We start from the raw sequence: 71,323 nt of genomic DNA, 5'->3' as shown, positions 1-71,323 counted from the left end.
AATAGTTACAGGGGAGAGGAGGGAGATTAATGAGCCAATTGTCAACTGGGGATTATTAGGTGACCATGATGGTTTGAAGGTCAAATTGGGAATTTAGCCAGGACACCGGGGTTAACACCCCTACTCTTACGATAAGTGCCATGGGATCTTAATGACCTCAGAGAGTCAGGACACCCGTTTAACGTCCCATCCAAAAAACGGCACCCTACACAGGGCAATGTCCCCAATCACTGCCCTGGGGCATTGAGATAAAAAAAAATAGACCAGAGGAAAGAGTGCCTCCTACTGGCCCTCCAACACCACTTCCAGCAGCATCTGGTCTCCCATCTAGGGACTGACCAGGACCAACCCTGCTTAGCTTCAAAAGCAAGCCAGCAGTGGTATGCAGGGTGGTAAGCTGCTGGCGAAATAAGGTATTTTTGTTTTTATTTGTAATAAATATGAGACAATTAAAAAATATATATGTTTTTGCTTTGTCATTATGAGGTATTGTGTGTTGACTGATGATGAAAAAATGAATAAGGCTGATGAAAAGTCAAGAAAAAAATAATTTCTTTAGCTACATTTTTTTTTTGTAGAATAAAGCTTTGTAATTAACAAGATATCCTCAGGATGGGGATATCAAATTCTTGTTTTTGGAAAAATGTCAAGGGGTCTGAATACTTTGACTGAATGCAATGCATATTTTTTCAAATACTTATCTTAAAAAGCTACTTCATTTGTGTTTTTTGTGCAGTCAAATTCTCTTACAATACATGTTTATTATTCATTAGTGAGAAAAAAATGTATACACTGACATCTCGTGAACTGTTGAGGAACTGCAGTGTGGCCGATAGACTGAAATGTCGACTGAATAAGATTGAACCGGATGCTGTTTCATTTGTGTTGAAATTTGAATCATTAACGGTTTTTGATCATTTTAATCAATACAAATAATGGTTTCACTATTAGTGTGCTGTGTGTGTGCGTTCTGGACAGGTCTCCGCGCCTCTCGAACGCTCTGGAATAACGAGAACGTTCATTTGCATACGCCTGGCAGCCTGCGTCATTGCACAGGAATGCTGCGCTCTCTTGAGCAATGTAGTCGGAGAGTTCGAGAAATGGCTAGAAATCATGAGTGCTATTTTTTAGGCAATGGGGATGGTATATATTCTGGTACCTTCAGTACCAGTACATTCAGATTCAAACATCGACTCAACGAGAATACTAAAGGGAAAAGAAAGCAAGAAAAGAGAAGAGATACGTTCAACAGACCTCTACATTCATAAACTGTAAGTAAAGGGGGAATTCATTCAGGACCCTATTTTTATAATGGCTGTGACAGTTATAAACTTGATAGAAAAACAATGATGCTATGTTGGTTGTGTGGACATAGCTGATTTAGCTATAACATTATGCCAGAATATTTGGTTAACAAATAAAGAAATAATATTATAATGATATAATATTATAATAACATTCATTGGACAGACTATGCCTACATTTATTTTGTAGCATATTATTATTTTATTATAATTAGTTATTTGTTCATTTTAAGAAAATCTGCTCTAATTCTGTGAAGATAACACAATATTATTCAGGAGTGTTCATAGAAAAAATGGAGGCCTGTTGTGAAAATAGTTTCTCTGTAATAGATTAGCAGAAATGATTGTGTCTAACACTAATATATATATATATATGTATATAACACTAATATATAACACAAACATTGACAACAGTGTTGTTTTCAGACCTGGGTTCAAATGCTTATTATTGTTTTTCAAGGACTTTAAAATACCAGTACATTTTGAAATATAAGTAGTTGAATATTGGAATGTGTTTGGAAATACATTTGGAAAGTATTACCATGTATTTGAAAATACTCAAATACACAGACAAGTGTATTTTAAAATTTAAAATATTAAAATATTCCATGCATTTGAACCCAGGATTGTTTGTTCCTAGGTGTATTTGAAATGTATTTGGAGATAAGTATTTGAAAATAGTTAAAATAGTATTTCAATAAAATGATTTGAAAATACTTTAAATAGAAGTGGCCACATTATTTGAAAATACTCAAATACACAGAAAATAAGAATTAGAAATACTTAAATACGCATGTATTTGAACCCAGGTCTGGTTGTTATTCAAGTATATTTATGCTAACATCTCTGTTGGTGGAGATTGTCATTACTTGCACCTAGGTTTTCATAGAATAATATCATTTTCTAAAATATTATTTCATTTATTTGTAGGCAACTAACTCCAAACCATCAAGATGTCATCAGCTAAAGGCCCGTCTATCGGCATTGACCTGGGCACCACCTACTCCTGTGTGGGGGTGTTCCAGCATGGCAAAGTGGAGATCATCGCCAACGACCAGGGCAACAGGACCACACCCAGCTATGTGGCCTTCACAGACACTGAGAGACTTATCGGAGACGCAGCAAAGAACCAGGTGGCCATGAACCCCAACAACACCGTTTTCGACGCCAAACGCCTGATTGGCCGAAAGTTCAACGATCAGGTCGTGCAAGCCGACATGAAGCACTGGCCCTTCAAGGTGGTCAGCGACGGAGGAAAGCCTAAAGTTCAGGTCGATTACAAAGGTGAGAACAAATCCTTCAACCCAGAGGAGATCTCCTCCATGGTCCTGGTGAAGATGAGGGAGATCGCTGAGGCTTACCTGGGCCAGAAGGTGTCCAATGCAGTCATCACAGTCCCTGCCTACTTCAACGATTCACAGAGACAGGCCACTAAGGACGCTGGAGTGATCGCTGGGCTGAATGTGCTGAGGATCATCAACGAGCCCACGGCGGCAGCCATCGCCTACGGCATGGACAAAGGCATGTCCAGGGAACGCAACGTCCTGATTTTTGACCTGGGTGGGGGCACCTTTGACGTGTCCATCCTGACCATCGAGGATGGGATCTTTGAGGTGAAGGCCACAGCTGGAGACACTCACCTGGGCGGGGAGGATTTTGACAACCGCCTGGTCAGTCACTTTGTGGAGGAGTTCAAGAGGAAACACAAGAAGGACATCAGCCAGAACAAGCGGGCTCTGAGGAGGCTGAGGACAGCCTGCGAGAGGGCCAAGAGAACACTGTCCTCCAGCTCCCAGGCCAGCATTGAGATTGACTCTCTTTTTGAGGGCATCGACTTCTACACCTCCATCACCAGGGCTCGTTTTGAGGAGATGTGTTCCGACCTCTTCAGGGGAACCCTGGAGCCTGTGGAGAAAGCCCTCAGGGATGCCAAGATGGACAAGGCCCAAATTCACGACGTCGTCCTAGTCGGAGGCTCCACCCGGATCCCCAAGGTCCAGAAGCTCCTGCAGGACTTTTTCAACGGCCGAGAGCTAAACAAGAGCATCAACCCAGACGAGGCGGTGGCCTACGGCGCTGCCATCCAGGCGGCCATCTTGTCTGGCGACAAGTCTGAGAACGTCCAGGACCTGCTGCTGCTGGATGTGGCTCCCCTGTCCCTGGGCATCGAAACCGCCGGAGGGGTCATGACCGCCCTGATCAAACGCAACACCACCATCCCATCCAAACAGACCCAGACCTTCACCACTTACTCCGACAACCAGCCCGGGGTCATGATCCAGGTCTACGAGGGAGAGAGAGCCATGACAAAGGACAACAACCTCCTGGGGAAGTTTGAGCTTTCTGGGATCCCCCCTGCCCCACGAGGAGTCCCTCAGATCGAGGTGACCTTTGACATCGACGCCAACGGCATTCTGAACGTATCAGCGGTGGACAAGAGCACGGGCAAAGAGAACAAGATCACCATCACCAACGACAAGGGCCGGCTCAGCAAAGAGGATATTGAGAGGATGGTGCAGGACGCTGACAAATACAAAGCTGAGGATGACGCACAGAGGGAGAAGATAGCTGCCAAGAACTCCCTGGAGTCGTACGCCTTCAATATGAAGAGCAGCGTGGAGGACGACAACATGAAAGGCAAGATCAGCCAGGAGGACAAAAAGAAAGTGGTGGACAGGTGTGACCAGACCATTTCCTGGTTGGAGAACAACCAGCTGGGCGACAAAGAGGAGTATGAGCATCAGCTAAAGGAGCTGGAGAAAGTATGCCAGCCTATCATTACCAAGCTGTACCAGCAGGGAGGGATGCCCACAGGTTGTTGTGGAGATCAGGCACGGGCCAGCTCTGGTGACAGCTCCCAAGGCCCAACCATTGAAGAGATTGACTAAAGTCACGGATTTTTATAAAGGACTTTTCAAAATGCATTAGTATCACTGCATACAATTTACTATTCAGGAAATACTTTGTACTTGTAAAAACACACTGTACATCTGTTGATTCATACCATATTGCATTGCTGGACATTGCAAATAAAATGTATTTAAATATGTTTCTAGGTCTGTTGGCTGTTTTCTTGAATTCCTTCTCATCATAACACATTGATTATTTACATTTTTTACACAATACCATGAAATATTGTAAACAAAACTTTGACAGATGGCTAAACCACCAGAGAGAACAAGTGAAGACACCCTAATGGCCACAATGTTTAGCTTATCAACTCTTTATTCTGCGATAACATCTGATACAATCACTATGGTCCTTCTTGGAAAAAGAGGCACAAATACATTTCTGGCACATATATAAAAAACAATTACAGGTCACATTTTTCCTTACTTTGTACTTATTGGTTTCAAGCTCAAAGAACAAAATACTGTATATTTGACTGATTTTGTGTAACGGTGTTCGTCTGTTGTAGAAAGAGAGTCGGACCGAAATCCACCGTAGTGGTTACTCATAACTTTAATGAACAAAGTGACACATGAAATAACTTATAAATACAAAACAACAAACGGAACGAAACCCAATTACAGCCTATCTGGTGAACACTACACAGAGACAGGAACAATCACCCACGAAATACAAAGTGAAACTCAGGCTACCTAAATACGGTTCCCCATCAGAGACAACAAGAATCACCTGACTCTGATTGAGAACCGCCTCAGGCAGCCAAGCCTAACTAGACACACCCCTAATCATTCGCAATCCCAAATCCTATAAAACCCCAATACGAAACACAACACATCAACCCATGTCACACCCTGGCCTGACTAAAATATATAACGAAAACACAAAACACTATGACCAAGGCATGACAGAACCTCCCCCCCCTAAGGTGCGGACTCCCGGACGCACCTCAAAACCATAGGGAGGGTCCGGGTGGGCGTCTGTCCATGGTGGCGGCTCCGGCTCGGGACGTGGACCCCACTTCATTAATGTCCTAGTTCCTCCCCTTCGCGTCCTGGGATAATCCACCCTCGCCGCCGACCATGGCCTAATAGTCCTCACCCAGAACCCCACTGAACTGAGGGGCAGCTCGTGACTGAGGGGCAGCTCGGGACTGAGGGGCAGCTCGGGACAGAAGCAGCTCGGGACAGAAGCAGCTCGGGACAGAAGCAGCTCGGGACAGAAGCAGCTCGGGACTGAGGGGCAGCTCGGGACTGAGGGGCAGCTCGGGACTGAGGGGCAGCTCGGGACTGAGGGGCAGCCCGGGACTGAGGGGCAGCCCGGAACTGAGAGAAAGCCCAGTACTGAGAGAAAGCCCAGTACTGAGAGGAAGCCCAGTACTGAGATGAAGCCCAGTACTGAGATGAAGCTCAGGCAGGTAGTAGGCTCCGGTAGATCCTGGCTGGCTGGCGGATCTGGAAGATTCTGGTTGACTAGCAGATCTGGAAGATTCAGGTTGACTAGCAGATCTGGAAGAGACTGGTTGACTGGCAGATCTGGAAGAGACTGGTTGACTGGCAGATCTGGAAGATTCTGGTTGACTGGCAGATCTGGAAGAGACTGGTTGACTGGCAGATCTGGAAGAATCTGGTTGACTGGCAGATCTAGAAGATCATGGCTGACTGGCGGATCTAGCTGCTCTATGCAGACTGACAGCTCTGGCTGCTTCATACAGACTGACAGCTCCCTGCAGACTGACAGCTCCCTGCAGACTGACAGCTCCTTGCAGACTGACAGCTCTTTGCAGACTGACAGCTCTGGCTGCTTCATGCAGACTGACAGCTCTGGCTGCTTCATGCAGACTGACAGCTCCTTGCAGACTGACAGCTCCTTGCAGACTGGCAGCTCTTTGCAGACTGACAGCTCTGGCTGCTTCATGCAGACTGACAGCTCTGACTGCTCCATGCAGACTGGCAGCTCCTTGCAGACTGGCAGCTCCTTGCAGACTGACAGCTCCCTGCAGACTGACAGCTCTTTGCAGACTGACAGCTCTGGCTGCTTCATGCAGACTGACAGCTCCCTGCAGACTGGCAGCTCAGGCTGCTCCATGCAGGCTGACAGCTCTGATTGCTCCATGCAGGCTGGCAGCACCTTGCAGACTGGCAGCTCCTTGCAGACTAGCAGCTCCTTGCAGACTGGCAGCTCCTTGCAGACTGGCAGCACCTTGCAGACTGGCAGCAGGCTGCTCCTTGCAGAGGCAGGAGACTGGCAGGCTCAGGCTGCGCTGAACAGGCGGGAGGCTCCGGCAGCGCTGTAGAGGAGGAAGGCTCTGATAGCGCTGAACAGGCGGGAGACTCCGACAGCGCAGGAGGGAAGGAAGGCTCTGATAGCGCTGAACAGACAGGAGACTCCGACAGCGCAGGAGAGGCGAGGCTCACTGTAGGCCTGATGCGTGGTGCTGGCACTGGTGATACTGGAGCGAGGACACGCACAGGAAGCCTGGTGCGGGGAGCTGCTACCGGAGACCGGACTGTGCAGGCGCACTGGAGCTCTTGAGCACCGAGCCTGCCCAAGCTTACCTGGCTCGATGCCCACTCTAGCCCGGCCAATATGAAGGGCTGGTATGAACCGCACCGGGCTATGCACCTGTACTGGAAACACCGTGCTCTCCATAGCATAACACGGTGTCTGCCCGGTCTCTCTAGCCCACCGGTAAGCACAGGGAGTTTGCGCAGGTCTCCTACCTGGCATAGCCATACTCCCTTTAAGCCCCCCCCCAATAATTTTTTGGGGCTGCTTTTCGGGCTTCCTTGCCAACCGTGTTCCCTCGTATCGTCGGCTCCTATCTCCGGCTGCCTCTGCTCTCCTAAGTGTCTCCACCTGTTCCCATGGGAGGCGATCTCTTCGGGCCAGTATCTCCTCCCAAGTGTAACAACCTTTACCATCCAACACGTCTTCCCATGTCCATTCTCCGAATAATTCATCCTCCTTTTGCTGCTCCAGCTGTCGCTGCCTGTTATTACCAGCGCCTCTCCGCTTTATCCGCCGTGTCTTTCTTTTTGACTCCATTCGCCTATAGCCCTCTTCGCATTGCTCCAGCGAATCCCAGGCGTGCTCCGGCACTCTCTCTGGCTCGACCGCCCACCTGTCTATTTCTTCCCACGTCGTATACTCCAATCCTCTGCTGTCCATAACGTCCTCCCTTCGCTGCTGCCTGTTAACACGCTGCTCGGTCCGAGTGTGGTGGGTGATTCTGTAACGGCGTTCGTCTGTTGTAGAAAGAGAGTCGGACCGAAATGCAGCGTAGTGGTTACTCATGACTTTAATGAACAAAGTGACACATGAAATAACTTATAAATACAAAACAACAAACGGAACGAAACCTAATTACAGCCTATCTTTTTTTTATTTTTTATAAAAATAATTTATTATCTTCAATACCATTCATTCTTTACAACTCACGACATACATACACAAATAATGGTATTTTAAATAAACTAATTAAACTAAAACATAAACCACAAACAAAACCTCAGGGGAGCATCTTCCCTCCCCGTTACCCTACAAAATACCTCTCCCTATCTCCCCGTCCCTAATCTATCCTCTTACAAATCTAAATGACACCCAGCCCTAAACCCCCCTTCCACCTCTCCCGAGCAGCATGCTGCCCCCACTTCCTCTCCTCCCTCTTCATCCTCCCCCTCAAATCTCCTTCCACTCTCCTCACTATCCCTTCCACCCCCCAATCTTTCCCTGTCTTCACCATGTTCTGCCTTGCTTCCCACAGCCCCCGTTTAAAGAGACTCATGAGAAGCCAGAGCAGAAACCTGTCCCTATCCGTCCCTCTCGCTCTCCCTACACCCCTCTCTAACCTGGCCCACGTCAATACAAAATCCCCCTTTACCAAACCTAACAACACCCGTGCCCTAGCCCATACTACTCCGGCAAAGGCACAGTCCCAAAAGACATGGCGCACAGTCTCCTCCCTGCCACAAGAGGATCTTAGACAGGTGGGGGATTGCACCAAATTATACCGGTACAAGATGGAACGTACCGGCAAACACTTATGAAGGCTCAACCAATTCAGGTCCTTGAGCCTGTTATCCAGACCCCGCGCCTGCACTCCCTCCCAGACCACTTCCGAGATGCCCACTACAGGCGCCGGACTCCCTGCCTTTCTGACCTCCTCGTACAGGTGCCTGTGATCTAAACCTACTCGGGCAACTTCAACCTCAGGGTGCGCACGCAGCCACTTGGCCGCATGACCAAAGTGCCACGGCAGCTGTTCCGCCCGAGGACCCGTGTTAGACCACACCATTATGCTTCTCGCCTGATACGAGAAAAACACCCGCAGGAGGTAACCGGACGGGTGTATCACTGGCTGAGCAAGCTCCGTTAACAAGAAGGAAACAAAAATTGAGTCCAGCTTGAGGGGGAAATGTGGTACCCCCTACCTCCCTCCCCGATGGGACAGATCATGCGTGCCCTGGCGACCCACTCGCACCTGCCACTCCACATAAACTGAAACACAAGCCTCACTAGAGGCCTCCTCAGACAAGCCGGCAATGGGTAGATGTATGCCAAATACAAAAGAGACGGCAACACATCCACCTTTAGGACCAGGACTTTGCCCATAAAAGACAAATACCTAGCTTTCCACATTGCTAGCTTCCTCTGTACCACTGCGATACGCATGTTCCAGTTTAGCGTCGCTGAGCCGGAGGTCTCAAAATGGACCCCGAGAATCCTCAGGGCCCCCTCACAGAGAGATAACCCCCCAGGCACATCCGTTCTACCGCGCCATCTTCCGAAAAACTTGACACTGAAGACTTTGCATGGTTCAGAACTGCTCCCGACGCTCGGGTGAAATCCCCAAAGATGGCAAGGGACCTTGTCAGGCACGAGTCCTTGCACAACAGCAAGGAAGTGTCGTCGGCGTACTGCGTCATCTTAACACGCAGCCCACCACTTCCAGGGATCAGCAAACCTTCCACCCCTGTGTCTGCCCTAATGGCAGCCCCCAGAGGCTCCATGTACAGAACGAAGAGGAGAGCCGAGAGTGGGCACCCTGCCTGACCCCAGACGAGAGGTCAAAAACATCACCCAAGTGACTATTTACACTAACTCGGCACCCCGCTCCGACATATAATGTACGAATCCATCCTATAAACTTCTCCCCAAATCCTAATCGACCTAACACTCTGAATAAAAAGGATCTATTCACGCGATCGAAGGCTTTCGCCTGATCTAGCGCTGCTACCATTAAAGGCAGACCTCTATCTTCAACCCAAGCGATGGAGTCCCTGATTAACTGTAGGTTCCATCTAATAGAGCGGCCCTCTACCCCGCACGTCTGATCCTCATGAACGACGTAGGGAAGGGCTGTGCGCAACCGGTCTGCTAAAACCTTTGCAAGTAGCTTGTAATCTACACACAGCATGGTCAACGGCCGCCAGTTGCCAAGGTCTGTTACTTCCCCCTTCTTATATAAAAGTGACAGCACACCAACAGCCATTGATCCCCCGGGACCCCGTCTCAAGGATGGCCTTCAAGACTTCGAGGACCACTGGTCCAAGTATACCCCAAAACTTGAGATAAAACTCAGCCGGCAGCCCATCTATCCCAGGCACCTTCCCTTTTCCCATCCTCCTAAGAGCGCTCTCAACCTCTTCTAGTGAGATCTGGGCCTCCATCACTTCTCTAATGTCCTCTGGCAACCGCCTGGACAAGTGTTCTAAAACACATTTCCCTGCTCTACATCTATTTCCCTTTCCTTAAATAAACCTTGGAAATGATCAGTTGTCACCCTGACCATATCCTCTGGTTCTCTAACTATACTACCATTTTCTTCCCTAACACCATGCATTACCTTCCTACTCTGTCTTGCCCTAACCAACTTAAAGAACATAGCAGAACAAGTCTCATTATGTTCTAGAAAGCCACTATGCGCTCGCTCAAGGAAAGCTCGAGCCTTCCGCTCCTGCAACTCCCTGAGCTGCGCCTTTAGGGTTGCGGATCTCTCCCAGTCAAACGACCCGCCGAGGTTGCCTGCCTCGTATTCGAGTTCAATTAACCTCTGGATACGATCCACCTCCCTCCTCTCCTCCCTTTTTTTTCCTCTTGCAATACCCTATTATAAAAGCCCTAATCCTCACCTTAACTAATTCCCACCACTCTAACACCCCCTCACATGGACCGGAGGCCCTCAAGCCTCCAAAAGAAACCATAAAACCCGTCAACAAAAGCCTGCTCCTCCAGCACATCCCGATCTAGCTTCCAGTACCCTCTACCAAAGAGGCAGACTGGCGACCCCACCTGCAGGAGCACCCCGTCGTGATCCGAAAAGAAAACAGGCAACAGCCGCCCAGACAACTTACCCAAAGACCTGGGTACAAAAATATAGTCGAGCCTCCGCTCAACCCCCTGGAGTTACGCCATGTAGGACCGTCCATTTTCGGAGTAGTGTGCAGACCACCATCTACCAGACCATGGCAAGCCATTAGCCTGGCAATGGCGCCCGCACTGCTATCCCCCTCTTCCTAAATCTGTATTAAAATCCCCCTATCACTAATTTCCTATTTGTGACACACAGGGCGTCAGACAGTCCACCATCTCCCTTCTGTCTGCCACCACCTGTGGCCCATACACCACCACTAATCTAAATTTACAATCCCTTATCGTGACATCCACCCCTATAACCCTCCCCTGCATTACCACAAAGGAATCCTCCACTTTTACCTCCCTGTGCCCACACAAAATCCCTACCCCGATGAGTGCACCCCCCAACACCCCAAACCGACTCCCCCTTGTCCCACTCCCTCTTAAACCTAATAACATCCCCTCCATCCCTCAGGTGAACCTCCTGTAAAAAACAAAAATCAAACCCCACACCCTCCAAATAACTAAAAACCGCCCTCCTCTTAACAAAATCCCTTAAACCCCTTACATTTAAACTAACAAAAGTAAAATTAGACTCCATGAAAAATAAATACATGTAATACACTCAAATTCTAAACCCAGACAGAAAAAAACATAAAACAGGAGACTCACCCGATGCTCCCCTGCTCCATATCTACCGGTGAGAACACCATCCGTAATCCCGACATCCCCCCCTCTTCCTCCATCACACCCTCCCAGGATGCAGGAATAGTGTTTGGCTCCGGAGTGCCCTGCACCCTGGGTCTACCACCACAATCCTCCCCTTCCCCAGTGTTGCAGCTGGTTTGGAAAAAAATTGGGGAGGCTGAGTCCCCAAACAAAAAACTCCCCACCTCCTCTTGTACCCAGTCCTGAGTCTTGTTATGTGTGTCCCCACCCAACAGAAGTTGAGGGCCTGGGGAAACCAGCAGCAACCCAGAGGTTTCTCCCGCCCCCATCACTCTCTTGGCCATCCCTTCCCCCTCACTGTCGGCCAATCGCCCCCTCCTCTTCATACTCTTCTTTGGTGATGGCGGCAGTGAAGAGATACCACCCTCCCCCCCCGCCAGCTCCTCCACCATACCCCTCATCTCTTCCACCATGGCACTTTCCCCCCAGTCCACTTTCTCTTCCACCGTCTCCTTCTCCACCACTCCTCCCTCGCTTTCTTCTCTCTCATGCTCCTCCACTCGGTTGCCTTCTTCCGCCGCTTTTTCTGGTTCTCCTACTCCCGTACCTTCCGTTTCCTTCTCTCTTCCATCCGCCGCTTCTGGCTCCTCCTCCTTCCTTGTGGCCTTCCCCTCTGGACCTGAACTCTGGTCATGAGGCGTGCTTCCTTCCCCTCCTCTTCTTCCCCCATCCCCCGCTCCTGCTCCCCCAGCCGCAGACGCATATGACCTCTGACGGGCCGGGCACCCCTCCACAGGTGTGCTGACGAGCCACACCCATGGCACGTCTTAGGCTTGTCACAATCCCTCGCCTCGTGATCCTCAGATGCACAAAATCTGCATTTTCTTGCACTGCATGAGGCGAATATGTGACCATAGGCCATACAGCGTCTGCAAAATGGGGGCTGACGTGCATAATACAACGTCCCCCTGTCAGCCCCTAGGGAGAACATAGCAGGAGGATGGATGTAGCCACCATGTCCCTTTGGGTCCTCTCTGAGGAGGGCCTGGAAGCCTCTCCTCCCATTCCAAAACCCAAGGGAGTCTTTGAGGTGCCTTGCTGAGGAGACGTTATCCATGTATCTCCCCAGAAAAGCCCTCACCTCTTCGTCCTTAACGTAAGGGTTGTAAATGTGTACAGTTACAACCCTAAAGTTATTCTTCGCCAGGCTTGTTATTTCGTAGTGGCACATCGGCCTCTCACCTCCCACTGCTCTTGCCCTTCTCAGGATATCATCGTGTTTTTCCTCTGTATATAGTGCAACGTCGTATGCTCCCTCCAACGAGTTGCCTTGGAAACAAAACACGTCCTTCACCGTCAGCTTTAGAATCCCCATCAATATTATCCTTCCAAAGGATTCCCGTCCTAAAGGCTCAAACTCCTTTTCCTTCCAAGCAAACCGAATCGTGTTGGCCAGCCCAATCCCAGGGACCGACCGTGTTGATGTATTTAGCACCATCTCCGCAAGGAGAATGGCGCTCGTTCTCTTCTCTTCCAAAACAATTGAAAAGAAAAAACCAAGTGACTGAGCCTATCTGGTGAACACTACACAGAGACAGGAACAATCACCCACGAAATACAAAGTGAAACTCAGGCTACCTAAATACGGTTCCCCATCAGAGACAACAAGAATCACCTGACTCTGATTGAGAACCGCCTCAGGCAGCCAAGCCTAACTAGACACACCCCTAATCATTCGCAATCCCAAATCCTATAAAACCCCAATACGAAACACAACACATCAACCCATGTCACACCCTGGCCTGACTAAAATATATAACGAAAACACAAAACACTATGACCAAGGCGTGACATTTTGGAGTATTTAAAGTGGAACTGACAGCATTTGAACTACTTTGCAGATATGAAACAAACGGACAATCATATCAGTAAAACATATACAATTCCCAGTTTATGCTTCAAAACCAACTTTATAAGAAAAAAACAAGAAAAAAAGGTTCTATTTGACTCATAATTCCATGTTGTACAGTAAGGTATTGTTGGCAGAATAGATGCATGATTAATATAATTCACCAATACCTTTCTTGGTAGTCCAAAACATATTTCTATCAGGGTGTAAATTGTGGCTGGCCTAGTACATTGTTTGCTGCCTCCACCCATTCGGGATGCAGTGTTTCAGTTTCAATGACTTCATATTTTGAACAAAAACGGACCTATAGCTAAGTTGTTGTTATTTGGTGATAAATACTTTTTGATTAGGGTCGCAGCATATTATGGACATCTGCAAGTGTAGCAACAAAGGCTGGACAAATGATTGATCTATTTTGTTTTAAAACGTTAAGATGCTATATACAGCATATGAACATAAGTGGACATTATAAAGGGCATATTTATTCTTTCGAATAAAACAATGGCCAGTTGTTTTGTAAAAGAAATAGCCTTTGTCTGGCGAATTCGTTGGGTACATTGACTTCAATAATTCAAAACCTAGGAGCATCGTGGTTCTCACCACATTCCATAGACTTACACAATAATTATGACTACACCTGGAGGACATCCTCCAACCTATCAGAGCTCTTGCAGTATGAACTAACAAGTTTTCCATCCAAAGGATCTGATAATTAATTTAGTACTGAAAGCATAAGCTACAGCTAGCTAGCACTGCAGTGAGTAGTTGACTCAAAGAGAGAAAGGCAATAGTTGAAGCAGCATAGAGAGAGAGAGCTAGCTATATTTCATTAGATTTTTTCTTCTTCTTAGTCTACCTTTCACTTAGCTATTGCAGCTAATTTATTCTACCCAAAGAACCTGACTCAAACAGAGAGAAATGCTATTTATGTTAGCTAGCTGGCTAAGGCTATTCAACACTGCAACTCTTCCAAGTCAATGTAAGCTTTTGGTTTTATAAATGTATGGACACCGGGGCCCGCCGGTTTAACTGCTAAACTACTTGCTGTACACTGTAATGCGTGATTGTACACTTGGGATTGGATTGTGGGTTTACTAATGTGTTGGTTCTATTTGGTTTTGTTTTACTATAACCTTGATATGGTGACGATGTAGGTTGTGTAGTGGTTAGTGGTTATGGTGTGACGGTTTGGTAAGGAGAGGTTTTTGTGCCTAGTCACAGATAGCTGTTGTGTTGTGTACTGAAGTCCACAAGTGAAGGGAAAATGAGAGGAGGAAAGCTTGTAGATGCGAGAATTAATTTTACAACAAGTAAAGTGATAATGCTCTATGTGGCTGCTATGAAATTTAACTGTGTGTGTGTGTGTGTGTGTGTGTGTGATCAGGGGTGTATTCATTCTGCCGATTCTGTTGCAAAATGTTTCTTAAACAGAACGAAATGGGGCGGGACCAACTTGAATTTATTTATCCAATAGAAACTTTTGAAATGTTTTGCAACTATTTGGACTAAAGATTACACCCCAGATCAGCTAGATGCAGGCAAGAGTGTGCAAGGTGGGATTGAATGTGTCTCTGCCTGTCACCTTGATCACTCCAATTTGTCTCTCGACCTGTGCACCTACGGTATAAACTTTCATTTCTAGGCTATAGGTTGTAGCAATCTCTTGATTGGTATTGGGAAAATTTGAGTATCATGTAGTAGCCTAAACCTATTGATGTTACATTGAGCTGGGTGAATGGGAATATGAATGACAGTCATCCAATATGCTGTAATCGAAATAAGGCCATGGTAATAAAACAAAATCCTCCATAATTTTGAACGGCACTGCTGTGTATATAGTGTGAAGGGTGTCCTCATCTAGTAGTTGTATTCTGATATGGTAAGGCAACTTAAAGTGCGTGAAATCATAGTATTTTACTGTCAGCCATTGTTGCCATTAATGCTCAATCAGACCACCAGAGGCCATCTTTGAGCACCTCTACACTCATAAGTATCCAGGGCTGAATACTTATGTACATTTTTAATTTATTTTTTATTTATCTGTTATTTTACCAGGTAAGTTGACTGAGATCACATTCTCGATTGCAGCAACGACCTGGGTAATAGTTACAGGGGAGAGGAGGGAGATTAATGAGCCAATTGTCAACTGGGGATTATTAGGTGACCATGATGGTTTGAAGGTCAAATTGGGAATTTAGCCAGGACACCGGGGTTAACACCCCTACTCTTACGATAAGTGCCATGGGATCTTTAATGACCTCAGAGAGTCAGGACACCCGTTTAACGTCCCAACCAAAAGATGGCACCCTACACATGGCAATGTCCCCAATCACTGCCCTGGGGCATTGAGATATATCTTTTTTTTAGACCAGAGGAAAGAGTGCCTCCTACTGGCCCTCCAACACCACCTGGTCTCCCATCTAGGGACTGACCAGGACCAACCCTGCTTAGCTTCAAAAGCAAGCCAGCAGTGGTTGCAGGGCCTGTGCAGTGCTGGAGAGTTACCCTCTGCTGCTCCCACCTATTTAACCGGTAAGCAAACGGGTGGTCCAGGGTGTCCACCAGGTGGAGAACATATGGTCACACTAACCTCTCAAAGCACAAACAGGTAGTGAGGGTACCCACCGGGTAAGAACACACTCAGTTACCCAACCTTTCTTGGGAACAGGAACAATGGTCCAGTTAGCTAGCTGGCTAAGAACTATTCAACACTGCAACTCTTCCAAGTCAATGTAAGCTTTTCTAGGTTTTCTTAAATGTATGGACACTCGGGGTAGTTACTTTAACTGCTAAACTACTCTGTAGCTGTAGCTTCTAGGGAGGTTGTGGGTTTACTAATGTGTTGGTTCTAGCTAGCTTGGAGGTAGTTACTACTGTAGCTGTCAGCTAGCTCTAGGAGGTAGTTACTACTGTAGCTATCAGCTAGCTCTAGGAGGTAGTTTTACTGTGCTGTCACAGATAGCTCTGGAGGTGTTACTAAGTCCACAAGTGAAGTAGCTGAGAGGAGGAAAGATTGTAGCTCTAGGAGGTGTTTACTGTAGCTACAGCTAGCTGGAGGTAGTTACTCTGTGCTGTCTGCTAGCTCTAGAAGGTAGTTAACTGTGTGTGTCAGTGAGCTCTAGGAGGTAGTTACTTCTGCCGCTGTTGCAAAATGTTTCTAGGAGGTAACGACTTGTAGCTGTCGGGACCAACCTGAATTTATTTGTACAATAGAAACTTTGAAATGTCAGCAACTATTTGAGGTAAAGATTACTACTGTAGCTGTCAGCTAGATCTAGGAGTGTAGTTGGGATTGAATGTGTCTCTGCTCTAAACACCTTGAGTCACTGTAGCTGTCAGCCTGCTCCTATGAGGTAGAAACTTTCTACTGTAGCTTCTATGAGGTAGAGGAGTTACTACTGGCTGTCAGCTAGCTCTATGAGGTAGAGGAGTTACTACTGTAGCTGTCAGCTAGCTCTAGGAGATAGTTACTACTGTAGCTGTCAGCTATTAGGAGGTAGTTATTACTGTAGCTGTCAAAAGCTCTATGAGGTATTACTACTGTAGCTATCAGCCTCTAAAGGTATTGATGTTACATTGAGCTGGGTGAATGGGAATATGAATGACAGTCATCCAATATGCTGTCAGCTCGCTCTATAAGGCCATAGTTAAAACAAAATCCTCCATAATTTTGAGATAGTTACTACTGCTGGGTATATAGTGTGAGGGTGTACTCATCTAGTAGTTGTATTCTGATATGGTAATTAACTTAAAGTGACAGTGAAATCATAGGTATTTTACTGTCAGCCATTGTTGCCATTAATGCTCAATCAGACCACCAGAGGCCATCTTTGAGTTACTACTGTAGGGCTGAATACTTATGTAAGCTTTATTTTTTATTTTTCTGTTATTTTACCAGGTAGGTAGTTACACTGTAGCTATCAGCTATAGTTAGCTCTAGGAGGTAGTTACTACTGAGGAGGTAGTTACTATGAGCAAATTGTCAACTGGGGATTATTAGGTAGTTACTACTGATGGTTTGAAGGTCAAGGAGGGGAATTTACTACTGTAGCTGTCAATCAGATCTTAGTCGATAAATGTACATTGGATCTTTAATGACCTAGAATTTAGTGTGGGAATCAGCAGTTTTTCTCAAAAGATGTCACCAATTACCATGTCAGCTAATCATTTTTAGATTGTTAAGCATTGAGATATCTAAACTTAGTAATCAGAGGCCTCCTACTGGCCCCCATTCATTTTGTCTCCCATCAAATACATATTAGGACTCAACATTTGTAAGTCGCAAAAGCAAGCCAGCAAATGACTAAATGTAAATGTAAATGTGGTAAAGCTGCTGGCAAAATAAGGTATTTGTGTTTTTATTTTTAATAAATATGAGACCATTTTTAAAAAATATATGTTTTTGCTTTGTCATTATGAGGTATTGTGTGTTGACTGATGATGAAAAAAATAATTTCATACATTTTTAGAATAAAGCTGTAACGTAACAAATTGTGGAAAAAGTCAAGGGGTCTGAATACTTTCTGAATGCAATGCATATTAGCAAATACTTTAGCTACCATTTGTGTTTTTTTGTGTCAATTCTCTTACAATACATGTTTATTATTCATTAGTGAGAAAGAAATGTATAGACTGACATCTCGTGAACTGTTGAGGAACTGCAGTGTGGCCGATAGACTGAAATGTCGACTGAATAAGGTTGAACCGGATGCTGTTTCATTTGTGTTGAAATTTGAATCATTAACGATTTTTGATCATTTTAATCAATACAAATAATGGTTTTACTATTAGTGTGCTGTGTCTGTGCGTTCTGGACAGGTCTCCGCGCCTCTCGAACGCTCTGGAATAACGAGAACTTGCATTTGCATACGCCTGGCAGCCTGCGTCATTGCACAGGAATGCTGCACTCTCTTGAGCAATGTAGTCGGAGAGTTCGAGAAATGGCTAGAAATCATGAGTGCTATTTTTTAGGCAATGGGGATGGTATATATTCTGGTACCTTCAGTACCAGTACATTCAGATTCAAACATCGACTCAGCGAGAATACTAAAGGGAAAAGAAAGCAAGAAAAGAGAAGAGATACGTTCAACAGACCTCTACATTCATAAACTGTAAGTAAAGGGGAATTCATTCAGGACCCTATTTTTATAATGGCTGTGACAGTTATAAACTTGATAGAAAAACAATGATGCTATGTTGGTTGTGTGGACATAGCTGATTTAGCTATAACATTATGCCAGAATATTTGGTTAACTAATAAAGAAATAATATTATAATGATATAATATTATAATAACATTCATTGGACAGACTATGCCTACATTTATTTTGTAGCATATTATTATTTTATTATAATTAGTTATTTGTTCATTTTAAGAAAATCTGCTCTAATTCTGTGAAGATAACACAATATTATTCAGGAGTGTTCATAGAAAAAATGGAGGCCTGTTGTGAAAATAGTTTCTCTGTAATAGATTAGCAGAAATGATTGTGTCTAACACTAATATATATATATATATGTATATAACACTAATATATAACACAAACATTGACAACAGTGTTGTTTTCAGACCTGGGTTCAAATGCTTATTATTGTTTTTCAAGGACTTTAAAATACCAGTACATTTTGAAATATAAGTAGTTGAATATTGGAATGTGTTTGGAAATACATTTGGAAAGTATTACCATGTATTTGAAAATACTCAAATACATAGACAAGTGTATTTTAAAATTTAAAATATTAAAATATTCCATGCATTTGAACCCAGGATTGTTTGTTCCTAGGTGTATTTGAAATGTATTTGGAGATAAGTATTTGAAAATAGTTAAAATAGTATTTCAATAAAATGATTTGAAAATACTTTAAATAGAAGTGGCCACATTATTTGAAAATACTCAAATACACAGAAAATAAGAATTAGAAATACTTAAATACGCATGTATTTGAACCCAGGTCTGGTTGTTATTCAAGTATATTTATGCTAACATCTCTGTTGGTGGAGATTGTCATTACTTGCACCTAGGTTTTCGTAAAATAATATCAATTTCTAAAATATTATTTCATTCATTTGTAGGCAACTAACTCCAAACCATCAAGATGTCATCAGCTAAAGGCCCGTCTATCGGCATTGACCTGGGCACCACCTACTCCTGTGTGGGGGTGTTCCAGCATGGTAAAGTGGAGATCATCGCCAACGACCAGGGCAACAGGACCACACCCAGCTATGTGGCCTTCACAGACACTGAGAGACTTATCGGAGACGCAGCAAAGAACCAGGTGGCCATGAACCCCAACAACACCGTTTTCGACGCCAAACGCCTGATTGGCCGAAAGTTCAACGATCAGGTCGTGCAAGCCGACATGAAGCACTGGCCCTTCAAGGTGGTCAGCGACGGAGGAAAGCCTAAAGTTCAGGTCGATTACAAAGGTGAGAACAAATCCTTCAACCCAGAGGAGATCTCCTCCATGGTCCTGGTGAAGATGAGGGAGATCGCTGAGGCTTACCTGGGCCAGAAGGTGTCCAATGCAGTCATCACAGTCCCTGCCTACTTCAACGATTCACAGAGACAGGCCACTAAGGACGCTGGAGTGATCGCTGGGCTGAATGTGCTGAGGATCATCAACGAGCCCACGGCGGCAGCCATCGCCTACGGCATGGACAAAGGCATGTCCAGGGAACGCAACGTCCTGATTTTTGACCTGGGTGGGGGCACCTTTGACGTGTCCATCCTGACCATCGAGGATGGGATCTTTGAGGTGAAGGCCACGGCTGGAGACACTCACCTGGGAGGGGAGGACTTTGACAACCACCTGGTCAGTCACTTTGTGGAGGAGTTCAAGAGGAAACACAAGAAGGACATCAGCCAGAACAAGCGGGCTCTGAGGAGGCTGAGGACAGCCTGCGAGAGGGCCAAGAGAACACTGTCCTCCAGCTCCCAGGCCAGCATTGAGATTGACTCTCTTTTTGAGGGCATCGACTTCTACACCTCCATCACCAGGGCTCGTTTTGAGGAGATGTGTTCTGACCTCTTCAGGGGAACCCTGGAGCCTGTGGAGAAAGCCCTCAGGGATGCCAAGATGGACAAGGCCCAAATTCACGACGTCGTCCTAGTCGGAGGCTCCACCCGGATCCCCAAGGTCCAGAAGCTCCTGCAGGACTTTTCAACGGCCGAGAGCTAAACAAGAGCATCAACCCAGACGAGGCGGTGGCCTACGGCGCTGCCATCCAGGCGGCCATCTTGTCTGGCGACAAGTCTGAGAACGTCCAGGACCTGCTGCTGCTGGATGTGGCTCCCCTGTCCCTGGGCATCGAAACCGCCGGAGGGGTCATGACCGCCCTGATCAAACGCAACACCACCATCCCATCCAAACAGACCCAGACCTTCACCACTTACTCCGACAACCAGCCCGGGGTCATGATCCAGGTCTACGAGGGAGAGAGAGCCATGACAAAGGACAACAACCTCCTGGGGAAGTTTGAGCTTTCTGGGATCCCCCCTGCCCCACGAGGAGTCCCTCAGATCGAGGTGACCTTTGACATCGACGCCAACGGCATTCTGAACGTATCAGCGGTGGACAAGAGCACGGGCAAAGAGAACAAGATCACCATCACCAACGACAAGGGCCGGCTCAGCAAAGAGGATATTGAGAGGATGGTGCAGGACGCTGACAAATACAAAGCTGAGGATGACGCACAGAGGGAGAAGATAGCTGCCAAGAACTCCCTGGAGTCGTACGCCTTCAATATGAAGAGCAGCGTGGAGGACGACAACATGAAAGGCAAGATCAGCCAGGAGGACAAAAAGAAAGTGGTGGACAAGTGCGACCAGACCATTTCCTGGTTGGAGAACAACCAGCTGGGCGACAAAGAGGAGTATGAGCATCAGCTAAAGGAGCTGGAGAAAGTATGCCAGCCTATCATTACCAAGCTGTACCAGCAGGGAGGGATGCCCACAGGTTGTTGTGGAGATCAGGCACGGGCCAGCTCTGGTGACAGCTCCCAAGGCCCAACCATTGAAGAGATTGACTAAAGTCAGGGATTTTTATAAAGGACTTTTCAAATGCATTAGTATCACTGCATACAATTTACTATTCAGGAAATACTTTGTACTTGTAAAAACACACTGTACATCTGTTGATTCATACCATATTGCATTGCTGGACATTGCAAATAAAATGTATTTAAATATGTTTCTAGGTCTGTTGGCTGTTTTCTTGAATTCCTTCTCATCATAACACATTGATTATTCACATTTTTTTACACAATACCATGAAATATTGTAAACAAAACTTTGATAGACGGCTAAACCACCAGAGAGAACAAGTGAAGACACCCTAATGGCCACAATGTTTAGCTTATCAACTCTTTATTCTGCGATAACATCTGATACAATCACTATGGTCCTTCTTGGAAAAAGAGGCACAAATACATTTCTGGCACATATTAAAAAAAACAATTACAGGTCACATTTTTCCTTACTTTGTGCTTATTCGTGTCAAGCTCAAAGAACCAAATACTGTATATTTGACTGATTTTGGAGTATTTAAAGTGGAACTGACAGCATTTGAACTACTTTGCAGATATGAAACAAACGGACAATCATATCAGTAAAACATACAATTCCCAGTTTATGCTTCAAAACCAACTTTATAAGAAAAAAAACAAGAAAAAAGGTTCTATTTGACTCATAATTCCATGTTGTACAGTAAGGTATTGTTGGCAGAATAGATGCATGATTAATATAATTCACCAATACCTTTCTTGGTAGTCCAAAACATATTTCTATCAGGGTGTAAATTGTGGCTGGCCTAGTACATTGTTTGCTGCCTCCACCCATTCGGGATGCAGTGTTTCAGTTTCAATGACTTCATATTTTGAACAAAAACGGACGACTGTAAATAAGGCTGGGAATGTCAATACAATGAAACTATAAGGTGTTCACCCATACAATTATTATTTCATTCAATGAAAAACATGTTTTAAGTTCAAATGTCACAACAACCTATAGCTAAGTTGTTGTTATTTGGTGATAAATACTTTTTGATTAAGGTCGCAGCATATTATGGACATCTGCAAGTGTAGCAACAAAGGCTGGACAAATGATTGATCTATTTTGTTTTAAAACGTTAAGATGCTATATACAGCATATGAACATAAGTGGACATTATAAAGGGCATATTTATTCTTTCGAATAAAACAATGGCCAGTTGTTTTGTAAAAGAAATAGCCTTTGTCTGGCGAATTTGTTGGGTACATTGACTTCAATAATTCAAAACCTAGGAGCCTCGTGGTTCTCACCACATTCCATAGACTTACACAATAATTATGACTACACCTGGAGGACATCCTCCAACCTATCAGAGCTCTTGCAGTATGAACTAACAAGTTTTCCATCCAAAGGATCTGATCATTAATTTAGTACTGAAAGCATAAGCTACAGCTAGCTAGCACTGCAGTGAGTAGTTGACTCAAAGAGAGAAAGGCAATAGTTGAAGCAGCATAGAGAGAGAGAGCTAGCTATATTTCATTAGATTTTTTCTTCTTCTTAGTCTACCTTTCACTTAGCTATTGCAGCTAATTTATTCTACCCAAAGAACCTGACTCAAACAGATATCAAATCAAATCAAATCCAATTTTATTTGTCACATACACATGGTTAGCAGATGTTAATGCGAGTGTAGCGAAATGCTTGTGCTTCTAGTTCCGACAATGCAGTGATAACCAACAAGTAATCTAACTAACAATTCCAAAACTACTGTCTTATACACAGTGTAAGGGGATAAAGAATATGTACATAAGGATATATGAATGAGTGATGGTACAGAGCAGCATACAGTAGATGGTATCGAGTACAGTATATACATATGAGATGAGAATGTAGACAAAGTAAACAAAGTAGCATAGTTAAAGTGGCTAGTGATACATGTATTACATAAGGATGCAGTCGATGATGTAGAGTACAGGATATACGTATGCATATGAGATGAATAATGTAGGGTAAGTAACATTATATAAGGTAGCATTGTTTAAAGTGGCTAGTGATATATTTACATCATTTCCCATCAATTCCCATTATTAAAGTGGCTGGAGTTGGGTCAGTGTCAATGACAGTGTGTTGGCAACAGCCACTCAATGTTAGTGGTGGCTGTTTAACAGTCTGATGGCCTTGAGATAGAAGCTGTTTTTCAGTCTCTCGGTCCCAGCTTTGATGCACCTGTACTGACCTCGCCTTCTGGATGATAGCGGGGTGAACAGGCAGTGGTTCGGGTGGTTGATGTCCTTGATGATCTTTATGGCCTTCCTGTAACATCGGGTGGTGTAGGTGTCCTGGAGGGCAGGTAGTTTGCCCCGGTGATGCGTTGTGCAGACCTCACTACCCTCTCTGGAGAGCCTTACGGTTGAGGGCGGAGCAGTTGCCGTACCAGGCGGTGATACAGCCCGCCAGGATGCTCTCGATTGTGCATCTGTAGAAGTTTGTGAGTGCTTTTGGTGACAAGCCGAATTTCTTCAGCCTCCTGAGGTTGAAGAGGCGCTGCTGCGCCTTCTTCACGACGCTGTCAGTGTGAGTGGACCAATTCAGTTTGTCTGTGATGTGTATGCCGAGGAACTTAAAACTTGCTACCCTCTCCACTACTGTTCCATCGATGTGGATAGGGGGTGTTCCCTCTGCTGTTTCCTGAAGTCCACAATCATCTCCTTAGTTTTGTTGACGTTGAGTGTGAGGTTATTTTCCTGACACCACACTCCGAGGGCCCTCACCTCCTCCCTGTAGGCCGTCTCGTCGTTGTTGGTAATCAAGCCTACCACTGTTGTGTCGTCCGCAAACTTGATGATTGAGTTGGAGGCGTGCGTGGCCACGCAGTCGTGGGTGAACAGGGAGTACAGGAGAGGGCTCAGAACGCACCCTTGTGGGGCCCCGTGTTGAGGATCAGCGGGGAGGAGATGTTGTTGCCTACCCTCACCACCTGGGGCGGCCCGTCAGGAAGTCCAGTACCCAGTTGCACAGGGCGGGGTCGAGACCCAGGGTCTCGAGCTTGATGACGAGCTTGGAGGGTACTATGGTGTTGAATGCCGAGCTGTAGTCGATGAACAGCATTCTGACATAGGTATTCCTCTTGTCCAGGTGGGTTAGGGCCGTGTGCAGTGTGGTTGAGATTGCATCGTCTGTGGACCTATTTGGGCGGTAAGCAAATTGGAGTGGGTCTAGGGTGTCAGGTAGGGTGGAGGTGATATGGTCCTTGACTAGTCTCTCAAAGCACTTCATGATGACGGAAGTGAGTGCTACGGGGCGGTAGTCGTTTAGCTCAGTTACCTTAGCTTTCTTGGGAACAGGAACAATGGTGAATTTATGTTAGCTAGCTGGCTAAGGCTATTCAACACTGCAACTCTTCCAAGTCAATGTAAGCTTTTGGTTTTCTTAAATGTATGGACACCGGGGCCGCCGGTTTAACTGCTAAACTACTTGCTGTACACTGTAATGCGTGATTCTACACTTGGGATTGGATTGTGGGTTTACTAATGTGTTGGTTCTATTTGGTTTTGTTTTACTATAACCTTGATATGGTAACGATGTAGGTTGTGTAGCGGTTAGTGGTTATGGTGTGACGGTTTGGTAAGGAGAGGTTTTTGTGCCTAGTCACAGATAGCTGTTGTGTTGTGTACTGAAGTCCACAAGTGAAGGAAAAAGCTGAGAGGAGGAAAGATTGTAGATGCGAGAATGAATTTTACAACAAGTAAAGTGATAATGCTCTATGTGGCTGCTATGAAATTTAACTGTGTGTGTGTGTGATCAGGGGTGTATTCATTCTGCCGATTCTGTTGCAAAATGTTTCTTAAACAGAACGAAATGAGGCGGGACCAACCTGAATTTATTTGTCCAATAGAAACTTTTGAAATGTTTTGCAACTATTTGGACTAAAGATTACACCCCAGATCAGCTAGATGCAGGCAAGAGTGTGCAAGGTGGGATTGAATGTGTCTCTGCCTGTCACCTTGATCACTCCAATTTGTCTCTCGACCTGTGCACCTACGGTATAAACTTTCATTTTTAGGCTATAGGTTGTAGCAATCTCTTGATTGGTATTGGGAAAATTTGAGTATCATGTAGTAGCCTAAACCTATTGATGTTACATTGAGCTGGGTGAATGGGAATATGAATGACAGTCATCCAATATGCTGTAATCGAAATAAGGCCATGGTAACAAAACAAAATCCTCCATAATTTTGAACGGCACTGCTGGGTATATAGTGTGAAGGGTGTCCTCATCTAGTAGTTGTATTCTGATATGGTAAGGCAACTTAAAGTGCGTGAAATCATAGTATTTTACTGTCAGCCATTGTTGCCATTAATGCTCAATCAGACCACCAGAGGCCATCTTTGAGCACCTCTACACTCATAAGTATCCAGGGCTGAATACTTATGTAAATGTTTTATTTATTTTTTATTTTTCTGTTATTTTACCAGGTAAGTTGACTGAGATCACATTCTCGTTTGCAGCAACGACCTGGGTAATAGTTACAGGGGAGAGGAGGGAGATTAATGAGCAAATTGTCAACTGGGGATTATTAGGTGACCATGATGGTTTGAAGGTCAAATTGGGAATTTAGCCAGGACACCGGGGTTAACACCCCTACTCTTACGATAAGTGCCATGGGATCTTTAATGACCTCAGAGAGTCAGGACACCCGTTTAACGTCCCAACCAAAAGATGGCACCATACACATGGCAATGTCCCCAATCACTGCCCTGGGGCATTGAGATATATCTTTTTTTTAGACCAGAGGAAAGAGTGCCTCCTACTGGCCCTCCAACACCACCTGGTCTCCCATCTAGGGACTGACCAGGACCAACCCTGCTTAGCTTCAAAAGCAAGCCAGCAGTGGTATGCAGGGTGGTAAAGCTGCTGGCGAAATAAGGTATTTGTGTTTTTATTTTTAATAAATATGAGAAAGATATGTTTTTGCTTTGTCATTATGAGGTATTGTGTGTTGACTGATGATGAAAAAATAATTTCATACATTTTTAGAATAAAGCTGTAACGTAACAAATTGTGGAAAAAGTCAAGGGGTCTGAATACTTTCTGAATGCAATGCATATTAGCAAATACTTTAGCTACCATTTGTGTTTTTTTGTGTCAATTCTCTTACAATACATGTTTATTATTCATTAGTGAGAAAGAAATGTATAGACTGACATCTCGTGAACTGTTGAGGAACTGCAGTGTGGCCGATAGACTGAAATGTCGACTGAATAAGGTTGAACCGGATGCTGTTTCATTTGTGTTGAAATTTGAATCATTAACGATTTTTGATCATTTTAATCAATACAAATAATGGTTTTACTATTAGTGTGCTGTGTCTGTGCGTTCTGGACAGGTCTCCGCGCCTCTCGAACGCTCTGGAATAACGAGAACTTGCATTTGCATACGCCTGGCAGCCTGCGTCATTGCACAGGAATGCTGCGCTCTCTTGAGCAATGTAGTCGGAGAGTTCGAGAAATGGCTAGAAATCATGAGTGCTATTTTTTAGGCAATGGGGATGGTATATATTCTGGTACCTTCAGTACCAGTACATTCAGATTCAAACATCGACTCAGCGAGAATACTAAAGGGAAAAGAAAGCAAGAAAAGAGAAGAGATACGTTCAACAGACCTCTACATTCATAAACTGTAAGTAAAGGGGAATTCATTCAGGACCCTATTTTTATAATGGCTGTGACAGTTATAAACTTGATAGAAAAACAATGATGCTATGTTGGTTGTGTGGACATAGCTGATTTAGCTATAACATTATGCCAGAATATTTGGTTAACTAATAAAGAAATAATATTATAATGATATAATATTATAATAACATTCATTGGACAGACTATGCCTACATTTATTTTGTAGCATATTATTATTTTATTATAATTAGTTATTTGTTCATTTTAAGAAAATCTGCTCTAATTCTGTGAAGATAACACAATATTATTCAGGAGTGTTCATAGAAAAAATGGAGGCCTGTTGTGAAAATAGTTTCTCTGTAATAGATTAGCAGAAATGATTGTGTCTAACACTAATATATATATATATATATATATGTATATAACACTAATATATAACACAAACATTGACAACAGTGTTGTTTTCAGACCTGGGTTCAAATGCTTATTATTGTTTTTCAAGGACTTTAAAATACCAGTACATTTTGAAATATAAGTAGTTGAATATTGGAATGTGTTTGGAAATACATTTGGAAAGTATTACCATGTATTTGAAAATACTCAAATACACAGACAAGTGTATTTTAAAATTTAAAATATTAAAATATTCCATGCATTTGAACCCAGGATTGTTTGTTCCTAGGTGTATTTGAAATGTATTTGGAGATAAGTATTTGAAAATAGTTAAAATAGTATTTCAATAAAATGATTTGAAAATACTTTAAATAGAAGTGGCCACATTATTTGAAAATACTCAAATACACAGAAAATAAGAATTAGAAATACTTAAATACGCATGTATTTGAACCCAGGTCTGGTTGTTATTCAAGTATATTTATGCTAACATCTCTGTTGGTGGAGATTGTCATTACTTGCACCTAGGTTTTCGTAAAATAATATCAATTTCTAAAATATTATTTCATTCATTTGTAGGCAACTAACTCCAAACCATCAAGATGTCATCAGCTAAAGGCCCGTCTATCGGCATTGACCTGGGCACCACCTACTCCTGTGTGGGGGTGTTCCAGCATGGTAAAGTGGAGATCATCGCCAACGACCAGGGCAACAGGACCACACCCAGCTATGTGGCCTTCACAGACACTGAGAGACTTATCGGAGACGCAGCAAAGAACCAGGTGGCCATGAACCCCAACAACACCGTTTCGACGCCAAACGCCTGATTGGCCGAAAGTTCAACGATCAGGTCGTGCAAGCCGACATGAAGCACTGGCCCTTCAAGGTGGTCAGCGACGGAGGAAAGCCTAAAGTTCAGGTCGATTACAAAGGTGAGAACAAATCCTTCAACCCAGAGGAGATCTCCTCCATGGTCCTGGTGAAGATGAGGGAGATCGCTGAGGCTTACCTGGGCCAGAAGGTGTCCAATGCAGTCATCACAGTCCCTGCCTACTTCAACGATTCACAGAGACAGGCCACTAAGGACGCTGGAGTGATCGCTGGGCTGAATGTGCTGAGGATCATCAACGAGCCCACGGCGGCAGCCATCGCCTACGGCATGGACAAAGGCATGTCCAGGGAACGCAACGTCCTGATTTTTGACCTGGGTGGGGGCACCTTTGACGTGTCCATCCTGACCATCGAGGATGGGATCTTTGAGGTGAAGGCCACGGCTGGAGACACTCACCTGGGAGGGGAGGACTTTGACAACCACCTGGTCAGTCACTTTGTGGAGGAGTTCAAGAGGAAACACAAGAAGGACATCAGCCAGAACAAGCGGGCTCTGAGGAGGCTGAGGACAGCCTGCGAGAGGGCCAAGAGAACACTGTCCTCCAGCTCCCAGGCCAGCATTGAGATTGACTCTCTTTTTGAGGGCATCGACTTCTACACCTCCATCACCAGGGCTCGTTTTGAGGAGATGTGTTCCGACCTCTTCAGGGGAACCCTGGAGCCTGTGGAGAAAGCCCTCAGGGATGCCAAGATGGACAAGGCCCAAATTCACGACGTCGTCCTAGTCGGAGGCTCCACCCGGATCCCCAAGGTCCAGAAGCTCCTGCAGGACTTTTTCAACGGCCGAGAGCTAAACAAGAGCATCAACCCAGACGAGGCGGTGGCCTACGGCGCTGCCATCCAGGCGGCCATCTTGTCTGGCGACAAGTCTGAGAACGTCCAGGACCTGCTGCTGCTGGATGTGGCTCCCCTGTCCCTGGGCATCGAAACCGCCGGAGGGGTCATGACCGCCCTGATCAAACGCAACACCACCATCCCATCCAAACAGACCCAGACCTTCACCACTTACTCCGACAACCAGCCCGGGGTCATGATCCAGGTCTACGAGGGAGAGAGAGCCATGACAAAGGACAACAACCTCCTGGGGAAGTTTGAGCTTTCTGGGATCCCCCCTGCCCCACGAGGAGTCCCTCAGATCGAGGTGACCTTTGACATCGACGCCAACGGCATTCTGAACGTATCAGCGGTGGACAAGAGCACGGGCAAAGAGAACAAGATCACCATCACCAACGACAAGGGCCGGCTCAGCAAAGAGGATATTGAGAGGATGGTGCAGGACGCTGACAAATACAAAGCTGAGGATGACGCACAGAGGGAGAAGATAGCTGCCAAGAACTCCCTGGAGTCGTACGCCTTCAATATGAAGAGCAGCGTGGAGGACGACAACATGAAAGGCAAGATCAGCCAGGAGGACAAAAAGAAAGTGGTGGACAAGTGCGACCAGACCATTTCCTGGTTGGAGAACAACCAGCTGGGCGACAAAGAGGAGTATGAGCATCAGCTAAAGGAGCTGGAGAAAGTATGCCAGCCTATCATTACCAAGCTGTACCAGCAGGGAGGGATGCCCACAGGTTGTTGTGGAGATCAGGCACGGGCCAGCTCTGGTGACAGCTCCCAAGGCCCAACCATTGAAGAGATTGACTAAAGTCAGGGATTTTTATAAAGGACTTTTCAAAATGCATTAGTATCACTGCATACAATTTACTATTCAGGAAATACTTTGTACTTGTAAAAACACACTGTACATCTGTTGATTCATACCATATTGCATTGCTGGACATTGCAAATAAAATGTATTTAAATATGTTTCTAGGTCTGTTGGCTGTTTTCTTGAATTCCTTCTCATCATAACACATTGATTATTTACATTTTTTACACAATACCATGAAATATTGTAAACAAAACTTTGATAGATGGCTAAACCACCAGAGAGAACAAGTGAAGACACCCTAATGGCCACAATGTTTAGCTTATCAACTCTTTATTCTGCGATAACATCTGATACAATCACTATGGTCCTTCTTGGAAAAAGAGGCACAAATACATTTCTGGCACATATATAAAAAACAATTACAGGTCACATTTTTCCTTACTTTGTACTTATTGGTGTCAAGCTCAAAGAACCAAATACTGTATATTTGACTGATTTTGTGTAACGGCGTTCGTCTGTTGTAGAAAGAGAGTCGGACCGAAATCCACCGTAGTGGTTACTCATAACTTTAATGAACAAAGTGACACATGAAATAACTTATAAATACAAAACAACAAACGGAACGAAACCCAATTACAGCCTATCTGGTGAACACTACACAGAGACAGGAACAATCACCCACGAAATACAAAGTGAAACTCAGGCTACCTAAATACGGTTCCCCATCAGAGACAACAAGAATCACCTGACTCTGATTGAGAACCGCCTCAGGTAGCCAAGCCTAACTAGACACACCCCTAATCATTCGCAATCCCAAATCCTATAAAACCCCAATGCTTCAAAACCAACTTTATAAGAAAAAAAATAAGAAAAAAAGGTTATATTTGACTCATAATTCCATGTTGTACAGTAAGGTATTGTTGGCAGAATAGATGCATGATTAATATAATTCACCAATACCTTTCTTGGTAGTCCAAAACATATTTCTATCAGGGTGTAAATTGTGGCTGGCCTAGTACATTGTTTGCTGCCTCCACCCATTCGGGATGCAGTGTTTCAGTTTCAATGACTTCATATTTTGAACAAAAACGGACGACTGTAAATAAGGCTGGGAATGTCAATACAATGAAACTATAAGGTGTTCACCCATACAATTATTATTTCATTAAATGAAAAACATGTTTTAAGTTCAAATGTCACAACAACCTATAGCTAAGTTGTTGTTATTTGGTGATAAATACTTTTTGATTAGGGTCGCAGCATATTATGGACATCTGCAAGTGTAGCAACAAAGGCTGGACAAATGATTGATCTATTTTGTTTTAAAACGTTAAGATGCTATATACAGCATATGAACATAAGTGGACATTATAAAGGGCATATTTATTCTTTCGAATAAAACAATGGCCAGTTGTTTTGTAAAAGAAATAGCCTTTGTCTGGCGAATTCGTTGGGTACATTGACTTCAATAATTCAAAACCTAGGAGCATCGTGGTTCTCACCACATTCCATAGACTTACACAATAATTATGACTACACCTGGAGGACATCCTCCAACCTATCAGAGCTCTTGCAGTATGAACTAACAAGTTTTCCATCCAAAGGATCTGATCATTAATTTAGTACTGAAAGCATAAGCTACAGCTAGCTAGCACTGCAGTGAGTAGTTGACTCAAAGAGAGAAAGGCAATAGTTGAAGCAGCATAGAGAGAGAGAGCTAGCTATATTTCATTAGATTTTTTCTTCTTCTTAGTCTACCTTTCACTTAGCTATTGCAGCTAATTTATTCTACCCAAAGAACCTGACTCAAACAGAGAGAAATGCTATTTATGTTAGCTAGCTGGCTAAGGCTATTCAACACTGCAACTCTTCCAAGTCAATGTAAGCTTTTGGTTTTATAAATGTATGGACACCGGGGCCCGCCGGTTTAACTGCTAAACTACTTGCTGTACACTGTAATGCGTGATTGTACACTTGGGATTGGATTGTGGGTTTACTAATGTGTTGGTTCTATTTGGTTTTGTTTTACTATAACCTTGATATGGTGACGATGTAGGTTGTGTAGCGGTTAGTGGTTATGGTGTGACGGTTTGGTAAGGAGAGGTTTTTGTGCCTAGTCACAGATAGCTGTTGTGTTGTGTACTGAAGTCCACAAGTGAAGGGAAAAGCTGAGAGGAGGAAAGCTTGTAGATGCGAGAATTAATTTTACAACAAGTAAAGTGATAATGCTCTATGTGGCTGCTATGAAATTTAACTGTGTGTGTGTGTGATCAGGGGTGTATTCATTCTGCCGATTCTGTTGCAAAAATGTTCTTAAACAGAACGAAATGGGGCGGGACCAACCTGAATTTGTCCAATAGAAACTTTTGTAACGTTTTGCAACTACTTGGACTAAAGATTATACACCCCAGATCAGCTAGATGCAGGCAAGAGTGTGCAAGGTGAGATTGAATGTGTCTCTGCCTGTCACATTGATCACTCCAATTTGTCTCTCGACCTGTGCACCTATGGTATAAACTTTCATTTCTAGGCTATAGGTTGTAGCAATTTCTTGATTGGTTTAGGGAAAATTTGAGTATCATGGAGTAGCCTAAACCTATTGATGTGACATTGAGCTGGGTGAATGGGAATATGAATGACAGTCATCGAAATAAGGCCATGGTAATCAAACAAAATCCTCCATAATCTTGAACGACACCAACCGGCACTGCTGTGTATATAATGTGAAGTGTGTCCTCATTTAGTAGTTGCATTGTGCTGCAGTGCGGTATGGTAAGGTACCTTAAAGTGCGTGAGATCATAGTATTTTACTGTCAACCGTTGTTGCCGTTAATGCTCATTCAGACCACCTGAGGGCATCTTTGAGCACATCTATTCCAGCCTGAAAGAAATACTGCCGGCCTGCAGTAAGACCACAAGACAGTTTTATTGGTTTAACTGAATGAATAATTATATTGAAGAAATTAGTCGCCTTCTTTTCTTTCTAATGGGTGGAAAACTGCATTTTTTTTCAAACTCAAGTTTCACACTGTGGTAAATAAACATGTTAAGCCATATTTTCACCTAAACTAATTCTTGATAGGGTGCCATTTAGGCAGTTTATGATATAGTTTATTTTGTTATACGATCACAGTTTGTTATGTGGCATGTGTGTTTCTATTACAATCATTCAAATAAGTTTCCATCAACAATTAGCTATTATGAGCCTTTCGGCTAGCTATTGTCCAATTTAATTTCTCATCAAGGTGTGAACTGCGATCCATGTCCATTACTACTGTAAGCCCAGTATTCAAAAAATGAAAACACAACATCTACAATACGTTTTAATCAACATATTTGTGTTTTTGTTAATAAAATATATTATAATTTGATTTAAAAAATACTATTTCAAAATGCAGATGTTTATTCGGTTACTGTACAACAGCTGTTACCAAACTAGGGGTCGGGACCAAAGGTCCCACTGGATAACTGACACTTCCTAACTTGACATTGTCTGGTAAAGACTGCATCAAAACTCAGCAGGACAGACAGTATCTTCTCTGTTTCACCACGCTCTCCACCGGGTCTGCGTCACACCAAACGGCAGGTGTCAAAGACACCGGGAATCTTCCATTTCAGTTGGTTCTCAACATTTAACACCACACCAGTTATCACTCCTTTCAACAGCGCTCAGCTCTGAAGAGCATAGCAAATCAAAGTGCTTGTCCCAAGATGCATGGTGCAGATTCAACAGTCCCCAACCTCTTCTCCACCCATCCTGACATCACATATGGATGAGCCAGAAGGCAAGGATCCATTCTCTCCAGAACCATCCTTGTCATCATCGGGAAGAGGCCCGAACTCAGCAGGTTAAATGTTGGATCTACCGGAGAGCATTTTTGCCTTTTTGTATTTGACGCCCATCTTCCTCACCACATCGCTTCCCTCTACACTCCTTCCCCACTGTCCGTTTCCACATCTCCACGCTCCTTCATCCGCTGTCGTAGCAAACTGTTCAAATGGTTCTTGTATCTTGAATTTTCCGCCATGTAGGTGTAACAGTATAGACTTTACGTCCGTCCCCTCGCCCCGACCTGGGCGCGAACCAGGGACGCTCTGCACACGTTAACAGTCACCCTCGAAGCATCGTTACCCATCGCTTCAAAAAGCTGCGGCCCTTGCAGAGCAAGGGGAACCACTACTTCCCTAACTTCTGCCACAACCTCCCCCCCTCCCCCAAAAACCTCTCCCCAACCCCATTAAACTTGATTTATAGCCTGCTGAAACACTCCACCCTTAGGATTGTTCAGCATGTCAACAACCATTTCAACAGTGACATCTGTTACCCTCAATATCTTTAGCCATCTCCACAATAACCTTCAACCTGGCATTTCTGCTTTCCACAACCAGAGTTGTATTATTAACCTTACCAGTAAAAGCTATGAAGTCAACTTTATTCATTATCAAAGTGTCCTTTGACACCACACTTTCAAGGTTTCTGAACAGGCCTCGAAACCATGCTAGAACCATCAGATGAACCATTTTTAATGAAGCCAGCAATGCAAATAATTCATCTCAGTGATTGACAGTATACAAGTATTATTGCATGTATACTAACCAATCGCAGTGAAATGAAATCTGGTCATGATCAGTTTCATATATTTCATATCGTATTGTCTTGATAGCGGCATTGACGTTGTTGGTTGGCTAGCAAGCAAAACTTGATGTTAATTTACACACTGTTCACATTTGGGAAAACTGGTCCACCCACTTGATAGCTAGCAGTGGAGGCTGGTGGGAGGAGCTATAGGAGGACGGGCTCTGTGTAATGGCTGGATTGGAATCAGTGGAACGGAGTCAAACGTGGTTTCCGTATGTTTGATACCGTTTCATTTATTCCATTCCAGCCATTACAATGAGCCCATCCTCCAATAGCTCCTCCCACCAGCCTCCACTGGTAGCTAGCTATCATTTGTTCAAATAAAGCAAAATGATGTACTGATATGAAAGTGCAATTGTAAACCCAATGGGTGCACATTTTTGTTTTTGCCCTAGCACTACACAGCTGATTCAAATAATCAAAGCTTGAGGATTAGTTGATTATTTAAATCAGCTGTGTAGTGCTACGTTAAAAAGCATAACGTGCACCTTTTGGGTCCCGAGGGTCAAGTCCACACAGCCAAAAGTCAGACACTAATGTGGTTTTCCAACAGCAAGGCTCAGATCAACATGGCAGTGTTGCCATTGTTTATCAAATGTTTTCATTATCATGTTGAGAAAAAAAACATGTCTCCAAACCCCATGTCACACACTCACAAACTGAAATCATAACCTAACAATGCAAGCGATGGCTGCAGGATGATGTTATGAAGATGAACTGCAGAAACGTGCAGTTGACTGCAGTCAAAACCTCATGACTTTTTGATCACATGATTTTTGTCATGTTCATGCTGTTTGTGTAATGAGTGATCTGATTGAATCGCGGGTGTCCAGGAAACGACTAGTAGCATAGATGATATATTTGGGGAAGCTCTAATGATAGCTAAACAGTAAACATTTAGCCAGTCATAGCTAGCTATTTAGCTATGACCATTTAATATATTTGCTGAGTGTTATGCTTGTGGTTGAATGCAATCTCTGTGTATATGCATTTAGATAATTTCTTCTCTTACACAGCTGTCAATCGAAAACGTATGCACGCACTGGTTGCCAAGTCGTTTGGGCTGTCTTCTCAGTCAGTGGCTTTTTTGCTACCTCAAGTCTACACTACATGTATGTCAAGTTTGTATTCGTAGCTAATGACAGTTTATACATTTCTTTAAGACATTGATTCTTCAGCCAGATGACAAAAATTGGTGCAGTTTAAACATTGGGCATCAATATTCAGCCCTGTTCTATTTTCAGCCTTTGGCTTTATTGTGTAGCAGTCATTGTATTATCTCTCAGCCAGTGTTTGCCGTTATTGAGGGAAGCTTTGTATTGTCTGTTTTGTTTGGAACGGAACAGCTGTATCCCCCTGTTGGCCAGCTACTGTCCTGAAATTCAAAGCTTTTTTATTTTATTTTCAATGACCACTAGGGCACACTGTTGTTTCTGATTAGTCATCATTTCCCAAGCAAAATCCATTGATTTATTTGTATCCCTCCTTTCCCAGGGTTTGTATCAGAAAGCGGAAGCTTTATACACCATGGGAGACTGAGTTTGCCCTGGTGTTTTTACCACAGGGGGCACAAACAGTGGCCAGAGCTGCAGGAATTTAGACTGGGAATCCAGAAGGCCCAAGAGGCTATCGACAACTCTGTGGGCTGTAAGTACTGGGTCAAAAATATTTTTGTAAAAGACCAACAGATTGAGTACCTCATTGTTCTCATAATGCAGTTTTTGTGAGTTTTCCATCTGGTTTTCTAAATACCTTTCTACCACAGGCCCCTCGTCTGTGAAACTGGAAAACAAGGGCGATGAGGTGAGTCAATGGTAAAGCCTTGAGACGACGAGCTGCATCTTTTTCACAATTCCTCCCACCTCTACATGCGTGTCATCCTCGGCATGAGTTCTGTGTGTGGGATTGATTGGCAGGGGAAGAAGGGACGGCCGAAGGGGCTGATTCACCCCCTGAGAAGGGAGATGAGGCAGCAGAACAAGAAGACGCCTAAGAGTGAGAAGACAACCAAGCAGCTTCTAGGAGAGCTCTACAGCGATAAGGAGAAGCGACTGAAATATGAAGGTAGGGCAGCCAGAAATATTTTACTTAGCCTGTTTCTGTATGTTCACTCTTTTGTCTTAGTTTCAGTACACAATCAATACACTGTCACACTTGGGAAGATGCTCTTTTATCACGTACCCTATCTGGAGAATTGGCCTTTACGTGTCATTTGATTCCCTTTACACATTCATTATTATCAGCATGAATTACAGAGCCCAGTGTGTGGTAAAGGGCAAATATTCCACTCAAGTCATAAATGGCCTCCAGACTTGGTGAAAGGTAAGATCTGGGGAGGGGAGTGACTGCAGGACCTATCTGGACACACGCACTGATTTCTGGCGCCAGCAGAAGCCCATCTATGCGCGGGAGAGAGACCGCAAGCTCATGCAGCAGAAGTGGAACAAGACCCGGCAGAACCCTCCCTCTGATCCCACCCGTTTTGTACTCAAGAGCCTGGAAGAGATTGATGCTGATAAGACAGAACAGACCCAAGGATGAATATGGTAGTTTGAGGCTTATCAATACATCCTGGTAAACGGTAAACTCGTATTAGCATGTATTGGGGGCGTGATCTTTGGTACATCTTTCTCACTCGTCATTATTCACGATTCATTCACGGTTCTCCTTAATCATGGTAGCATTCATATTCATGTAGAAGTGTTCAGAAACATTCTGTTCTTATTTACAATCAGTGACTCCAAAATGACACAATACATTATTTACCATTCATTTCTATTGGGCACAACATAACCAAAACAAACAGAAAATGCATCCAACAAGTCTGTAGAGTCACAAGCTTGATGTCGTCATTGCGTACTAGGAATATGGGACCAAATACTACGCTTTTGACTCCATTTAATACACTAAGTGAATTTGTCCAAATACTTGACACCTTCAAACGAGGGGACTAGATACATAAAGTGCATTCATAACTAAAAGGTAAAACAGATATGTATGAAAATAACCTCAAATAAAAAGGTGACATTCTGTACTGTCGGCTCATAAAACAGTTGATCTCAGGTCCAAAATGCTGGAGTACAGAGCCAAATTAAGAGTTTTAGCTTCACTATCCAAATAAACACGTAGGGGAGCGTATGTGATTTTTCTAACGTCCCACATTTCAAATCAAGTGCTTTTCACACACTGCATCTTATTGTTTTAACAGTGTTTTTTCCTCTTTCTTTGTTGTCCAACAGCAAACCCCCAGACGCAAAGTCAAGGGCACTTGATAATCTTGGCCAAGTGTACGCCAGAATAGGAAAGTTCCCACAGGCTATTGACGCGTCGGTGGAAACTCAAAGTATATGGCACATCTGTGTTTTTATGTTTGGGTTGTGTGATGAAGCAAATAGTTTTATACAAAGGACTCCTAATGTATGTATTCTATTCACTGTTGTTTGTGTATTTCCTTCTCCATTCTCAGCTGGGAGGAAAAGATCCCGCTGGCCAGTGGCGGCCCGGGACTACGGCGTTCACTCACTCGCCGTGGCCGATGAAATCGCTGATGAGAAGTGGCAACTGAACGCCTGTGTGTTGGTGGCACAGTCAGAGAGTAAGTGCAGGTCGAAGTGTGGAGAAACCCCTTGTTTGAGTCGTTGATAAGTTGTGACGTGCATAGCAATAGCAATGGCCCCCTGGCCTGTATTTTAAGTTCATCTTTACAGACTCTTAAAGAAAATTCCATTATCTCATGTCTGAGCTTGATCTAATTAATATAATGTATTTGTTGATGTACTGTGGTTCCATTGAGGGGTGGCAGGTAGCCTAGAGGTTAGAGTGTTGGGACAGTGTTGTTCGAATCCCCGAGCTGGCAAGGTGGAAAAATCTGCCGTTCTGCACTTGAGCAAGGCAGTAAACTCCCACAACTGCTCACTTGGCACCGATGCCGTGGACGTCGATTAAGGCAGCCCCCCCCCCCCCCGCACCTCTCTGATTCAGAGGGGTCGGCTTAAATGTGGAAGACCCATTTCGGTTGAATGCTTTCAGTTGTGCCACTGACTAGGTATCCCTTTTCCATTGACGTTTATGGGATTGAATGGGAACATGCCCATACAATTCTGATCAGATGTGGACAGCATATCAATGCTGATTCTTTTGAATTACAACCTGGGGACACAAGTGATGATTTCATGGAAACTGTGATTAGTCTTTGTCTACTTGATCTTGGTCAAAGCATTGAACTGGTCCTAACAGTCTTTTCATTCTGTGTCCCCTCCCAGTGAAGCTTGTCAACTTTAAATCCGGTGTTGCCCACTTTGAAAGAGCTTTGGACAGGGCTACGGTTCTCCAGGATGACCCTGCTAGGGATGCCATCCAGAAGGTTACCTGAGCATCCTTGTCAATTCATGTCACTTCTTTCCTATTGTCAAATCACAATGGCTCACTGATACAATATTTGATGCCCTTATTTAAGCTCTCCGTGAGACGAGGCAATGTTTATGAGCGCTCATCAGGAGACGGCTGAAGAGTAGCCACAGACAGATGGTCAAGGACAATGTAATAAAAACGGTCTTTTAAACATGCTTCTCCGACCTCCACTTGAGTTTTTGTTGTATACTTTTATTTGCTTTGCTTATTTATGTATAGAACAATTGCACACATACAAAAATGTACATACCCCTTACAGAATAAACTTAGGAGATACAGCTGAGGAAAGGACTTCACTTGGGTGGGAACAAAATTGAATTATGCTATGATGTATTACTTTGAAAATGTATTCTTCATCTACACAGGAATTCAATCATTACAGCTGTGTAGTATAGGTTGATGTCTTCCTTTTCATTGATGTGTTTCCTGTAGTACTGCAACACATGCGCGTTTCCAATGTAATGTTTTGTAGTGTCTCATTTAATAAAGCGTTTTGTTAAGCCTTGCCTAGTTGTTTCGGAGTCCTCTTTGTTTGCAGTGTAACGTGCCACCGACTAATCATCCAGAAAGCAATTACTGTGTGTTGAGTCGTTGGCACTCGACACACATGGTATTGGTAATCTAATTAAAACTATCAGAGAGAGAGAGAGAATGACCCAGAAGCTTTATATAAGGAAATATAGGTTAGAAAGACGGTTAAGATGTGTTTGGATTGCCTTATGAAACTTGTGAAATCTTGCTGATCTGGCACATTTTTCAGCAGAGCCTGTTAGCAGGTGTTGGGTAACTTGGGTTTAATTGCCTGTGCCAATTTGCATGTAAGCAGGCCATTGGAGACGAAAACAACAGACATGTACTGACTGGCACAATGCACCCAGTCAAAGATCATCTAACAATTCTTTAGAACTGTGTACACGTTTCCCTGTAGTGTTTTTCTACCTGGTTACAAGGCTTGTTCCCGTTACTTCTGCACTCTGATAACATTGTTTAAAACTGGCATGCTGACAATGCTGTGATTCACTAAGCAGCTGATTCCCTTTATATGGGTATTATGAAATCCTGCCATGTTATCAGATCAGACGTTGATCAGACACATCTGATCTCATAGAGTCCACAGACTGTTGAGCAAATTTCCTTTACAGAACATGCATTTCTGGGGGGAAAATCTACACAGAGCTTTGTTTTTCAAGGAGTTTGTGTTGTGGATGAGGACCTAAAATCACAAACTGCCAAAATACAAAATGAATCATTGTTGTCACTTATGCCATGAATTATCAGACTCCCTGGCATTATTGCCATGGTTTATGGAATTTAAATTCAACAAAAATCATATGTAATTTTCTTCTCAGCCAGGAGCCAGGTCTACGTTGTCATTGATGGGACGTTCGCGTTGATAAGAGCGGGGGCGCGCAAACGATAGAAAGCACCCCACCCTCAAGAGCACTAAACCTTGCGCGTGCTCAAGAGCCCGTAGTTTCCGTTTTCTTTCCTAGTGTTGGGGGCAGATTTCTGCGCGCTGCGCCGACTGTCCTCTGCTTTCCAGCTTTGAAAACGCCTAAATTGCAGAGTCAGCGGCATACTCCTGACACAACAGGCACGGTAAGAAACCGCCGTCGGTAATCTCGTCCCATTCATATCAATATGATAGTTAGCCCGATTAGAAGCTGCTCGTCATATAGTACGATCTTGGAACTTGACCGAAGTGATCAAAATCTGGCTTTTCAGACAAATCTAATTTCTTTCGCTTTGAAATAGGCTATCGCTGTTGTTCAAACGTGGCATCTTGAGTTTGGACATGACATTGCCACGCTGATTTTTGTTTTGTCTGTTAGGGTGGTGATTGCATTGCAGCCACTCCCCGTTTCATCATTTCATTGTTACACGGTAGAAGCCGCGTTTACACCGTCGCACTAAAAACATTCTCATCTGATCTTTTACAGAAGATTCACTCACCATAAATATTGGCCGTCGATGTGCTGTTTCGAATGTCGTTTGTTTCTTGGTGAACTTGTCTAGCCTGTAACGGGGATGACCATGCTTTTTTTATATATATATATATTTAATCTTATTTCACGAACATGTAGGCTATTGCGCTACTGACCGTCTGTTACTCAAAAAAATATTTAACTTCTACATTCTTTCCTTGGCGATTTTTAAAAATGTATTTTAAAAATCGCGGATGTAATGTATGTAAAAAGCGGATATACGAGCCCTTGTCCACACAAAAGGCTGGTATAATCAGTCGCAGGTGTTAATTTCTCACCCCGGCCTGGTCGCCGGAGGCTGAGCGCACGCCGCTACTTTTTGTTCGGCGATTTTGCATAACCTATATCTGAACCTCGCTCATTAATCGACCTAATTCGGTACCAAATTGCTGATTCATTTTTTTATTATTGGGTTTATGGATGAATGTTAATGCATTCTAATTGACGCTTGTTTCCCAATTACGTGTTTCCCACCTACACGTATAATGCAAGACGGACAGTAGTTCAAGCCGATTATGTGAATGTTTTGAGAATTCAGAGCCCATGAAGGCATGCATTACACACACATCCACGTCTCACATACCACTCCAAAGATGCCAGCTGTGCTTAAACCATTTAGTAATCAAGGTCGATAGAGCCAAGCCAACCACCCAATGCCTTTTATCACTTTGAATTATTATTCGGAATAATCTGATGTCCAGGACGCAAACCGGTGGAGGCCTTGCCCACAGCGAGCTCTGATTCGGCAGGACTCCACAGAGAAACCGCTGCAGTACAGTAATTATATAAGGAGAGTCTGCTGCTCCCTATAACTCTTATTAGAAATACCAGAAGAAATCATTTTACTCTCTCAGAAAGTGATAGTGTGGTATCCCAAATCTTTGCACAAGGGAAGATTTATTTATATATATATATATATTTTTTTTTTTTACAGCTTGGAAGTTATAAAGGAATTCCAGCACCATTTCATTCTTTATGCTGTACAGTTTCAAATATAAAGTTCCTGTTTTCCCAAGTATTGCATTTGTATGAGTTTAATTTGTATCATTGTTGTTGCGTGTATTTTCAGGGTGCAAATCTTTTGTCTAAACCCGTGTTTATCATTAGGTCCATTGAGGAACCCAGATATGGATGCTGAGCAGAACCAGGTGTTGGACACCGCGTCAGAGACTCGAGAGCAAAAGGAGACTGGAGCAGGGGATTGCCCCCAGTCACAACTCGACTCTCCAATAGATCCCGCAGAATCTCCAGTGAATGGGCAAGAAATGGAGCGTTTGCCAGATATGCTGACAGAGTCAGGAATGTCAGAAGAAGTGCAAGAGACGGCGCCTAAATCAGAAAAATCACCAAAGAAAATGTCTGAATCTCCTGAGAAGGTTCCAGAGACATCTCCAGAAGTTGTGACTAAAGCAGAGAAGTACCCAGAAAAACAACCAGAACTAGAGAGCGCAGAGGTCTCTGAGTCAGCTACAGCATTGTACTTCGAACCAGACAAAAAACAGACCACAGTGCCTGAAAAGCAGCCAATGCCAGAGAAAACACCAGAGCCTCTGCCTTTAGATGAGCCTATAGCAGAGAATAACATTGAAACTGCGCCAGAGAAAATGGCTGAACCCGTCCCAGAAGCTGTTAAACTGTCTGTGCAGGCAGCGCCCGAGCCTGTCACACAGCCAGAATCTGAGGACGTCAAACTGCTCCAAGAGAAAGAGCCTGGGGAATCTGAGAAGCAGGCAGAATCTGGTGTTGTGTTGGCGGTGATGCCAGCGGAGCCTAAATCTGTACAGGAAGTGGAGGCAGACAAACAGACCCAAGCTGAAATTGTACCGGAACCAAAGAAACCAGTCGAGGCTGAGGCTGTGAAGAAAGTGGAAGCAGAGAAACCAGTAGAGGCTGAGGCTGTGAAGAAAGTGGAAGCAGAGAAACCAGTAGAGGCTGAGGCTGTGAAGAAAGTGGAAGCAGAGAAACCAGTAGAGGCTGAGGCTGTGAAGAAAGTGGAAGCAGAGAAACCAGTAGAGGCTGAGACTGTGATGGAAGAGAAACTGGTAGAAGCTGAAATTGTTAAAGAAGTAGAGTCCGAGAAACGGGCAGCAGGTGAGGCAGATGCAGTGGAGCGGCAGAAGGCCGAAGTTGTCGAGCAGATTCCCGCTCCTGGTACCCTGTCTTTTGCCTTCCTGGAGCATGAGCAGACCAAAGCCACACTTCGCACCTCTCGCACTCTAATCATCCTCCGAGGCCTCCCCGGCAGCGGCAAGAGCCTCTTGGCACGTGCTATTGCAGATAACTACCAGGGTCTCTGCACGGTCTGCTGTGCTGATGACCATGGTGTGAAACCGGAGAGTCCAGAAGCATCGGCAGATGGGTACAAGGCTTTTGACGATGCTGTGGTAGCCTGCTGCAGTGTAGGAACATCTGCTCAAGTGATAGTGGTAGATGACACCAACCATACCCATGATCGGCTGGCCCGTCTTGGGGAGGTGGCAGAGCAGCACCGGCTGGTGGCCATGTTTCTGGAGCCCCGCACTGAGTGGAGCAGAGACTTGCCACAGCTGGCCAAGAGGACTCAGCGGGGGCTAGAGGAGGCCCAGATCCAGGCCATGAAAGTACCTCTTGAGGAGACGTCCCTGCCCCTTTTCTTTGGCTGGTTCCTTCTCCCTGGCATCCAGGACAAGGTCAGGTGCACGTCCATGGATTTCCTGAAGACGCTGGACACGCTTGAGGCCTTCAAGAAGCACTTGCCTGACTGTGAGTACAGCACAACAGTCTTATGATAGACTTCTATTGTTTATATCTGACTCTGATTTTAGTCTCTTGAGCTTGACTGCAACTGAGCTTGCTTTGTTTGTTTTTTTCAGTCACTGTTGAGGCTGAGAAAGAGGTGGACCTGGAGCAGTATTTCCAAGCCAATGGCGTTCTTCATTGCACTACCAAATTCTGTGACTATGGCAAGGCTGAGGGAGCCAAGGAATATGCAGACAAACCAGTAAGTCTGAACATATATTGAACAAAAATATAAAGTCAACATGCAACAATTTCAATCATGTTACTGAGTTACAGTTCATATAAGATAATCACTCAATTGAAATATGTTAATTTAAGCCCTAATCTATGGATTTCACATGACTGGGCAGTGGTGGGCCCACCCACTTGGGAGGCATGCCAATTGCATGCTCCCTCAAAACATCTGACATTGTTGTGACACAACTGCAAATTATAGTGGCCTTTTGTCTCCAGCACAAGGTGCACCTGTGTAATGATCATGCTGTTTAATCAGCTTCTTGATATGCCACACCTGTCAGATGGATGGATTGTCTTGGCCTTGGCAAAGGAGACATGCTCCTGAACAGGGATATAAACATATGTGTGCAAAATGCATATGGATCTTTTATTTCAACTCGTGAAACATGGGACAGACTTTGCATGTTGCATTTATTTTTGTTTTGTGTATATTGGTGATGGGAATTATTTGTCAAATGCAACCTCATCCTATTTACCACACCGCTCATATTGGCCTTGTTTTATTTATTTAAAATCTGATGACCAGTGCATTGTTTAAATCATGTATTTTAACTTTTCGGGGGATCCATTTTGAAATAACCCCTCTTCTTTTCCCACTCTAGGCTGTTAAAGAGTTGTATGGCTCTGCGTTCGAGCTGTCCCTCAGTGCCCTCTTTGTCACACCTCGCACTGTTGGTGCCCGGGTTTCACTCTCTGAGGATCAGTTGACCCTGTGGCCTGCCGATGCTGAGGAGGTGGTGTCTGTAGTCCCGGCCGCCGCCACCCTGCCCGCTGGTAGCCGTGCCCACATCACCCTGGGCTGTGCGGAGGGCGTTGAGCCACAGCAGACGGGCTTCGACCTGCTGGAGATCCTAGCGCTGCAGCAAGAGGGTCAGGAGGGAGAGCTGGTGGAGGAGATGGAGCTCGGCTCCCTGGCCTACTACGGCAAGGGGAGGTGGCTACTCAGTCTGAGGGAGCCCATCTCTGCCCAGGCCTGCTTCTCCAGCCTCTACGGGCCCAAGAAGGCTGACTCGACCAAGAAAGACGGGGACAAGAAGAAGAAGCAAAAGTGTACCATACTGTAAAGGAGAGGGGGAAGGTGGAAATGGATGGCTCTGGATGAGTGGCGTACTAGTGTTCTGATTGGTCTGTGGGGAGGTTTGTGTGTTTGTGCTACTTTTGGGGTTTGGGAGGCGTCTTGGATATCTCACCCCAAATTCACAAGCTGTGTGCCTTTCTCTATTGCTTTGCTGCACAACCCAAGAGGCCTTTATACCACAGTGTAGGTCAAGCTTAGCATCTTGTTCAGTGTCTTGTCATGCGTTTTTAGTGCCATAGTTGCAATTGGATAGGATTTCTGAAGACTAGGCCTGATTTCATGGCTCAGCTGCAGTTTTGACAGATGTAGTACTGCTTCTCCTAGTACCGCTTCTCACCGTTTGACCACTATTTTCCTTAAAACTCAATTCATGTCTAACACTATATTTAAAAAACCTTCCGCATATGTCAGTGTTAAGCATTTAGATATTTTCATGTTTTGTGTGAGTGGCTCATAGTGTTTTCATTGCATGCCAGGTTTAGCAGATATAGTTCTAGTCATGATTTAGCTTGTTCGCAAAAGAAGTTGCACATCTATTTGTCATTTCCTGTGGTTTGGTCAGTTTAGCCATGTGTTTGTATGTTTGGTACGAAGGAAAGAGTTGGGTAATTTCACAAGTAGCTCATGGGCCAAAAAGTGTGTCTGTGTATGCTTGATTTGATGTGCTGAACTGTGAATGTCCTTCATAGAGGCCATTCCTAATTAACTTTTTTTTTTGCACGATGCTGCAGAAATCAAAGGGAGAATGCTGATGAATGTGCAGTTTGTTTCATTAGCTGGCACTTACTTGGTACTTATCAAATGCTGTGAAACCAAGGCCACAATTCTGTAGTATAGGAGACTGCAGCCTGGGATCATCCCTCTTTCTGTCAACCACAGTTAGGTTTTGCATGTCAACTTGTATGTATCCGCTGTCTGTTCATGACTGATGTGCAGGTTTCTTAGGGCAAAGCCATGCTTGTTTAGTTCTTCAAATGAGTCACTGTTTTTGCACATGTTTTGTACACTTAATAAAATAATTTGCTTTGCGCCAAATATTGTCTTAATGCAATGTGTACTGTTACACCCGGTTCAAGACTATTCCCTTGTCTGTACACCAGTCGTGATTTTTGTCATGTAAATCTTGGTGGGGCAAGTGGGATCCATGCCAGCAAAGCCACAACACTAAACAACACATTCTTTGCACTTTACCACTGCTACACCTGGCTGTCAGCGGAGCCTTGTCTGGCAGCGAAACAGTTCATTCAGCCTCATTTACTGCCTTTAAATTATTTTTTAAACACAAAACTGCTGTAATGAGTGACTTAATAAACAAATGTGGTTTCTACTGATAATTGAGATGTACAAACTATGGCATAAGGGGACGACAAGATTAGAGGCAAGCCGTAATTTCGATAAAGGCATGAGCATGCTAGGACCGACGTCAACTATATGTTCAGCACTTTTGAAATGTACAGTGACAGAATTCAGAACATGGGCCGTTCTTACAGTGCTTTCCCTGTACACCAAGTCAGAACTGTAGCATAAAGATGGCATATAAGCAGACCATGAAAGCTCTTTACAATATTTGATTACATTTCTCAACAGGTTATAGGCTACATGTGCACCAAGTCAGAACAGGAGGTGAAAATAGACCAAAATATTAGGGTGAGGCACATTGGCTACTAACAGCTTACTACACAACATACACTTAGTATTACTTTCTTAGCTACAGTATACATATCTCCCTGGCATATTACATACTTTATGCAGCAGCATACCACACATATTTGGACTCACCTTGTTGTGCTGTGCTCACTTGAACAGGAGCGGCAGTCCTTCGTGGGCAAAGTCTGGCGTTCTCTGGATTTATGGTGCTTTCAAGACAACTGGGAACTCGGGGGAGGAAGGAAAAAAAGTTGAATCATGATGACGTCAGTGGTATTCAGGTCGTAGCTCTAGTAAGAGGCCCGAGTTCCCGGTTTACAATTCCAAGTTGGATGAAAATTCAAAACATGTTTTCCCAGTCGTAGCTAGTTTTTTCAGAGTTCCCAATTGTCTTCAACTCACTAAAGTCTGATTTTGCACTTTTGAGCATGGCATAAATCATGCTTCATTGACAGCATGGCCAATGTTGAATGTTTATAATTTTGAACTAGGAAGAGACCCTTAATCTTAGACTTGGGACCACACAACTACAGCCACTCCAATGAATAGCAGGCGAATGATTGCTTTGCAATGCTTGCAGTTAGCCACTGATTCGTTCCAAACCACTCATTGTTGAATTTGCGATTTCCATCGTGATGATTCATGACTGCTAGCTAAGATTTTGAAAGTATGATGTTGAATGATGATCAGTCCAATCAAAGCTACTGTAGATATAACAGGATTTGACATAATTTTATCTGTGGCCAATGAGCTTGAGCCTTCTTGGATGGGCACTTCTAATGTAACTCTATGGCAGCATCCAAGGGGCTAGAATTTTAGAGCTAAACCCTTAGACATGGCGGTGATGTAGTGTCCACACGAGTGACAGAATACTGAGCCAATCACGGCGCAACGCTCTGTATTTTCTGCTGGCTTGCCCCACCACCAGAGAAAGCACTGAGCTTGGCTGAAACACCTGCATTTTGGAGCTGCCTTACTCAAGAAAACAAAAAAGAGACCATGTTTGTATGCGGCTTTATTAACTCAATGATATATATATATTTTTATTACATTGTTTGCAAACTGATATGTGACATGTATTAATGCCAAAATAACATGCAAAACAGGCAAGAGACCATGGTGCTAAAAATGTGGGGCTGCCCTGAATGACGTGTCGCCAATGCTGCACACCCATTTTAACAGTTAGGAAGCTATTGACTATTGACACTGTAAAGTGAGACTCAGCCATTTTGTTTGTAGCTGGAGAAGTTGACCAGCAGATGGCACTCAGCCTCCGGATACTATTAGTACAATGTATGAAGAGAACATGACCTGAAGTATATTTCTCATCAGGCTAGTCAATGTTTGAATCTCCCAAAACTGAAGTGGCATACTGGTTGCATCCACTTTTGAGGAAGTGTATCCAAGGCCAAAGGCTCTCGAACACCCCACTACAACACACACAATCCTACCTTCGTTACATTTTATTCTGGAGAGGCTCTGAGTTGAATGACCCAATTGTCAGACTGTCTAGTGGTCCGCCATCACCTCCCATTGCACCATATTGCACCACAACTGTGCAAGTTTTGATATCAATCATTTACAGAGCGGTGTGTATGAGAGAAAGAATTTGCAACTCTTACCAAGGTCTGTACTGCCAGCTGCACTAGACTGAGGATTACACACACTGACTGTACAGGGCACTTGGCTCATCTGACTAATATGATGCAAACGAGTCTTGCTCCTTCCAAATGAAATTGCTCCACCTTGAAATGGTCTGATTTTATTACACATTTGAATGTATCACCCTGGTTCTGTTCGTCATACTATAATGTACTATCTATCCTAGAAAATATATTGCATTGGTGAGACAGCCATTCTGCTGGTGTTTATAAAAAAATGTTGTTAGTTATTTTATTTGGAATTTCTTTATTTGTGCACAAGACAATACAAAACGATGTGACGAGAGTTTAAAAACCAAGTGATAAGTGCATGTGCAGGATAGGTAAAAAATGATTATGACCTGGGATCCTTTGGACATCCCTACCCTAAACTCTAACATTAACCCCTTACCCTAACCACAAACCTTACCTAACCTTAATCCTTAACCATTTTCAAATTCAACTAAAATCGGGTTTATATATACAGTAGATGATTCATTTGGGCGTTGTGTTGAAGCCACCCTGCCTCCATCTTGACACCCCCACCGTTGTAAAATATATTTTGGAAGCTATAAAATGCATTTATTAATGTCTACACTCGTTTTGCCACATGTATTATATTAAAGACACCTTAATGCATACTTTTAAATTATATTATTTGAGCTAAACAATAATATATACATATATAAACATTTCCTTAAAGTATACTTTTTTTAGATGACTAATGTTACTGTTCCCACTACAACTAAAAATATACTTAAATACATTCTATTTTCTTCCTTTAAAACACTTAATTGAAATAGAATTCAATGTATTCCTATGGAGGACTGCTCCTACTGGGGAGGGCCAATATGGCCGACCGGCGGCTTCAAAGCCGCTCAATGGTCAAAGACAGAGCATCGGCAATCCTTGGTTTGGTTTAAATGCATCATTGGACGTCTCAAGGATCTCAGATTCCACGAAACCCCAAGAGACTCTGAGGTGCATAAGGCACCTCCCCCTTTCAAATATTACTCGAACAAAAATAAACAAACAAAATGGTATCCTGATTAATCAAACTCAAAAGCAAATCGTTTGGGATTCACACAAATAAAAATACCAGGGGTAAAAAAAAGCACACTACTGCAGTTTGTACAATTTACTTGAAGGCCACTGAATGAAAATGCCTTTGGTGAATCATTGGCTACATGTTTATGTATGTATCTATATATGGTCAAGGCCAAGAGCAACGGGAAAATATAAATAGCCTTAATGTAGATGGACTTCAGTTCACTGGTGCCAGAATATTATAAACCTTTAGTCTAATTGAAAAATTGAGACAATTTTACAGTTTTTTTATTTTTATATGATGATGTTATTCCATTCTGATTGGCTACAGTACTAAACAGACAATGCCAGCCAATCAGTGTCCTACAGTTGAACAGTGTAGTCGTTTCTTTCAACGACAGGTGGGCGTGAGCGTTATGAAGCAACAGCCATGGGGTGGTGTGACCCAATCAGAGAGCAGGGATATCAGCCAAGTCTATCGACAGATAGGAAGAGGGGAGAAAACTGAGAACCCAGAAGTGAAATCAGTGGTCCACGCCGACAGCGAAGCCACAGATAGAAGGAGCAGTTAGCGGGATCATTGCCGGCTCATATCGTTTCTCAACCGAAACGATCCTAATCTTCTCAACAGAAAACCTGGGCGATCTTTTCCACAACTCTCAAGATATAAAGGTGAGATATATCTATATGTAGATTTAGTTGGATGTTTACAGATTGCAAAGAGTAATTGAAAGCTGACTTGAAAGTTACATCAAGTAGTGTAACATGCGCAGTAAATAAAATTAAAAAGCTAACACAAATAAAGTGTGTGTGTGTGTGTGTGTGTGTGTGTGTGTGTGTGTGTGTGTGTGTGTGTGTGTGTGTGTGTGTGTGTGTGTGTGTGTGTGTGTGTGTGTGTGTGTGTGTGAGAGAGAGACACTTGGTAAGGGAAAGAAAGAGAGACACAAGACGAGTTGAACTGGTCAATCAACAGTACCAGTCTTGACTTCATACAGAATGAAGACATTATGAAAGCGTTGTGGCCACGGCTTAACTTACTATATATATATATTTTTTTATGTGTCAACTCATGGGCTGTGGCATGTTTATTTGTTTAGAAAATGTCCGTTTTACCCTTAATGTAGTTATTTATTGCCATTTAATCATTTTCACCTATTTCATTCTGTTAGAATGGAAGTCATAATGAATGAATCATTTATTTATTTATTTATTTATATTTAACCTTTTATTTAACTAGGCAAGTTATGTCTTTGACTAAATCAAATCAAATTTTATTGGTCACATACATATGGTTAGCAGATGTTATTGCGAGTGTAGCGAAATGCTTGTGCTTCTAGTTCCAACAGTGCAGCAATATCTCAAATGTAATCTAACAATTCCACAACAAAACCTAATACACACACATCTAAGTAAAGGAATGGAGTAAGAATATATACATATAAATATATGGATGAGCAATGACAGAGCGGCATCGGCAAGATGCAATAGATGATATAAAATACAGTACGTACATGTGAGATGAGTAATACAAGATATTTAAACATTATTAAAGTGACTAGTGATAATTTATTAAAGTGGCCAATGATTTCAAGTCTGTATGTAGGCAGCAGCCTCTCTGTGTTAGTGATGGCTGTTTAACAGTCTGATGGCCTGGAGATATAATCTGTTTTTCAGTCTCTCGGTCCCAGCTTTGATGTACCTGTACTGACCTCGCCTTCTGGATGATAACGGGGTGAACAGGCAGTGGCTCAGGTGGTTGTTGTCCTTGATGATATTTTTGGCTTTCCTGTGACATCGGGTGCTGTAGGTGTCCTGGAGGGCAGGTAGTTTGCCCACTGGTGATGCGTTGTGCAGACCGCACCACCCTCTGGACAGCCCTGCGGTTATGGGTTGTGCAGTTGCCTTACCAGGCGGTGATGTAGCCCGACAGGATGATCTCAATTGTGCATTGGTAAAAGTTTGTGAGAGTTTTAGGTGGCAAGCCAAATTTCTTCAGCCTCCTGAGGTTGAAGAGGCGCTGTTGCAACTTATACACCACACTGTCGATGTGGGTGGACCATTTCAGTTTGTCCGTGATGTGTACGCCAAGGAACTTAACTTTCCACCTTCTCCACTGCTGTCCCGTCCATGTGGATAGGGGGCTGCTCCCTCTGCTGTTTCCTGAAGTCCACAATCATCTCCTTTGTTTTATTGACGTTGAGTGAGAGGTTGTTTTCCTGACACCACACACCGAGTGCCCTCACCTCCTCCCTGTAGGCCGTCTCATCGTTGTTGGTAATCAAGTCTACTACTGTTGTGTCATCTGCAAACTTGATGATTGAGTTGGAGGTGTGCATGGCCACGCAGTCATGGGTGAACAGGGAGTACAAGAGGTGGCTGATCATGCACCCTTGTGGGGCCCCAGTGTTGAGGATCAGCGAAGTGGAGATGTTGTTTCCTACCTTCACCACCTGGGGGCCGCCCATCAGGAAGTCCAGGACCCAATTGCACAGGGCGGGGTTGAGACCCAGGGACTCAAGCTTAATGATGAGTTTGGAGGCTATTATGGTGTTGATTGCTGAGCTGCAGTCAATGAACATCATTCTTACATAGGTATTCTTCTTGTCCAGATGGGACAGGGCAGTGTGATGGCGATTGCATCATCTGTGGACCTATTGGGGCAGTACGCAAATTGAAGTGGGTCTAGGGTGACCGGTAAGGTGGAGGTGATATGATCCTTGACTAGTCTCTCAAAGCACTTCATGATGACAGAAGTGAGTGCCATAGTCATTTAGTTCAGCTACCTTTGCCTTAGGTTTTCTTTTTATGTCAGAATATTCAAGTGATCATGCATTTTAATAAACTTGGAATCCGATTCATAGAGAATCTTAATTGACACAAATCATGCATTATTAGTCCACTCTCAAAACACAGCTCTTGCTTTTTTGAAAGCACTTCCTTGCTTTCCCCAAGTTCATTAGTCCAGAACAGATATCTTCTCTAGCAGGCAGACAGATGCTTCTTTACATTTTTGAAGCACTGAAGTATTTTTGTAATTTCTACCTGTCAGAACCAGGTGCAGATGTTTCGGTGTTATTGTAGTATAAGGGAAGGCAATCTGGAGGTGTAGGGGACCAGGCCAGGTTAAGGTTAATTGCATTCTGACTTCAGTGCTGTGAAAGACAGTGCTTTTTTTTAAATCAGATTTTTATCAGAAGAAGCCTGTGTTTCTGCTGTAGGTGTCAGTGGTTTTGATAAGTGTGTGTGTGATATGCATATTTTCTGGTGTGTGTGTGCCTTCATCCGTGTGTGTTTGCGTGCTTCGACCACTCTCGATCAATGTTATCCGTGCTGGATCATTTATGTTGGCGAGGAGGGGTGATATTTCATAGCGCTGACAAGCTTCTAGCAGCGAGGAAATAGACAGATCTACTGTAGTGAGTCTGTCTCTCCTCCCATCCAGTGTTATATTGGCCTCGGACCAGAGCTATAGTGACTCAGGAAGAAGAGGAGAAGAGGGATCGATACTGAAGATGCTCCAACACCACCTCCGTTCATTTATCTAATCAAGGGCTAATCAAGGGCTAATCAAGGGCTAGCAGGGCAGCAGCCCAGAGCAAATCCTTCTCTGGTAGATACCAGGCTCTTTATCTGAATTCTACCCCCTTTTTCGTGACTTCCAAATGCTCTCCAATTACCATCTTGTCTTATTGCTGCAACACCCCAACGGGCTCTGGAGGGGAAGGTCGGGTCATGGGTCTGCCCGAAACATGACCCGCCCAAGCTATGCCTCTTAGCACCCACTTGGGATCGGACCCCAGGCTGTAGTGACGCTGCAACACTGCGCCACAGGGCTCTTTATCTGATGAAGGACACAGAGGGCAAGTTGACTGGGTGGTCCATCACTGCAAGAATACTGAAGAGCAACTTGTTGTTTTATTGTCAATTTCTTAGTAGTGATATTACGGAGACTAGTGACCTGAGTGGGTTTGTATCAGCACAGTAATGGGACACATTTGTGATCATTGATATCCATCTGGTCTGTGGTAAAAGCAATTATAACACTCTGCCTAGTGAGTGTATCAGGAAACCAAGGCCAGATCAATAACAACAGAATTGCCACATTGTGCTGGCGGAAGGAAAGGGGGGGGGGGGGATAACGAGGGGGCAGGGGGTGTGGTGGAGGATGGGGGTTGGTCACGTTTGGTACTGTGAGTCTGGACATCCATGTACCACATTCTGCTGTATAATGAATAATAATTAAATGTTCATTTTAAGAATGATCAAATCCTTTGTCCTGACCCTCTCCAAATATCTAATTTATGATTTTTATACATGTGTGTTGACAGACAGCTGCCTTTGATAGTCTCTTGGGAATATCTCCAATATCCCAAGTATGGAGTTCCGGGTCACCACGTCATACCAGGACGACCCTTTACCCGTTACAGGGTTTATACACGCGACCATGACATCACCGTAGTCTGACAATCGGGCCATCAGGCTTATCTTGTTTGTGTATGAGGCTGCACGTCTGACACTGACACGTCTCATAATGTGTAGTTCATAGTAGAGAGTCCTCTCCTTCTGGTGTGATGTCCTTTACCAACTGTTTATCCCTAGCACTACAAACACTGACTACACCCTTTATTCAATAGCAGTAGGTTCAAGGTGTGTCTATGTGTGGGTGATTGTTTCTCTGTGTTTGTTTTGAGACGGCAATGCATCAGGCTCTCTGAAGGTTGTTTTATCGTGTGTGTGGGTGTGTGTGTGTGTGTGTGTGTGTGTGTGTGTGTGTGTGTGTTTTTTGTCTGGTTATTGTCCTCTACACAAACTCCAGGCCCCCTCTCTGTGCTGTATCTGGTGATTAAAGCTGTGTGTCTGTCTAGGGGTTCACCTGATTTTGTTTGAGTGGCAGCCAGATGAGGGCTCATTACTCCATTAGAGTGCAGATCCTAGACCTGGGCTAATCAACTTAGACCTGGGCTAATCAACTTAGCCTCAGCATCACTGCCTGCCTGGACAAAGTTTTTTTTATTTTATAGCTGGGCCAATAAAGGATAGCATACTGAAGAGATGACAGGGCAGATCCTACAACATAGAGACCTCCGATCTGCAGTTTGTGTGTAAATGAATAGTTCACTATATACCATAATTATCATGTAAGAGGCTGCTGTTGTTAAAGGCTGGCCCTATCCTCTCTGATGTGTCATATTTGGGAACATAACTAGAATATCTTCTACTTAAGCTAGTCACCCTGTACTGGTATGCACCTGTGGTTATAATCGGGTTTACCTAATCTCTCGCTTTTGACCTGTCTCTCTCTCTCTCTCCCTCTCTCCTCTCAGACCACTGTTCTCTGATCTACCATGTCAGCCAAAGCCATCTCGGAGCAGACGGGGAAGGAGTTCCTCTATAAGTATATCTGTACATCTGCAGCTGTCCAGAACCGGTTCCGCTATGCCAACGTGACGACTGAGACCGACTTTGACCGGCTGGCACAGGACCACCCCTGGCTGCTCACTGAGGTAAGGAATAGCTGACCCATCGAAGGCCCATTTTTCTTTAGAACCAAATACCGACCTAGTACCTATGTCTTTAACAGCAGCTCTTATGTCATTCAATCACCAACGGTCAATGGCACGACTGTCTTTTCAGACATCACCTATTTCTTCATAAGGATGACTGACCACGCAAGGTTAAGTGTTTGCTCAAAACAAGGATTACATTACATTGCAGTCAGTAGATTCAGTTTGGCTACATTTATAGTCATAAATCTGTCTCCATGACTTATCACAGCAGCCACCTTCCCCGACTGCAGCCTGTGTGAAATGCTACATTTTGTTTGCGGACACAATCACTTAGGCTAATGGAAGAGAGAGTAGAGTGGTCTCCTGGCTCTCGTTAGGAGCCTAACGTCCTGGCTAGCAGGCCCATCTTCATTCCAGCCACTCTTCTGGCTGTAAAAACGTACATGAAGCAAGGTCAATGTAGAGGAGAATGAATGTCCACATCGTCATCGGAATGCATCAGGAGGAATAAAATGATGACATCCACAATGGGAGGAGACACTCTCTTTAAGAGCAGTCATAATTACCTCAGAGATGGAGGAGGAGGAGTCTGGGAGAAAGAGGGGTCTAATGGAATTACAGTATGACTCATCTCCCAGGGTAAAATATATATATATCTCTCTCTCTCCTGTGTCTGTCTGTCTCTCTGTCTGTCTGTCTGTCCCACTCACTCACTCACTCACTCACTCAGCTGGGAGGCTGTTTTAGGGCGTGGATGAGGAGAAGGATAGAGGAGGGCGGGTGTAGACCCAGATACACATGAACCGGTGTGACAGGATTGATTAGGAAATTACATTAACTTTCTCCCTGGGCCCTCTCTGCCTGGTTTTACTGGCAGCACTCCAGATGATAATGGCTCAAGTCTCATAAAGTCCCTTCTCTCTCCATCTCTGATTAACCCAAGAGAGGTAGCAGCCAGGGGGAGGATGGAGGAATGGAAGGAGGGACCCGAGAGACATTTGATAAACAGATTCTATCTCCAGGCCAACAGTGTAGTCACTGTTACTAGCCGGTTACCACCCGGTACTCTTCCCTGCAACTTAGTGACTCCTGCCCTATGTACATAGATTGATTGAACACTGGTCACTTCAATAATGTTTACATACTGTTTTACCTACATCATATGTATATACTGTTTTCTAGTCATGGCTCATCTTCTATAACTACTGCTGTACACACCTTTATTCACCTCTATTCATATACTGTCTGTATAGTGGGCTCCCGAGTGGCGCAGCGGTCTAAGTCACTGCATCTCAGTGCCAGAGGCATCACTACAGACCCTGGTTCAACACCAAGCTCTATCACAACCGGCTGTGATTGGGAGTCCCATAGGGTGGCGCACAATTGGCCCAACGTTGTCCGTGTTAGGGTTTGACCAGGGTAGGCCGTCATTGTAAATGAGAATTTGTTCTTAACTGACTTGCCTAGTTAAATAAAAATATATACAGTACCAGTCAAAAGTTTGGACACACCTATTCGTTCAGGGGTTTTTCTTCAATTTTACTATTTTATACGTGGTAGAATAATATTGAAGACATCAAAACTATGAAATAACACATGGAATGATGTAGTAACCCAAAAAGTGTTAAACAAATCTAAATGTATTTATATTTCAGATTCTTCAAAGTAGCCACCCTTTGCCTTGATGACAGCTTTGCACACTCTTGGCTACTTTGAAGAATCTCAAATAGATTTTGATTTGTTTTTTTGGTTACTACCGAGTCGCGGTTTTGTCTCACCAGAGGTGATGGTCGGATTTGCGTTTATCGTCGAAGGAATGATTGTTACACCGAGGCCTGTACTCTGGAGCGGGATCGATTTGGAGGTGGAGGGTCCGTCATGGTCTGGGGTGGTGTGTCACAGCATCATCGGACTGAGCTTGTTGTCATTGCAGGAAATCTCAACGCTGTGCGTTACAGGGAAGACATCCTCCTCCCTCATGTGGTACCCTTCCTGCAGGCTCATCCTGACATCCTCATCCTCATCCTCCAGCATGACAATGCCACCAGCTATTCTGCTCATTCTGTGTGTGATTTCCTGCAAGACAGAAGAGTCAGTGTTCTGCCATGGCAATTGAAAAGCCCGGATCTCAATCTCATTGAGCACGTCTGGGACCTGTTGGATCGGAGGGTGAGGGCAAGGGCCATCCCCCCCAGAAATGTCCGGGAACTTGCAGGTGTCTCGGTGAAAGAGTGAGGTAACATCTCATAGCAAGAACTGGCCAATCTGGTGCAGTCCATGAGGAAGAGATGCACTGCAGTACTTAATACAGCTGGTGGCCACACTTTTGATTTTGCCCCCCCTTTGTTCAGGGACACATTATTCCATTTCTGTTAGTCACATGTCTGTGGAACTTGTTCAGTTTTATATCTCAGTTGTTGAATCTCGTTATGTTCATACAAATATTTACACATGTTAAGTTTGCTGAAAATAAACGCAGTTGACAGTGAGAGGACATTTCTTTTGTATATATATATATATATAACCCAACATAATCATGAAAATACTGTCACCAGATGGTGATAGATGAAGTTGGTATATATATATATATATATATAGGGGTGTTCCTTTCCAAATCATGTCCAAACAATTGAATTTACCACAAATGCACTCCAATCAAGCTTTAGAAACATCCCAAGGATGATCAATATCAACAGGATGCACCTGAGCAAAATTTAGAGTCTCATAGCGAAGTCTGAATACTTATGTAAATAAGGTATTTGTGTGTTTTTAAAATGTTTTTAAAATTATACATTTGTAAAAATGTCAAAATACCTGTTTTCACTTTGTCATTAAGGGATATTGTATGTTGATTTAACAAAATGTGGAAGAGGTCAAGGGGTCTGAATACTTTCCCGGATGCACTATATGTAATATTCCAGACTCGTTCTGATATTTATTTATTTGTACTTTTTTGCAATATGTTTGTGTTACTGCACTGTTGGAGCTACAAACACAAGCATTTTCGCTGCAACGGCGACAACATCTGCAAATCTGTGTACGCTCCCAATAAACTTTGATTTGAGGGAGGACCCGGAAACCTACCTCCTGATCTACAGATATGGCTCTGATCAAGATGCGCTTCAAATGCTGAGGATTTGAAGTGTATAATGATACCTCAAGTGAACTCGCCCGTTTGCGCCACACATAAACGTCATCGTCGGCATATAACCTGTTATCATAAACGACAAATGAGCAATGTGTTAATGTGAGGCGAACTACGTTATCCTGTCATGGGTAGTCTAGTCTAAGGATGATCACTAAATCACAGTCACTTTATGTCCATTATCCTGGTGTTGTGATGCTAACAGTTCGACCCGTGTTGTCTGGTCCCTAGCGGCTGGTAGTGAAGCCGGACCAGCTGATCAAGCGGCGGGGGAAGCTGGGACTGGTGGGTGTCAACCTGGACCTGAAAGGTGTCCGAGAGTGGCTGAAGACCCACCTCATGAGAGAGACCATGGTAGGTCATTGTGCACACACACACACACACACACACACACACACACACACACACACACACACACACACACACACACACATTCCTGGTCATGCACATTGAAACCCACCTCCCCACAAGGCTCTTCAGTCTGCACTGTAGTGAACTCTTTCACTCTGCTCACTGTTTACTCTGTCTCCTGCAGAGCATTTGGTTCCACTCAGCCCTCTCTCTTTTCTCTTATTTCTCTCTTCATCCCCTCTTTCCCATGCCCACTAGTACTACCCATCCAAGTTAAGTGTGTTTGTTTTGATGCATGTCAAACGCTGCCTCCAGAGCTGCACAGGTTGCTAATCGGCTCTCGGTCAGGTTCTAGTCAATCAAGCCAGTCAGCCGAGAACAGAGAGTCCTGCCTGTGAGTAAAACGGGTTTCGGTGTAAGCCGAGCACGCTACAGTAGGTCCATCACTCTGTGTGCCACGTACATGTTTGTGTGCTTCATAAACCATGGGCTATTGCGAGGGAGTGAGTTTGCGCGGGGTAGGCAGCTTTTGGCTGCTGGATATATCACTGGCCAGACATTTTAGATGAAAACGTCAGTCGCTGCTGGAGACCATCAATAAGAAATAAATGAATTCACCGTTAAGATGTCGTCGATCTGGATTAGTCCTTTTGTTTCGACTGGCTTGAACAGCCGTTGCTGTTATTTTAGAATCTGGTTAACTTGTTACTGTTATAGAACATGTTTCACAATATGTTGTGTGTTTTCATCGCTTAGATGTGTTTTTGGGTAGCTGTAGATGGGATAGTTAGTGTATTTGTATTCATTACGGATCCCTCTTAGCAGCAGCTACTCTTCCTGGGGTCCAGCAAAATGAAGGCAGTTATACCATTTTAAACAGTACAATACATTCACAACAGATTTCACAACACATTAAGTGTGTTCTTTCAGACCCCTACTCTACTACCACATATCTACAACACAGAGTCTGTGTGTGTGTGTAGGTAGGTGCTTGTGCAGTAGCTGGATATTGAGATTAGAGGGTGGTACTGGGTATTATGCTACAGTATGTGTTATTTGTGTAAGTGAATGACATTCTGTAGTGTGTGTGTGTGTGTGTGTGTCTGAAAGAGACAGGGTGTAGTGTCCGGACGAGAGAGAAGAGGTGGGGTAGAGTTCAGTAACTGTGAACAATTTAGTCTGTCAGCTCAACTTTTTGTTCTCGCTCTCCTCTCACAACTCATCACTCTGTTTCTCCCCATCTTATCAAATCACTATTCCCAGAGGTTGATGACTCCTCGCCTGGCTATTTCCCCCATACTCTTTGACTACATAGCGACCCTCAGTGATGGGGTGTAACCAGGATAGTTCATGTGTTACCAGGCGAATGGGTGTGAAACTGTCAGTGGTTATTATGCATCATATCAGTTGAATTGACCCCTTTTTTGGTCACTACTTTAAGTTTGTGTAAAACTTCAATCATGTTTCACCTTTTCTACTTAAAAAGAAAAAAAAACTTTTTGAGCTCCTTAATCAATATATTCCTCCAACCTTTTCACCCCTCTTCCGCCGTCTCCTCCCTCGTTCTCTAGGGAGCAGTGAGAGAATCAGTATGGAGATTATTTCAGGCTAGTTTGGCCTCAGCTCGTCTTTAATCAGATGGCCTCTTTTCTCCCTTCATCGTCCCTCCTTTTTATTCCATCTCTCGGAAATGTCAACCTTCTCCTTTTTCTCCCTTCTTTTTTTTATTTTTCTTCTGTCGGCTGACTGCTCTCCCGGGCAGTCCCTGGTTGTTTTATGCCTGGGAACCTTTTTAACACAGGCAGTGTGACAGCCAGCTAAATGAGCTCTCGTTTCACCTAGGACTATACTAGACCGCTGCTCTGTGTGGACGTCATCCTCTGTCCGTTTGGGCCTCCTTTATTCAACTACACTTTCTTGTCCCGTGGCCTGACTATTTAGTTTGTGTCTGCTCTGTGGCCACTTTGTGTTCACTTTGGGGCCTTGCGGTGTGTTCATTCATACTGCTTTTTATAGCCTCCCTCTCTCGTTTTCTCTCTCTCTGCTTCTCTCCCTCTATTAGTCTTGAGGGCGTACCTGTAAACAAATGCAGTGTTGCGTTATGATGGATCCTCCTGATTCGCTAAACAGCTGGCTCACTTCAACTGCTCAGAGTAATAGTCATTATAGCATTGTAATCTCCTGTGGGAATCAATGATGGTTTTGCCAAATTAAAAGCTGCCTTTTTGCTCCATCAATTCTCTATTTCTCCCCAACACAATGTCTGTCTGTGAGCTTCTAAATAAGTGCTGTGTGTGTTTCTCAGGTGGGGAAAGCAAAGGGGATCCTGAAGAACTTCCTCATCGAGCCATTCGTAGCCCACAAGCAGGTGAACTATCTACGTGATGCGATTTCTCTAGTCTAGCTACCTCACAGAAGGACTGCAGCCGAACAGGTTTTCCAACTGACTTTAATTTTATTCATGAGTTGTGTGAGATACTTTTAAAGGGATAGTTCACCAAAGAAACGATACTATAGTATTTTATCCGTTTGTCCACTGTTGATGCCATCCCAAACGGTGATGCATGTCAGCAGTCAAGTTGTCAGGATTGAGCACTTTAAGTACAGAACGAAAACGGGGTGATGAAGATAGTTTTGGGAGTGAATTACCCAACTGGCTTCTATGGCGTACACGTCTCTGGTCGCCTATAACTGACCGGTGTGTGTCTCCCTCAGGAAGAGGAGTTCTACGTGTGTATCTACGCCACGCGGGAGGGAGACTACGTGTTGTTCCACCATGAAGGAGGGGTAGACGTGGGGGACGTGGACGCTAAGGCCAGGAAGCTTCTGGTAGGAGTGGACGAGAAGCTGACTGAAGACGCAGTGAGGAAACAGCTCCTGACCCATGTCGCTGCGGACATAAAAGAGTGAGTGGCGCGAAGACGGTGCATTCATTTCAAAAACAGATTTCTACTTTGTGAGGGAGAGAATTTGCACGCTGAAATAACAGGATACTAGATGAATGAAACGTGTGTTTATGGGAGAGAACCTCGTTCATACTGAGGTAGTGAAGTGGAGGGTTAGAGAGAACCTCGTTCATACTGAGGTAGTGAAGTGGAGGGTTAGAGAGAACCTGTTGTTGTTGCGTAACACTAAAGCTGGCTGGCAGGCAATGGAAGCACCACTCACTACAAAACAGACAGGGGAAAGCGATGGGGAGGTACTCTGTGATAATGCAGTAATGCTGGAGGGAGGAGGAGGAGGAGGGTGAGTTCCATTAGGGAAATGACAAACTCCCTCCACTACGAGCTCGCCTTTCTTCGATCATCCCCCTTAGCCTTATTCTGAGCCCCTTCCCGGAGCCTGACGTTTATTTTGATGGGCGTGATACAGTGCCCCCCCATTCGCTCCAAAATGCTCTCTGTGAAGGCAGGCAGGGTCTGGGGCTGGGCTCACCACAGTCTCGGCTGACATTGAGGAAGATGGCTCTGCACTGTTCACCCCCCCTCACCCCTCCTTTGGATCCCCGAACGGAGTGGTGGGCCCATCACAACCTGTCAGTAGGACATGAGCTTAGTCACTGTGAGTGCAATGTGTTCGGGCCTGACCCCTTCACTTCCTGAGGCCAGGGTTCTCCTGGTAGCTAGAGTAGCCCTCCTGACAGACAGGAGACTGACGTGGTCACAAGGCCACAGAGCTGCCTGCACAGCTGACAGACAGGCAGGCAGGGAGAGAGGAAGAAATACTGCCCCCACCACAGCCACCCATCTGTTTGGACAGGAGGAGGTGGGAGTAAATGAGTTGTTTCCTTCATTGAAGCGACGCTCACCGGCTAATTTACAGGTGCAGTGGAAAAGAGTTGGCTCCTCCTCCAACACTGCCTCCACCCCTCCCTCTTTCCCTCACTTCTTCCTTATTAATGTTGGCTCTGGTTTTTATGGATTTAGTGTTATATAAAGGGTGTGACTCACTGTTTGAAAGGAAAGTTCTATCACTAAGGGAAATGAATTAGAATGAACAGTCAGTTGGCAGATCTTCCACTGAACCATATTTATTTCCCTGCACATACTAAGGAGGAGAAAGGGTCTGTCTGCGTTTTAGGGAAAGTTAAAAGGTCAAGGTGTAGCTATAAAACAGTTTTTGTTAGCTGGTTATTTCTTCCTGCAGGGTTCTGGCCAGTTTCATCGTTGGACTGTTCAACCTGTATGAAGACCTGTACTTCACCTACCTTGAGATCAACCCACTGGGTAGGTCCTGTCATACAATCCTACCACATCCAACACTCCTACCAACCTCCTACCACAGCCTAAACATGATGCTCTGAACAACTCCCTCATCCAGACAAACACTCACAGCCTCATCATTTTGTCATCGAATTAAGACGTTTGGGGGGGGGGGGGGGGGGAATAAAGATCTGACGGAATCTAAAAACATCTCCTTGTAGGAAAACAAGTTCATTGCAACATTCTAATTCTGAGGGGGGGAAACTGGTTCAATAATTCATGTTCCTGCTGTTGGATGACTGCAGTGTGTTTTATCAGGGTGTAATTGGTCATCAGTACCAGGTTATATGCCTCGTGGCAGCTGTTCCTGTGGAGGGGAGAGGACTGGGGCTGCTGAGACCTCCCCTCCTGCTTTGATGTCTCCCCCACACCCCCTGCCTCTCCAATCTCCCCTTCCTGCAGTGTGAGTAGGGACTAGGGAGGTTAGGATGCCCCCTGGGGGTGTACATGGTCCTCTCTCATTTCCCCTGCGTTCTATTTTAGAGATCACCCCCGCAGTGGCACTGCTGGAGACCAGCAGGTCTCTGTGGAAACTAAACAAACGAACACACGGTGTCAGTGTTTATCTAAACAAAACCGTGCTGTTTCCAACCATACCTGACCCCAGAACAAATCCACTTAGGTAGGATAGAAGCAGTGAGGTACAGATGGAGAACAGTACTCTGATTCAATCAGAGTGGAAGAAGCCAAGTGAATGTCAATAAGAGGATGTGGTTCTTTGCCTTCTGTATTTAACCCTACAATGCCCCGGGCTAACGTGCTTCTATTTGCCTTCCATGTCGTGTGTCTCTCTCTCTCTTGTTTCCTTCTCTCAGTGGTCACGAAGGATGGCGTGTATGTGCTGGACATGGCGGCTAAGATCGATGCCACGGCGGACTACCTCTGTAAGGCCAAGTGGGGCGACGTGGAGTTCCCTCCACCCTTTGGCAGGGAGGCCTACCCTGAGGTGAGGACAATCACCTGACTGCTAGCCAGAGGCTGCTATGTCCATTTTGTTGCATAGAAGGAACTAGAAGGATAAGGGCAGTTTCAAGGAAGTCCTAACATATTATACAATCACTTTACAAGTAATTGTGTATCATGTAAAGACCAGAGTTTGGGTCAATTCAGAAAGTAAATCCAATCAATTCAACATTTTCCTCATTGAAAATCATGGCAGAGAATTTGAATTTCAAGTGTACTTCTGGAATTGAAATGGATTTGACCCCAACCCTGATAAAGACTTGAAATATCTTTTCAAATAAGCCTCCACCTAAGTTAATCTACAGAAGAATCACAGATCTACATGCTGTATCGGGTTCCTCATTAGTTATTTTTGCTGACTAGATGCACACCTGTACAGTGATCAAGGTTTCCGTTCCTTCCATGACTATTTTATGAGTCCTCTGGCTGTCCCAGCTACGGAGAGGGATGTTGATCAGGAAAGGGACTGGGGGAGTGACTAGCACAGAGAATAATCAGCCTTGACTCATACTGAGTTAGTACCTTATCTCCATGGCGATACCATAGCACACCCCAGTAGCGACGGTTGTCAGGGTGGCGGGCTACAGGGACAACAGGGATGTAGTGACCTCATTAGACGTTATGATTCTATACCTAGATATTGTGTAATTTGTCTCCGTTTCTGTGGCCCAGTCTAGATTTAAAATGTTAGACCAGTGTTTTGTGTCTTTATTGATGATTTAATTGGCTTGTGCTTTGATAGTTGTTTTTGGCAGTATGGTTAATGGTCTCTGTGTGTGTGTGTGGCTCTGGCGGGTCTGAGCTGCTTTGAGACAGAGGGTCTGTCTGGGTGCTGTCGGCACCAGACGGGCCCGTTTTAATTGGGCTGCTGTCAGTCTGGGGTGGAGCCACGGTACCAGCGGGTGCCTTTGATTGGGTGTGTCCCCAGCTGTGTCCCTCGCTGTCACAAACAACCAGCTCTGATTAGCAGCAGGCTGTTTTTACTGCCTGGAAATGTCCATGTATCTTATTTTCCCAATAGTATCAGAAATGAGTGTTTCACCACACAAGAACATCCCACATGAGCAGGTGCACATAATAATATTTTTTTTAATCTGAGGAGAAACACTCATATTTGAAAGTGTGGACCTGGGTTAACAGAGATGTTTATCCTCTGTCGTTGAACCAGGATAAAATGAGTTTGAAAAGGGAACGACGTGAGTGGGGTATTACAGCCTAATGAAGTGGTGCTCACAAACTGATGGCCTGATCACTGCTGCAGTCAGGAAACCGTGCGTTCCCACTACCCCCACTGAACCTTCAGCTAAACCTCCCCTTTGGCTCTTGCAGGAGGCCTATATTGCAGACCTGGATGCCAAGAGTGGTGCCAGTCTCAAACTCACCCTCCTCAACCCCCGTGGAAGAATCTGGACCATGGTGGCAGGAGGAGGGGCTTCCGTCGTCTACAGGTAGAGTCGCCAATCACAATGTCTCAATCTCAGCCATGCGTCTTCACCTCAGCATGCCAAACAATGCTACCAATAACATGTTTGGAGTTTCTCTCAACACTCTCATATTCTTTCATTGTGGTGCTGCTAATGGCCCTGTTAGTTTAGTTTCTGGCTGGCTCCTAGGCTACGCTACCTCGGTTGTAATTGGGTTTGGCACTAGGCGAGTGCACCAGCTAGTGATGCAACAATCAGATTGATGGCGCAGCCGAGACCAGACGCTGCTGCTTGTTCTGCAGAGAGCTAAATGAGATCCTCTTAACGAGAGTCTGGAGGAATGAGGAGCCTTCCGTCTGTCAGGGGCATGAGGCGTAACGTACACAGACACGCCTACTGTGACTGAATGCTTCTGTGGATTGGACTAGTGTCTGTATAGATTGTTTTAAGTGTTGACAGACTGGGAGAGAGAGACTTGGTTGATATAATTCAACTTTCACAATGCACTACTCTACTGAATGTACAGTATACTGTAGATGTTTTCTTCAGGTGATTGTGTGTATTGTCCCCTGCACCCCTGTGTTTGTGTGTTTTTTTTATCCAATGGGATCCCTCCTACACAGTGACACCATCTGTGACCTGGGTGGAGTTGACGAGCTGGCCAATTACGGGGAGTATTCAGGAGCGCCCAGCGAACAGCAGACCTATGACTATGCCAAGACCATCCTGTCCCTGATGACCCGTGAGAAACACCCCGACGGAAAAGTCCTGATCATCGGAGGAAGCATTGCAAACTTCACTAACGTTGCAGCCACATTTAAGGTAGATCTAAAAATGCATCCACAGAGTTGAACACAATATCTGAAGCAATTGTGATTTAGATTCCCCTAGTGTTAGGCTACTCTGAGATCCACTCTTGTCTGGGTTCCAGGGCATTGTCCGAGCCATTCGGGACTACCAGGGCCCCATAAAGGAGCATGAGATCACCATATTTGTCCGCCGTGGGGGCCCCAACTATCAGGAAGGCCTCAGGGTCATGGGCGAAGTGGGTGAGTAGCTCCACAATAAATAAAAGTACCTTTAGCAAGAGATGTTCATGGTCTTGTATTTCTCCTAATTTCCTCTGTGATAAATGTCAAGCCAATGCTATTTTTTAGCTTTGATTGACACACCCGACCTTCTGAAGACGTGTGTGTGTGTGTGTGTGTGCCATGTTTCCATAGGTAAGACTACTGGCATCCCCATCCATGTCTTCGGCACAGAGACTCACATGACTGCCATTGTCGGCATGGCGCTGGGCCACCGACCAATACCCAAAGAGCCTCCCGTCGCCGCCCACACCGCCAACTTCCTGCTCAACTCCAGTGCCAGTTCATCAGTAGGTTACACTAGGCCTATAATTTGCTACAGGGCAATTCTATCATTTTTCAATGCGGTCAAAAATGTGATGTTGCTGTTTTTTAGGATATTTCCAAAATAACACTCTGAAATTGTGAAAATTATGATAATGGTTTTCTAATGTAAGAGATTTTGGAGAAAAAAATGCCTGAAATTTCAGCCTGTTCAGGTGGGATAATCTGATCTGATTATTCTGACCAATGACCAGTCACCATTTATTTGCATATATGTATCCTCCCACTTTGAAGGGGTAATCAATTGGGGTCTAGAGTCTAGATGATCCTATCTGCTAATCAGGACTGTATGTAAATATATGAGCATTTGTTTCAGCACGCCCACACGATCAGACAGCGCATTTCAATGACAAAAGGAGGCTCAGGGAAATAAATTATCATTTTAAATTCTAGTACTTTTCACGAAATAAACACACACACACACACACACACACCGTGATTTATTAGACAAACAGTGACAAACACCCGATGACCTCCAAAAAATGTCAACATTTTAAAAACAGTGATTTTCAAACACTGAGATTCACGGTGGACGTGTTTCCTGGCATGTTGAGGTCATCTGAGGTGCGTCTTTGTGTGTAGAGCATTGCCTGGCTTTGTATGCTGCTGTGGTTTATAAATAGCAGCCAGGAGACAATCCACTAGGCCTGTGCTGTAGCCTGCAGGGCTCCAGTAATAATGTGCTGCACCGGGGCTTTCAGAGAGATGCGTCCGTGGTCATGCGTGTGTTTTGGGAAGGGGGCCCCACTTCCATTTGATGATGGCTGATTGCAGGGCAAAAGGGGGGAAAAGATGAAAGCAGCAAATACACCTGCACAGGTTCGCTAAAGTGCCAATGGTGCAAATCTCCCTCTAAGCACAGCTCAACTGAATGTCGTTTAGTGAATTTGAATGAATTTAAACCGTGTGGGGGCCCAGCATGTAGATTGTTTTTAAAGCAGGTTCAACACGAGTCCACTGTGCCACAGACGTAGTCTGTACATAGGGGCTCTACTGTGCAGCTGGCATCACTGCAGGTTTATCACACAAGGCTTCATTGTAAAGCTCGCACCATGTTACTCTCTCGCGCTCGCTCTCTCTCTCTCTCTCTCTCTCAAGGTAATGTGGTGCTGTCGCAAATAAAACATGACCGTTTTTAGGCAAGTCGTTGAAATCAAGGCTGTTCTAGGAAGGCATGTGTGCATCAGAGCTGGTGTTAACATGGTTAGCTCTTCAACGGAATGTAACTCTTCCTTCTTCTGTCTTCCCTCTCTCCTCTGTCCTCTCCAGACCCCAGCCTCCAGCAGGACAGCCTCCTTCTCTGAGAACAAGGCTGGCACCGGGGCCTCTGCTGCCAAGAAGGCCAAGTCAGGGGCCCCTCCAGGTGAGTTCCTTGATGAGACCACACACACATGAAATGTAAGAATTATGCTTCTCATGTATTTATGTAAAAGTCTTGCCACGTTTTAATGGAATGCAGTTTTACAAGCCGGGTTGGGGTCAATTCCATTTAAATTCCAGTCAATTCAGGAAGTACACTGACATTTAAATTCTCTTCAATGCTTTTTAATTAGGAAAATGTGGAATTTTGTTTATTTTCCTGAATTGAAATGGAATTGACCCCAACCCTGGTAGCAAGAGGCTTCCTTGAGAGCCCCTGCTCTCATAAAATGTGAGTTTCTGTGTCCCAGCTCCCCCTGGTGGCCGTTAGAGGTCTCACAGCCCACATCAGCCCAGCATCTGTTGTGAAAAACCTTCCCTTTCGGAGGGCATTATCTACGCAAATTCTGAATGTAATAACATTGATTATATTGTTTCTGTTTTTATTTTTTTTATTTTATTGTTGTGGCGCCACAGAGCGACAGGCGACGTCAGACAGTCCAGGAGGTAGGACACTCCCCTGTCAGACAGACTGACTAGGGTGGGCCTGGGACATGGCTCTCCTCCTAGCCCACATGTGAAGCCCTCGAGCTGGGTCATGTGCTCCTGTCCTCTCGTCTCTCTCACGTGCCTGTGCTAGAAGTGGCTTTTATTTCTATGGTGTTGTAATGATTCATCCATGGGGAACAACTAAGACAATATTGACGTATAGACGACCACATTTCTGATCACATTTGTAGTCCTTAGAGGGGAGTTTCTGACATCCAGAAACATACAGTGTTAACATGTTGTTTTGGATGGTTGCGGGTTCAGCTTCTGTCTCACTAACCCCTGTGGTTTCCTGTCGGTTGTGATGTCTCAGTCAGCGGCTGGCTGTCAGTGTTTGGTTCCTTCACTGTCTAGTAACTGTTTGCCCTGCCATGTGTCTTCTGTTGATGTTGTGTGCCCTGCTCTATCACACCTCTTAGCAGAGCAAGAGACTTCTTTTAAAGCTCGTACCTCTCTGTAGTGAGTTAAAAGCCCTTTCTCTCCTGGTGCGGTAATAAGGAGATCAAGCTATTTTTCTCCCTCTGAGTAAATGTGTGTGTGTGTGTGTGTGTGCACGCCAAACCTCTCTTCATTGTCTGAGTGACTTTGCATTTTGTAGTTAACCTTCCCCTCCATCTCTCTCTCTCTCTCTCTCTCCCTCCATCTTTCCTCCTTTCCCTCTCCCTTCCTTGTCCCCTGTGTGTTCCTGTCCCTGTAGTCAAGGCGTCAACTCTCTTCAGCAAGCAGACCAAGTCCATCGTGTGGGGCATGCAGACTCGGGCCGTGCAGGGCATGCTGGACTTTGACTACACCTGCTCCAGGGATGAGCCCTCTGTGTCTGCCATGGTCTACCCATTCACGTAGGTGTCTCTTTCTTTACTTCCTGTCTCTCGACTTCCTGTATACCACTCTAACTGCCGTGCCCCGAGACCACAGAGAGGTGTTGAAAATAACAAGCTGTGTGTGTGTGTGTGTGGTTGTGCGTTCACACGTGCTTATCTATTTGTCTGGTTCATCTTTCGATACTTAACGTTGTGACTGTCTGTGTGTGTTCCAGTGGGGACCACAAGCAGAAGTTCTACTGGGGCCATAAGGAGATCCTGTTGCCTGTCTATAAGAACATGGGCGACGCCATGAAGAAACACCCGGAGGTGGACGTGCTCATCAGCTTCGCCTCGCTCCGCTCTGCCTTCGACAGCACCATGGAGACCATGCAGTACCCGCAGGTTGGTAGTGCCATCCAGAGGGTGTCATCTAATGGTGAGCGAGCAGTAGATCTGACCCACTGTAATGCTTCATATCCCCACCCCTTCAGATCCACACCATCGCCATCATAGCCGAGGGCATCCCTGAAGCCCAGACCAGGAAGATCATTAAGAGGGCGGACGAGAAGGGTATCACTATCATCGGCCCGGCAACGGTAGACCCCTCTTACTCTACACCCCTCACTTACAGTATGTGAGGCCTGCTTTTAAAGGTGTAGAGTGTCTTATCTAACTCTGTGTGTGTGCCCTTGGCCAGGTTGGAGGGATCAAGCCTGGCTGTTTTAAGATCGGGAACACAGGGGGCATGCTTGATAACATCCTGGCCTCTAAGCTGTACCGTCCAGGCAGTGTGGCCTACGTGTCCCGCTCTGGAGGCATGTCCAACGAGCTCAACAACATCATCTCCCGCACCACTGACGGAGTCTACGAGGGAGTGGCCATTGGAGGAGACCGGTAAGAGTGTGGCTGTGTGTGTGTGTGTGTGTGTGTGTGTGTGTGTGTGTGAATGGTGTGGATAAGATTACTGATGTATGTCTGTGTGTGTATAATTAATGCTTATTTTTTTCATTAGATACCCAGGCTCAATCTACACAGACCATGTGCTGAGGTACCAGGACACCCCAGGGGTAGAGATGATCGTAATACTGGGAGAGGTGAGGATTTGAAAGACACACACACGGCTACATCATTGCTGCTAATGGTCCCCTCCAATGAGTATAAACTAACCATAGAAAAATAAAGCTGATCCTTTTAACACAATTAATTTATTTTCATCAAGCATAGCTAATTATCGTCGACATCTATGACCAGACTAATTCCATGCTTGGATACTCGCCTCTGCAAGTGTGTGTGTGTGTGTGTGTGGACTTCCTTTTAAAAGCACTGTTGGTCTCCCATCTAGATTGGCGGCACAGAGGAGTATACGATCTGCCAGGGCATCAAGTCAGGCAGGATCACCAAGCCTGTGGTGAGCTGGTGCATCGGGACCTGTGCCACCATGTTCTCCTCAGAGGTGAGTGTGATGTGCAGCGGGAAGCGTTTGGGATGGAGGGGTTAAAGGTCATTGGATTGATATCACAGAGACTTACAGGGTAGGCATACTGGAAGAAAGGGTCTGGTTATGGGATTGGTGACTGTTTCCTATGATGTCACCTGTCTCCTGTAGGTCCAGTTTGGTCATGCTGGAGCGTGTGCCAACCAGGCCTCAGAGACAGCCGTGGCCAAGAACCTGGCTCTGAAGGAGGCCGGAGCCTTCGTACCCAAGAGCTTTGACGAGCTGGGAGATGTCATCAAGTCAGTGCAGAAAATCACACACTTATATGATTTCGAAAAACATACATCCAAGCCACAACGTAAAAATGTAAATGTACAAAAGCACTGTTGTGAAATTGAAGTATCCCACCCTCATGTACAGATCAGTGTATGACGACCTCGTTGGCAAAGGAGTCATCGTTCCAGCTATGGAGGTGCCCCCTCCCACGGTACCAATGGACTACTCTTGGGCCCGGGTGAGTAATCACAACCAGTCAGTGCCACGCTGGCTCATGTCTCCTCAATCAATCCCATCAATCAAATGTATTTATGAAGCCCTGTTTACATCAGCCGATGTCACAACGTGCTGTACAGAAACCCAGCCTAAAACCCCAAACTGCAAGCAATGCAGATGTAGAAGTACGGTGGCTAGAAAAAAACTCTCTAGAAAGGCAGGAACCTAGGAAGAAACCTAGAGAGGAACCAGGCTCCGAGGGGTGGCCAGTCCTCTTCTGGCTGTGCCGGGTGGAGATTATAACAGTACATTTCCAAGATGTTCAAACGTTCATAGATGACCAGCAAAATCAAATACAATGTTATTAGTCACATGCGCCAAATACAACTATTTGCAATGCAAATAGTCTGGGTAG

General features: G+C 44.6%; 4 protein-coding genes and 2 pseudogenes across 5 annotated transcripts; all 6 read left to right on the top strand.

The window, feature by feature from the left end:
- The first annotated feature begins 870 nt into the window (after positions 1-870).
- LOC135570615 (heat shock 70 kDa protein) lies at positions 871-4,353 on the top strand. The gene is made up of 2 exons (XM_065016558.1): positions 871-1,271; positions 2,235-4,353. The coding sequence occupies exon 2, from the start codon at positions 2,258-2,260 to the stop codon at positions 4,190-4,192; it is 1,935 nt and encodes a 644-aa protein (XP_064872630.1). The 5' UTR covers positions 871-1,271; positions 2,235-2,257; the 3' UTR covers positions 4,193-4,353.
- A 13,458-nt stretch (positions 4,354-17,811) lies between these two features.
- Positions 17,812-21,336, top strand: LOC115110272 (heat shock 70 kDa protein). Its single transcript, XM_029635774.2, is given in 3 exon segments — positions 17,812-18,257; positions 19,220-20,302; positions 20,305-21,336. Coding segments are annotated over 2 exon segments (1,932 nt in total). The 5' UTR covers positions 17,812-18,257; positions 19,220-19,242; the 3' UTR covers positions 21,177-21,336.
- A 5,032-nt stretch (positions 21,337-26,368) lies between these two features.
- Positions 26,369-29,900, top strand: LOC115123187 (heat shock 70 kDa protein-like; annotated as a pseudogene).
- A 2,265-nt stretch (positions 29,901-32,165) lies between these two features.
- LOC115123343 (outer dynein arm-docking complex subunit 4-like) lies at positions 32,166-39,299 on the top strand (annotated as a pseudogene).
- Positions 39,300-40,226: 927 nt separating this feature from the next.
- Positions 40,227-45,907, top strand: LOC115123342 (2',3'-cyclic-nucleotide 3'-phosphodiesterase). The gene is made up of 4 exons (XM_029652676.2): positions 40,227-40,393; positions 41,887-43,521; positions 43,632-43,759; positions 44,397-45,907. The coding sequence occupies exons 2-4, from the start codon at positions 41,907-41,909 to the stop codon at positions 44,856-44,858; spliced, it is 2,205 nt and encodes a 734-aa protein (XP_029508536.1). The 5' UTR covers positions 40,227-40,393; positions 41,887-41,906; the 3' UTR covers positions 44,859-45,907.
- A 3,795-nt stretch (positions 45,908-49,702) lies between these two features.
- On the top strand, positions 49,703-71,152 carry LOC115123341 (ATP-citrate synthase). Of its 2 annotated transcripts, XM_065016559.1 has the most exons (21): positions 49,703-49,878; positions 54,531-54,710; positions 58,090-58,212; positions 60,515-60,577; positions 60,925-61,115; positions 62,356-62,435; positions 63,287-63,417; positions 64,764-64,882; positions 65,482-65,680; positions 65,790-65,907; positions 66,082-66,236; positions 67,540-67,633; positions 68,107-68,136; positions 68,876-69,017; positions 69,215-69,383; positions 69,473-69,577; positions 69,679-69,875; positions 69,994-70,075; positions 70,324-70,434; positions 70,588-70,715; positions 70,837-71,152. In XM_065016559.1, exons 2-21 carry the CDS (start codon positions 54,552-54,554, stop codon positions 71,135-71,137), a joined length of 2,697 nt encoding a protein of 898 aa, XP_064872631.1. In that variant the 5' UTR covers positions 49,703-49,878; positions 54,531-54,551; the 3' UTR covers positions 71,138-71,152. The 2 variants fall into 2 exon arrangements, with proteins under 2 accessions (XP_064872631.1, XP_064872632.1); XM_065016560.1 differs by lacking the exon at positions 68,107-68,136 and having other exon boundaries at positions 49,704-49,878.
- Positions 71,153-71,323: the final 171 nt, after the last annotated feature.

This window comes from Oncorhynchus nerka, unplaced genomic scaffold, assembly GCF_034236695.1.
Source record: "Oncorhynchus nerka isolate Pitt River unplaced genomic scaffold, Oner_Uvic_2.0 unplaced_scaffold_29___fragment_2___debris, whole genome shotgun sequence".
In the NCBI taxonomy this organism is placed as follows: domain Eukaryota; kingdom Metazoa; phylum Chordata; class Actinopteri; order Salmoniformes; family Salmonidae; genus Oncorhynchus; species Oncorhynchus nerka.
Note: the sequence above shows the minus strand (reverse complement) of the source record. Positions and strands in the feature narration are given on the sequence as shown.

Bases quoted from the DNA above. Each gene is read 5' to 3' on its own strand.
- LOC135570615 (XM_065016558.1), top strand. From the start codon at position 2,258: ATGTCATCAGCTAAAGGCCCGTCTATCGGCATTGACCTGGGCACCACC.
- LOC115123342 (XM_029652676.2), top strand. From the start codon at position 41,907: ATGGATGCTGAGCAGAACCAGGTGTTGGACACCGCGTCAGAGACTCGA. The intron at 43,522-43,631 runs GTGAGTACAGCA...TGTTTTTTTCAG, and splicing joins CAAGAAGCACTTGCCTGACT to TCACTGTTGAGGCTGAGAAA. The intron at 43,760-44,396 runs GTAAGTCTGAAC...TTCCCACTCTAG, and splicing joins AGGAATATGCAGACAAACCA to GCTGTTAAAGAGTTGTATGG.
- LOC115123341 (XM_065016559.1), top strand. From the start codon at position 54,552: ATGTCAGCCAAAGCCATCTCGGAGCAGACGGGGAAGGAGTTCCTCTAT. The intron at 62,436-63,286 runs GTAGGTCCTGTC...TCCTTCTCTCAG, and splicing joins CCTTGAGATCAACCCACTGG to TGGTCACGAAGGATGGCGTG. The intron at 70,435-70,587 runs GTGAGTGTGATG...TGTCTCCTGTAG, and splicing joins CCACCATGTTCTCCTCAGAG to GTCCAGTTTGGTCATGCTGG.